Consider the following 56,486-nt stretch of genomic DNA (forward strand, 5'->3'; position numbering starts at 1 on the left):
TGGGGTCACAAAGAGTTGGACATGACTGAGTGACTTTCACTTCACTTTCAGCAGCAGGCTAGTGGACCTGCTGATAAAGGAAATTTAAGAAAAAATTAAAGATATCACTGAAGAGAAAGGAGGGGAGGCAAATGAAGTTAAAGAAACAGGATGGGTCTGGAGTAGTGGCTCTTAAAGGATTGTTTCTGAACAGTAGCAAGAGCTGCTGGGAACTTTCTGGAAATGCAAATTCTGGGGTGGTTCTCAAGCAGTCCCTGTTTTAATAAGCATCATAGGTGATCCTGTTGTATGTTAGAGAACAACTGGTCTAGAAAAAGGAAACAAAGTTGGAGATCTCAGAGATGCGCAGTGTCACCTAAAAAAGAGGCACAGAGGCCTATTGTCCTGGCGGATGGCTGATGTGATGTGGTGATGCGAGTCAGTGGCACAGAAGAAGAGGGGATACTGAAGTCTAGCTTTCTGGGTCATCTGAAGACTGAGGATAAAATCAAGGTTAAAATAAAAGGAAAAAAGTGATCCAGTTGCTCATACCATCAAAGAAGGTGAAGCTTGAGTCTTAAGAAGGTAGTTTGAGTGACTGAGGAGAATTTGGAACAAATAATATAGTGAGATATCAAATGAAGCAGACAGAGAATTGTGATGGATAAAAAGTTTAGCTGTGACAGTAGTGAGCATGTACCACAACAGCCCCTATTTCCTCTCTCCTTCAGTTGGGAAAATGGGAAAAAACTAAATAATTGTTCCACCAGCCAAAAGAGAAAGGAGCCAAGAAGTATGTGCCTGATTGGGAGAAGAGGCTGCCTGGGAGAAGAGAGGTCTAAGTTAAAGAAGGGAAGGGGGGATAAATGGGAGTTTTAACCCACACACTACAGGGGCTCTTAGTCTACTGCTGAAAGAAAGCAGGCTTGGGCTGAGCAGAAAACAGTTTATTGGTAGCAGTTCTTCTGAGTAGCCAGCATAACGGAGGTGGCTCAAGGAAACAGTAGGCTGGGAAGTCAGATCAGTGATACAGCCAAGAGAGAAACATTACAAGAAAGGAGAATGTCTAGAGAATAGAGAAAACACACACGTACAAGGAAGATACAACATAAGTTGTATTGACACAAGCTCTTCCACTAAGACAAGGAACAAATGGTGGCATGGGGACTTGGTCACTGTATCTCTAACGGTTACAGCCACTGCTTTCAGAGGCCACTGAGAGGACAATAAACGTTTCTGATGGTAGAGGTAGGAACAAAGATAAACCCACACTTAAAATCTGAAGTTACTGTTTAAGCAAGCAGACATGATCAAAGTGAGTACCCACTCTAACAAAGTTAGGACAACCACCAAAATGCCCATGTGACATTCTTATTTAAGGCCCTATATTTTTATGATATTAATTTGTTTAATACAGGGAAGGGAAAAAAGGGAGAGTTTTGTAATTCAGTCAGAAAAATTACACAAGATAACTTTATTTTCATGGATTTCTAAAATCATATGCTTTTTAAAAATCTCTACCTTAATCAATTTACCCCCACTATATAATGCATACTATTAAACCAACCAAATTGACACAGTAATTGCTCTGGAAAGACAAGGACGGATTGTAAGGATGAATTATTTTATAAAATATAACAGATTGCAACCAATTAGTTAACAAGAAGAAGAAAAACTAAAGAGCGTGACCCTTTATAACAATTTACAGAACTCTGTTTAACTTAATAAGAAAAATCTGCTTTGGATAAGGCATCGCTTCATCACTTCTCAGAGACTAAGGCACAAAATCACCAGCATTACAAACTCAAACGTGTAAGAAAATCTGAAGACAGCAGCTGGTACAAATGGTACGAAAACAAAAACAGGTGCTTTGGGGGCACTGACTATTATATCAAAGTAACATGAAACTGCAAATGTAAAACTTACAGCAACTCAATTTTCCTTCTCCAACGAAGGTTAATCATTTTTAATAGAAGATCAACTTAAAGAACAGAGGAAAAAGCCAATCTCTTAATATTACTTTTTTTGGAAAAAAAAACAAACATTGTCTCTCAGTATCAGGCAAATTTTTAAAAAATGATTTAGCTGGTATAGTATTTTAGAATAGCATATAAACAAAGTGATAGCAACTTAAGCAATTTTAATGGCCCATTCAGCTCACATTTGAAATGACATTATTGGTTAGGTCCTTTTTTGTGAATTCTATGGTGATGAGTCAAGTATCAATATTTTGTTAATGTTAACTTTAAACAAATATTTTGTTAAATTTAGTTATGTTTTTCAAAATAGTTAAAACTCCAACACATGAGATTTGAGGGCAAAGATACTGAAAAATAATACTTCGGTAGAATGTTACGGCAGCCAACACATTATAATAATTTCCCAAAGTTATTTCTGAAACAATAACCTAGGTCTAATGCTATTGTCTTTTAAGAATATTATAAGTGCACTAAAGCAGTTTCTGCCAGTAATCACAACTCACTAAAGCACTTGGCAAATGAGTCAGGATCAAAATATATGAAATAAAGAAATGTTAGCATTCATTATACCTCTTATTCATAATCTCACTTACTTTGTCAATTTCATTGTTTCCATATTTCAGGAAAACTTGGATCCAAATAAAATGCTAACGTTCCACAAATTAATCACCCTAAAAGTTGAGCTGTTTTTCATCAGAAAATGAATTACCTTAAAGGTATATTTCCAGAAAACTTAATTGGATGTTAATCTAATAATATTACTAAAGCCAGACAAAGAAAAGAAATAATGAAATATACCACAGAGTGAATGAAACTCTGATATTGCACTACAGTGTTATAGAAGAAAGAAATACAACAAATACAGATAATTTTTTAAGAAATGTACATGCCTCCTGAGCAAGAGGATTTAGGAATTATAATAATTAATATAAGTACCTAATATGTGTTTTAAATTCACTTTAATGTTGGTTGTCAAAGACTGCCATGTGGTTATCTCACACATCAATATGAATTCCATGTTTTGAAGACATCACTTGTCTGGTCCCTGTGAAATACATAACGAATGAACAGATGTGAGGTAGAGATGACGTGATTATTACGTAAAGCCAAAACGGCAAAGGAGAAGTTTTTCCAAATGGGCATATCCACAAGCCATGGCGAATTCCATCTCGGACGTGGTGGGAGGTCCAGGATATAAATAACATCCAGGGAAGAAAGCACCATGAGTCTTTGAGCTTGAAAAAGTGCATTGTAAACTTCAGGGTCAGAACCACAGTGGGTATCACAGTAGAACAGTGAAGGAAAGGGCGTCGTGGAAGGCTCAGAGCAGCCTGCAGGGAGAAAGCGGTAGCTAGTGTCATCTCCTTCTTGGCAAACAGCACTTTATAGATACTGCCTAACATCGTAAGTATGTGTTTTCCTGCAGGCTACTGGAAATGCAAAGGGAACATTTTCTATGTCACCTCCAAATACACTTTGCACTAAAAAGGAAATCAAGATCTCAAGAACATATGACTAACTTTTTAAAGTTTCCTACTATGTGCTCAGAAAATACACAGTACAATTTATATCCTAAATGTATGGTTAGAATAAATTTGGAGTTTTAAAGAATTGTTTGGGGCCTCTAAGAGCAATGAAAAAGTCTCACAATTGAATAAAATACTCTTCAATTAAACATAAAAAACTGTGACGTATAGTCTATTTACAATGTTATATTAATTTCAGGTATACAACATAGCCATACTATATTTTTATTGGTTATATTCCATTTAACATTGTTATAAAATATTGGTTATATTTCCTGCTCAGTACGTTACATCTTTGTATTTTAATTATTTTATACTTAGTAGTTTGTACCTCTTAATCCCTTTCCCCTATCTTGCCTCTCCCCGACTCCATTCTTCAATTAATAAATGCATAAAAGGGGAGTATTTTTGTTGTAACTATTTTATATTAGCCTTAAATACTTTCAAATTTATTTACAAAAGCATTAGAAAGAGTGTATTATTTTAAACATGATTTGAAAGTTGAGTTAAATAAACCAATAGAATTTCTAAACCATTGTAAAAATGTAACCAATATCTAAACAAATGGAAGTTTTTCAGGCTTAATTCCTGAATGATCCATGGGAAACTCTTGGAGATGATGAAGGACAGGGAGGCCTGACGTGCTGCAGATCATGGTGTCGCAGAGTCAGACATGACTTAGTGACTTAACAACTTGCTAAACATCAATCAAAGAGTTTATTTATTCTACATTCTTATTCCCTCTCCCTTCTCCATACTTTTAGTTGCCTATTTCTATTTTGTCAAAACATTTCTGCATTATGCCGTTTTAGTCTCCATCTTTGTTTTTAAGTTCTATGCTGTGCTGTGCTTAGCAGCTCAGTCATATCCGACTCTGCGACCCCATGGACGGTAGCCTGCCAGGATCCTCTGTCCATGGGGATTCTCCAGGCAAGAATATTGGGAGTGGGTTGCCATGCCCTCCTCCAGGGGAATCTTCCCAACCCAGGGATTGAACCCAGGTCTCCTGCATTGCAGGTGGATTCTTTACCATCTGAGCTATCAGAGAGCTACTGGAGTGAGTAGCCTATCTCTTCTCCAGGGGATCTTCCTGACCCAGGAATCAAACCAGGGTTTTAAGTTCTATATCCACAGCATAACATGCTCCCCAATAACAGGATGGGATGGGGGCACCTATGGTAGTCACTGCTTGGAGGAGAGCAACAGCCTCCTGTTGAGATGATTAGTAGTTATGCTCTGGATGTGTGGACAGATATTAACTGTTCACACTTTCATTTGTGAAGACTATTTATATTAATAGTTTCTAAGGAAGAAACTTCCCTGGTGGTTCAGACGGTAAAGAGTCTGCCTGCAAGGTGGGAGACCCAGGTTCAATCCCTGGGTTGGGAAGATCCCCTGGAGAAGGAAATGGCAACCCACTCCAGTATTCTTGCCTGGAAAATCCCATGGACAGAGGAGCCTGGCAGGCTACAGTCCATGGGGTCGCAAATAGTTGGACACGACCGAGTGACTAACACACACACACACACACAAGGAGGAAACAAGATATTTCCGTTGCTTGCCTGATTTCTAAAATATTCATGCAGAACCTTTATTCATAGGTAAATAATAAAAGAAGGATATATCATAAAATCATAGAAGTAAAAACAGGGCTTCCCAGGTTGCACCAGTGGTAAAGAACCCACCTGCAATACAAGAGACTTAAGAGACCCAGGTTCCATCCCTGGGTGGGGAAGATCCCCTGGAGGAGGGCATGGCAACCCACTCCAGTATTCTTGTCTGGAGAACCCCATGGACAGAGGAGCCTGGTGGGCTACAGTCCATAAGGTCACACAGAGTCGGATATGACTGAAGTGACTTAGCTCGCATGCAAAAATAGGTAAATTCCTACCAGTCCTGCTCTAGGACATGATTTTTCCTGGTTCAGTTCTTCACTTACTTCATATCCTGTGCTTGTCAGGAGTATGTGAAATGCTGTTCTGATATTATTCAATTAGCATTTGTCTTTATACTGGTGCCCTTGTTTACTGCATATGTCACTCACAGAAGCAGTTTGAGAGGCTCTGCAGGGCTGGAGAAACCATGCATTCAGGAGGCCTGTGTGCAGTTGATAACACCAGATACATGCCTTTCGAAGGTAGTTAGACAAATCTGTAGCTTTGCTTCTCCACATTCTGATACCATGAGGTAAGGGGAACAAGGTTTAGGGAGTCTTAGTGTGCTAATGGGCTTTCCGGGTGGCTCAGCAGGTAAAGAAATTGCCTGCAATGCAGAAGATGCGGAGTTCGATTCCCGGGTTGGGAAGATCCCCTGGAGGAGAGCACGGCAACCTACTCCAGTATTCTTGCCTGGAGAATCCCATGGACAGAGGAGCCTGGCGGAGTACAGTCCATAGGTCGCAAAGAGTCGGACACAACTGAAGCAACTGAGCACAGCACAGCATAGAATCTCATCTTTCCTTCAAGACTTGGCTAATGGATAACCAACAATGTCCTACTGTATAGCACAAGGAACTCTATTCAGTATTCTGCAATAAACCATAATGGAAAAGAATATTTTTTTAAAAAAGAATGTATACATATGTTTAACTGAACCACTTTGTTGTACAGAAGAAATTAACACAACATTCTAAATTAATTATACTTCAATTAAAAAAAAAGACTTGGCTAAAAATATCTCCTATAAAGCCAGAATGGAACCCCTCAGTTACAATTAGTGAACCTTTGCTCTGGCCACATCCAGGGCACTTTGTGATGTGATACAATGTGATCAGTAACATATCTGAACCCTCAGGAAAGTGTTTGGTGCTCAAAAAAGTTGGATGAATGGGCTTTCTTGTTTGAAAATAAGGCTAATCTTCTCTAGCTCTAACTAAACTGATGCTATAAATATCAATATCATGGCATCAAAGAAATCAAAGACCAGAAAAATTAAACATATAGGCTTCTTACCTTTAAAGACATGGATCCAGATAGCAAAAAGTGGTCTATATCAATAACAGAGGCTAAAAATCCAGCTAAAACGATTTCTCCAAAGTCAGTCTTCTTCCTGATTCCAATGACTATTGCCCATGACCACATGCCAATCATGCAGTGTACTGAATTATCTGAAAGCGCACGAAGCCAGGCATTTTGTTGAATTATGGGAAACTGAAGAAGTCTGTCAGCTACTGTGCAGAATAAGCCCAGACCGAGGCTGGAAAGAAGAGATTCAGTGCTGCACAACTGGAGTAAAGCCTGAGTCTTCTCGGTCTCTGATGCCATTGCAAACAGTATGTCAGTACATGCTAAAAGCCATCACAAAACAAACAGCTTGTTCTTGTTTACATTCTCAGTCATCCTAAAATAGAAAGGAGAGAAAAATATTAATGAGGACTATGGGATGCCATATGATATATAAATTAAAAAAAATACCAGCAATAATTCTGGAAGTATAAAATCAAATTGTAAAAATTGGTATTTCTGTTCTTTAACTGTTTGCTTATTTTTGGCTATGCTGGGTCTTCAGTGCTGCTCAGGCTTTTCTCTAGCTGTGGTGAGAGGGGGGTACTCTAGTTGTGGTGCAGGGGTTTCTCATTGCAGTGGCTACTCTTGTTGTGGAACTCAGGCTATAGGCACACGGGCTTCAGCAGTTGTGGCACCTGGGCTTAGCTGCTCTGCAGCATGTAGAATCTTCCTGGACCAGGGATCAAACGAGTCCCCTGCACTGGCAGGTGGATTCTTAACCACTGTACCACCAGGAAAGTCCTTTTTTCTCTAAATGTTATCTGTAGTTTCATTCCCCCCCAGCTTTATTGAGATATAACTGATACACAGCACTGTGTAAGTTTAAGCTGCAGAATGTGATGATTTAATATACATATATATCGTGAAATGATCATAATACAGTTAGCATATCCATTACTTCACATGGTTATTACCTTTGAGTGTGTGCAGTGAGAACATTTTATGATATACTGTCTTAGAAACTTTCAAATATTGAAAGAAATAGTATTTCTTAAGTATACATATAATAAGCCACGTGGCCCAAAGAGAACAGATTAGCCTTCTAGGAACAACTGTTTAGATGGTAGCATGTATCAAGGGAAATTCCTGCTGACTAATCTATTACTTTGAAGTCATCAAATCTTTCTTTCAGCAATGTGTACTACAGAGTAGTGGGCATCCACCCCAGCAACTGCTTTCCATACTTTTTCTGATAACAGCATCACCTTCCTTTGGGAAAAGTGCTCATCATAATACCCAGACTCTGGAGCTGACCAATTAGAATTCCCTGTCTCCCTTACTAGTAGTAGTGATTAAATAGCAATGACTAATTAGTAATAATTTTATAGTAGTGATTAGTAGTCATTACTCTGCTGATGAAGGTAACCCTGGCTGGGCCAATCGGACTCCTTATCAGAATTTTTCCAAGTGGAGCTGATGGAGAAAGTTCCTTTACTTCTTATAGAGAATGGACTCCACTACATGGAAGAGCCTAGGAAAAAAGAATCATAAGGACATCAAGTCCTCAGGACCAATCTCTAAGGTTCTCAGAGCTGCCCTGGTTCCTGCAACTCACCTTTCACTTCTATGAGCTACTTCAGGATTTTCTCAATAACTCCCCTTTTCCTTACTATTACTTCTAACCAAAGGACCTTAACTGACATAAAAAGGCAATCATAATTCTGAGTGCTCACCTGGCATACAATATTGAGATCACTTATCCAGTTAAAGTTATTAATACTGTGTGATACTGTGTGCTTTGTATTGTTGTGTCTTAGTTATGAACATTAAAGACTAACTAAATGATTTATTGAGAATGATTCAACCTCCATTTTGTAATAAAAACTATACACAGATCACTGTATACATTCTAATAATTTATAGAGAAATGCAAAACACCTAGAATAGGAAGACACCTTTAAAAAGGTCTAAGTTGAAGGACTTGTACCATCTGACTTTAAGTCTTACTATAAAGCTTTAAGTCTTACTATAAAGCTATCTAACCAAGAATGTGGTGCCATTATGAAGATGGACAAATATATCAATGCAACAGAATAGAGAGTGGGTTCACAAACAGATCCACACACATGGTCAACTGATTTCTGACAAATATGCAAAGGAAAGTCAAGGGAGAAAAGATACTCCTTTCAACAAATGGTGCTAGAACAACTGGATATCCATATGCAAAAATAATGAACCTCAATCCATATCTTCCTCCCTATACAAAAATTAACTCAAAATGGATCACAGACCTAAAAGTAAAACAAATCTATAAAACTTCTGGAAGAAAACACAGGAGGATATCTTTGGCCTTGGGTTATACAATGAGTTCTTGGTAGCAGTATCTAAGCTCCATTGTTTATAAAAGTTAATAAATTGAGCTTCATTAAACTTGTGGATCACAATAAACTGTGGAAAATTCTGAAAGAGATGGGAATACCAGACCACCTGACCTGCCTCTTGAGAAACCTGTATGCAGGTCAGGAAGCAACAGTTAGAAATGGACATGGAACAATAAACTGGTTCCAAATAGGAAAAGGAGTACATCAAGGCTGTATATTGTCACTCTGATTATTTAACTTAGATGCAGAGTACATCATGAGAAATGCTGGGCTGGATGAAGCACAAGCTGGAATCAAGATTGCCGGGAGAAATATCAATAACCTCAGATATGCAGATGGCACCACGCTTATGGCAGAAAGTGAGGAAGAACTAAAGAGCCTCTTGATGAAAGTGAAAGAAGAGAGTGAAAAAATTGGCTTAAAGTTCAACATTCAGAAAACTAAGATGATGGCACCTGGCCCCATCACTTCATGGCAAATAGATGGGGTTTAACAGTGGAAACAGTGGCAGACTTTATTTTTGGGGGCTCCAAAATCACTGCAGATGGTGATTCCAGCCATGAAATTAAAAGATGCTTACTCCTTGGAAGGAAAGTTATGACCAACCTAGGCAGCATATTAAAAAGCAGAGACATTACTTTGCCAACAAAGGTCCGTCTAGTCAAGGCTATGGTTTTTCCAGTAGTCATGTACGGTTGTGAGAGTTGGACTGTGAAGAAAGCTGAGTGCCGAAGAAATGATGCTTTTGAACTGTGGTGTTGGAGAAGATTCTTGAGAGTCCCTTGGACTGCAAGGAGATCCAACCAGTCCATCCTAAAGGAGATCAGTCCTGGGTGTTCACTGGAAGGACTGATGTTGAAGCTGAAACTCCAATACTTTGGCCACATGATGTGAAGAGCTGACTCATTTGCAAAGACCCTGATGCTGGGAAAGATTGAGGGCAGGAGGAGAAGGGGACGACAGAGGATGAGATTGTTGGATGGCATCACTGACTCAATGGACAGGGGTCTGGGTAGACTCTGGCAGTTGGTGATGGATAGGGAAGCCTGGCAGACTGTGGTTCACGGGGTCGCAAAGAGTCAGACACGACTGAGCAAATGAACTGAATTGAAACTTAAGAACTTCTGTTCTTTGAAAGACAATGCTAAGAGAATTAAAACACAAGACACAGATTGGGAGAAAATATTTGCATATCTCATATTTGATAAAGGATTTGTATACAGAATAAAGAATTCTCAAAACATGATAACAGAAAAACAGGCTGATACAAAGATGGATGAAAGATTTGAAAAGGCACTGTACAAAGATGATATACATATGGTCAATAAGCACATGAAATATGCTCAACATCATTAAGTATTAGGGAAATGGAAAGTAAAACCACAATGAGATTCCAAACAACTATCAGAACGGCTAAAATTTAAGGCTGACCATTTCCAATGCTGGCAAAATGTGGAGCAACCAGAACTCTCACACATTATTGGTGGAAATGTAAAATGATACAACCACTTTCCAGTTTCTGAGAAAGTTAAACATACTCCTACCATATGACTGAGTCATTCCATTCCTAGGTGTTTACCTAAGAGAAATGAGAGCAAACATCCACACAAAGACTTGCACATCAATGCTCATGGCAGCTTTTTTTTTTTACCTTAGCTTCAAACTGGAAAAACCCAACTGGATAAACAAAATATGGGGAAAAAAAAAAGAAATTAAAAAAAGAGCCTACAGTAAAAGCCCATAGGGTGCTTCCTAGGTGGCGCTAGTGGTAAAGAACCCACCTGCCAATGCAGGAGCCCTAAAGAGATGCAGGTTCCATCCTTGGGTCAGGAAGATCCCTTGGAGGAGGGCATGGCAACCTATTCCTGTATTCTTGCCTAGAGAATCCCTTGTGCTGAGGAGCCTGGCATACTATAGTCCATGGTGTCACAAAGTTGGACATGACTGAAGCGACTTAACACAAAAACTTATAGAACTGTACAAAGAATGAACCCTAAAGTAAACTGTGGACATTAGTCAATAATAACGTATCAATACATGTTCATTAATTGTATCAAATATGTGTATGTAATGTAATGTATGTGCATGACCAGTTTTGTCCAATTCTTTGCAACCCAGTGGACTGTAACCTTCCTGGACTGACCCAGGAAGATCTCCTGCATCTCCTGCATTGCAGGTAGATGCTTTACCGCTGAGCCACTGGGGAAGCCAAACAAACATGCCACACTCTTGGAAAAAGTTAATAGTAGGGAGAAATGTGTAGAGGAAGAATGGATATATGGGAATACTTTCTACTCTGCTCAATTTTTCTGTAAACCTAAAACTGTTATAAAACAAAGTATCTTTAAGAAGCAAATAAAGTATGGGAAAATGTTATAATTGTTAAATTTAGGTAATGAATATACTTTAGTTCATTATACTCTACTTTTATGTTTGAATTTTTTATCTAAAATGTTTTTTAAAAGAGTACCTAGTGTGATCCCACTTATATAAAATTCTAGAAAATGCAAGAAAGGAGGGGCAGGAAGGATTAAAAAGGAACATAAGAAAACTGGAGAGACAGATTCATTATTTCATTACCTTGATTGTAGTAACAGTTTCATGGTTCATAGTTTCATACCCACACCAAAATGTATCAAACCACACATTTTAAATATATGCAACTTATCATATGTCAATTATACTCCAATAAAGACATTAAAAAGTTAGGAAAATACACTTTATTTTCAGTAACAATAGCAGCCTTTCATGTAAGGAGCAATCTGAAAACAAGAAAGAGATTATGGAAATAAAAACCCTGACTGCCCAAATAAAAGGTCAATACAAGCAACACATAGTAAAATGAATGCTTCAAAAAACACAATTAATAAAAATACATTCAAAGACTTTTCTAAAAGCTTGAGGGAGAAAAAAAGGACAAAGAGTTGGACATTGAAAGAAAAAACAAATTAAAAAATAAAAGAGAGGGACTTCCCTGGTGGTCCAGTGGCTAATATCCCATGCTCCAATGTAGGGGGCCTGGGTATGACCCCTGGTCAGGGAACTAGATCCCACATGCTGCAACTAAGATCCAGAGCAGCCAAATAAATAAAAATAATAAATTTAAAAAATAAATAAAGATAAAATCCTTAAGACCCAAAACAGCAACAACAGTTATCTGCAAAAGAAACAATGTAATTAACACCAACATCGAACATTGTGGGACAATAATTACAGAGCTCTGAGAGAACAGGACTATGACAACAGGGACTCTAAACATTACTAAATTATAGCATCTATGTGACAATTATAAATTTTAAGATTTTTGCCTTAGAAATTATAACAGTTTTATATATAATTTTTTGGGAAAAAATAATCAAGGAGCAGGTCTTCTACATTTTTATAGGAAGAAGAGAAAAATATAGAAAACTTGCTCAATATAGCAAAGTAGAAAAGTAAACTATGAAGAAGAATATTTTACTCCCATACTCACACACCAAAAAAAAAAAAAAAGGGAAACAAACACGTCAAACACAAATACTATAATAGAGGCGAATGTATTAAACTTCTCTATAAAGAGACAGCTTGGAAAAGAAAGAAACATCTATGAAGTTACTGTTCATAAGGAAACATTTCAAACAAAAAGTCTCAGCAATATAGAAAATAAACAGCTGAGAAAATATCTATCTAGAAAACACAAACAAAATTAAGCAGCAGTGGCATTAGGCTGGTGCAAAAGTAATTGTAGTTTTTTGCATTGTTGAACTTTGCTGTTTGATGTTGGAATACACTCTTAAATGTGGTTATGTTATATATCATTTTAATGTACATTTCTCGCTTTGTTTTTCACCAATGACTTATTACTTGCTGTTTATTTTATATTTATTTTAGACTATGGAAATGACATTAGACAAAATGCAAATTTGAGTGATTTTTAAAATTAAGTTCCAAATGGGTCATAAAGCAGCAGAGACAACAAGCAACATCAACAACACATTTGGCCCAGGAACTGCTAACGAACGTACAGTGTAGTTCAAGAAGTTTTGCAAATGAGACTAGGGTCTTGAAGCCAAGGAGCATAGTGGCCGGTCATCAGAAGTTGACAATGACCAACTGAGAGCAACCATCAAAACGGATTCTCTTCCAATTACAGGAGAAGTTGCTGAAGAGCTCAACGTCAACCATTCTATGGTTGTTTGGCATTTGAAGCAAATTGAAAAGGTAAAAAAGCCCGATAAGTTGGTGGCCTCATGAGCCAACTGAAAAAAAAAATCATCATTTTGAAGTGTTGTCTTCTCTTATTCTACGCAACAACAACAAACCATTTCTCAATTGGAGTGTGACCTGCAAGGAAAAGTGGATTTTTTATGAAAACCAGTGACGACCAGCTAAATGGCTGGACAGAAAAGAAGCTCCAAAGCACTTTCAAAAGCCAAAGTTGCACCCAAAAAAAGGGTCATGGTCACTGTTTAGTGGTCTGCTGCCAGTCTGATCCACTATAGCTTTCTGAATCCCAGCAAAACCATTACATCTGAAAAGTATGCTCTGGTTGTGGATGCTCAATAACTATTTGTTGAATGAATTAATGAAAACTCATCATACACTGTATCTATTATCCACCAGGTATTGCCTAGTAAATGCTTAAATGGCATTTAGTAAAATGCAGCAATTTTCCTGGAAATCTCCATTTTTAGCAAGTGTGAATACCAGGTAATTCTTACGTTCATTCAACATTAAGAATTGCTAGATTATAAGAAACCAAAATGAATGAAAACCAAGAAACATTACCTTTAAAGTCAGAAACAGTACAGCTATTATAATACTGTTCTGGCCTTTCTAGTCATTGTGATGAGGCAAGCATGTGTTGACTTAAGAAACAGTCACAGTCTAAAAGTTGAGAGTTACCCTTTATTTGGTGGGAATTTTTAGGACTTCAAGCCCAGGAGATGCGCATCTCAAGTAATCCTGAGAGAACAGCTAGGCTTGAGGAGGAGAGGGGAGGAGCCAGGTTATATAGAAGTTTTGTAACAAAGGGTAGGTAGTCTGAACATCAAAAGATTACTGTTAATTAGAGAAACCAGATATTCCAACTTAAGGAATTTAGTGCTTTTCTATGTATGAGAAGATGCAAGAGTCTGGGCTCACTGAAATCATTCATATGCATCACAGCAATCCTGGGGCCGGTCTCCTGTGTTTTTCACATACTGAGGTCTCCTGAGCTCACTCTAGGGAGTGGCTGCAATCTGATGGCTATGAGGTTGCAAGTATTCTTCTCCTTCCTGAGTTCCCTTGCTGCTGCTGCTGCTGCTAAGTCGCTGCAGTCGTGTCTGACTCTGCGCGACCCCATAGACGACAGCCCATCAGGCTCCCCCGTCCCTGGGATTCTCCAGGCAAGAACACTGGAGTGGGTTGCCATTTCCTTCCCCAATGCATGAAAGTGAAAAGTGAAAGAGAAGTCGCTCAGTCGTGTCCGACTCTTAGCGACCCCATGGACTGCAGCCCACCAGGCTCCTCCATCCATGGGATTTCCCGGGCAAGAATACTGGAGTAGGTTGCCATTTCCTTCTCCAGGGGATCTTCCCAATCCAGGGATTGAACTCTTGTCTCCTGCATTGGCAAGCAGATTCTTTACCACTGAGTCACCAGGGAAACCCCCTCAAATTCTTAGTCATTTGCAAAAATGAAAATTGTTCTCTAAAGCACAAATATTGAGTTATAGTCTACAGATTCTTCCAGGATTAGGAAATAATGATTTCAAGGTATTTTCAACTAAGAGATACAACCAAAATGCAAAAGAGACCTCCAAGGTCATGAATCCTTTCTATATACCTTAAGATTTATAGCTCCATAAGTCAGGAATCATTTGTTTCTACTTTGCAAAGTAAGCATTTGACACCTGAATGGATAAAGAAGTCAATGTGTTTAAAGGCTCAATATATATAGTTTTAAAGTTTATAAAATATTCCTTGAACCAAAGAAGGAATTATCCACTTAGCTGGATGGAAACTGGGACGTGCAAGGCTTGAATTAATTACCAAGCTAGAGAGGTGCCACAGCATCAAACAATATCCCCCTCCTTCAGCAAGCTGTGGACTGTAAATTGGCCCCGAGGAGAAAGGCGGCCAGTCAGGTGGATGAGTGCGAGGAGAACGTAGGCTGGGCACAGTATACACAGAGGCCTAACAGAACAGCTCTTCTGCCACTCAAACTTTGCTTCTATATGCATTTAATTACAGATGCACTGTCAAATCTCATCCCAGAAAGCACATAGAAATAAAAGGTCACCATCCGCCTAACTGCAAATTACATGATGTCTCTGTAAAGCCATTTCATTACATCCATCTTTTTTTACTCACTAAACAATTTTCAACCATCAATAAATATATTTAAATGTTACTCACCGTATATTTTACTTGATGAGTTCAGATACAAAAATGATCAGGTAGCTAATGAAGTGTCATGAGCAAAATGAAACAGGAAAAGATCACTTATTTAAAGGATAATCCAAATTTAAAGTGATCTGAAAAAGAAAAAATTGTTTACAAAATAACTCTATATTAGTTTATGAATAGGAACAGATACACATAATAGGGTGGCACAAATTGCATTTTAAATGGAAGGTGTAAACAGCCTGCTTGATGAGAGAGGAACAAAAAGCACACTTGAGTAAACTCCGAAGCAGATTCTTCAGCCCCAGTCAAGCCTTCAGATGCCTGAAGCCCTGCCAACATCTAGAACTACAACTTTGAGACCCTGAGCAGAACCACCCAGCTAAGCCTCTTCCAAAAGTCCTGACCCAAAGATACAGTGAGGTAGTAACTGTTGACTCTTTTAAGTGTCTAAGCTTTGGGGTAATTTGTTTTGCAGCATGGATAGCTAAAACAGTAGGTTCTCTTTTCAAGAAAGGTATAATTTTGGACCCAGAAACACACAACTGGAACATCTATTCCACTGCAACTATTGGTGCAGTTGTATAGAACAGATTCTGGGTATGAGAAATTTAATAGGTGTACTTCCTCTTATTATCTCTGATTAGAACACCCAGTCCATGGGGTCGCAAAGAGTGATGCGGTCCAAGGGTTCGCCGAGTCTGACACGACTAAGCGACTGAACTGAGAACACCCAAGTGTCCCATTTTTCATTTTCCTTCTTCCTGTTTCCCCACTTCCTGCTCCTCCTCCATAAATAGAACAGGTTCTAGAACTTCTTAAACTGTAAAATAGCTCTATGTTTATTTTACATATTCACTTTTGCTGGGCAAGTTCATTACGAGAATTGTAATTTTCTTTTAAACTTGTCATGCATGAAGCTAATGTGCTCAAGGTGTTTAATATCTCATTATACTAATACAAGGGGAAAGCAAGTTAGCAATCCTCAGCCTGTGAACTAAAGATATTATTTGTAATGATATCTGCCATAACAACCAGTTACCCAGATCATAAATTTCTATGACTTGCAGGAGATACTTTCTGCAACAGCCAAACTTTACCACACACCATCTCCATTACAGAGTAATACCATCAACTATGGGGCCTTCAGGGCTTCCCAGGTGGCGCTAGTGGTAAAGAACTCGCCTGCTAAAGCAGGAGACACGAGACACAAGTTCAGTCTCTGGGTCAGAAAGATGCTCTTAAGGACACGGCAACCCACTCCAGTATTCCTGCCTGGAGAATCCCATGGACAGAGGAGCCTGGCAGGCTACAGTCCATGGGGTCGCACAGAGCCGGACACGACTGAGCGACTAAGCACTTGAGCCGGGGGCGTATTAAGGGCCCTCGAGCCCGGTAAGGATGGCATTGGGCAAGTCAGCAAGAGCGCCGGCACCCTGCCCAGACCCAAGGAAATGCAAAGGGCGCGAAGCTTAGGTGAGGGCTGGACGCCTATGGGACCTAGAAGGCGCGACAAAGCCGAAGGCTCCGGGCCACTGCCGGTCGACCACACTCCACCTGCTCCCGGGTCCCATGCGCCTGCAGCCCCGGCACGCCTTCCCCACCGGGAACCTGGATCTTCTAGACTTTCAGGTTCAAGTGGTCCCCGCTTCCGGCCTCCCACCTCAGGACGCAGTTTCGCGGCGTCCATGCAGTCTGTTCCTCGCTGAGGACCAAAGGCAACCACCATCTGCTCCGCCTGCTGAAGCAAGCCTGGGACGCGAACGGCGGCCCCGCCCCTTCAATACCCTCGCCACCCTCCAGTCGGTACCATAGAGATGCCGGCCGCAGGCCAGAGCGGCTTCATCACCTCCCCACGCCCCCCTACGCCCTTACGGAAGCCGAGAGGACGCCGGGATACTGGTTGCATTCCCCGCCGACCGGAACGCTACTTGAGTGTTCGTTAGCCGAGAGGGTGGTATCTCGTGTTACCCCGAAAGCCGTGCTCCCCAAAAGGAGACATTTGGGACAGCGGGGTGGGAAGTGAAAAGTGCCTTGCTGGTTTCCATCTTGAACCTGAGGATTCGTTTTCGGCTTAGTCGGAGCTGTCCACAGCGCACCCAAGCTGCGGCGGGAAGCGGGGACACATAGTTAGCCTCACCAAATGTGGGAAGCTTGGCCTTAGACGCTTGAGCTCGGAGACACCGGCCGTCCCGGATGTGTTGAGATGTTTCCGACTTCCTGCAAGGGATCCTTTACGGCTGGCGTAGGAGTTTTTCACTCCGCGAGACCGCGCGACTTTGCAGGCCTGAAGCTCTTTTGTGGCGCTCCACCGCCCCCTTGGGGAGTTCTTGATAGTTACTCTGCGTTTGTGCAGTGGACTTGGGGGGCCGCTCCTTGGGGTCGGCAGTGACAAGGCTAGAAGGCTTAATCGTGACGACTAATTCCCCCGAGTCGAAAAAGAGACAACATAAAGAGTAGTTTGACCTTGAATAACTGGGCTGACAAGGTGCAGGTGTTTAGTAACTATGCCCAGTTCCCAGCCCGACTCCCTGCCTTGGGAGTGGTGGGTGCTCTTCAAGCACCATGGAGACATCTAGCTTGACATTTGACCCTAGGAAATACTGGCCCCAAAGAAGGGGACTCAAAGAGGAAAATTTCTCCTTCTTACCTACTTTCTGAAAACAAGTGTTGGATGTAATGCAGGGGCCCCAGTGGGATTGTATCAATACTAATATATAGTTGAAGGAGACGGTAGAAAATTGGAACCTTCCATCTCAAGCAAACTTCTAGGTCTCGCACAGAACCTTAAGGTGTGGCTTCGTTTTTGCTATAGAAGTTTTCATTGCTTGACACTCTTGGTTCTGAGCTAATGGGAATGACTCAACTGAGGGAGGAAATTATACATATTTTACCTGCACCGCTTAAAAGCTTATTAAACATATTTACCGCTGAATACATTAACCACAGTGCTTTTAGTCTTGTTAAGGACAGTTTTTTCTGTCTGAATGCAATAACAATTTGGCATTACCCTTATGGCAGCATGGGTACTTGTCTTACTATAGTCGAGGCTTTCTGGAGTTATTTAGGGAAGATATAGATGGTTTCCTGCGACCAAAACAGAATTTAGTTATTTTTGTGGTCAGTCTACTGCCCAAAGGTGCTATTCATTTACACATACTGTGTTCGCAACATGCCAGACACTATGCTTGTTAGTAAGACTATAAAATAACTTTATGGGGCTCAATTCTTCCTCATTCTAGTGGAAGATATAGACCACAAAGAATAAATATGGTGATGTAATAGTAACTGGGGAAGCCCCTCTGAGGGATATTTGTGCTGATACTTGAAGGTGGCAGGGAGCCCAGTGTGAGAGAAACTGAAGACAGCATTGTGCTCAAATTGCTTACATTATGTCTCCTAACCTATTACACTCTGCTTTTTTCGCTCTGTTTTTGTTGTTTCCTCTGTTGCTTCTTCCCTCTTATGTGAAGAGGCTGGTCTTCTCAAGAAATCATAAGTTAATCTGAACATTTCTTGTTATATTTGGTATAATCCTGAAGTCTTTTTGGAAGTATGGTTTTGTTCTTTCCCAATAGACAGGTGCAATAAACTACCTTTGGTGAGCTTATTTCTCTTGGTTTCATGTGTTTTGTAGCATAAATCTTTTGAGATGTTCAAAACAAATGAAAATATTTGGTAAAATGAGACAAGTTGAGAAAATTTAGTCTTAGCTGAAGTGCTCCATTCTTAGCTTGCAGCAATATTGCCCACATTAAGGTTTTTTTTTTTTGAAAGAGCTGATTCTCTCTTCATACATCTGCTGAAAAATACTTGGAGTAGAGAGACTAAATAGCAAATGACCAATGCACACAATTCTGCATATTAAAATAAAAAAAACTTGATTAATAGTGAATGCTCCACAAGACAAAACAGCAACAACTCTACAATTTTATAAAATTTGCTTCTCAAATCTGAGATAAGAAATTGTTCAAATTTTAAAAATGGTTCTTTATTAATAATATACAAATATATATTTTAAAATTTACAAGCTAGGTAAAACACCTCCAAAGTTAGATATCATTTCTCATAAATCATTGTACACAAGTCATATATATATATATAATTTCTTGGCTTTCTAGTAATATTCTACCAATCACTTGAAATAATATCCTCAGGGTTTAATAATATATTGCACTAATTCCATTTTTCACCATTTAGAGTTTGATAGAAGATTGTCAATATCCTGAAGGATTTCAGAGGTTTTCTTCAATGCCACTGATACACTCTTTTCATTAACTTCTTTTAGCAAGGTTTCTGAAGATTTTGGTTTACAATGATCCAAAGACTGTTCGTTTTTCTTGTTAGAAATCTGGTTTAGGACACCATTATTCTCCAATAACACTAAGTTGCTTAGTTAAGGAGCTCTCCCCCTATACAGAAAACCTAGCCTTCATATTAAAATATTATTTTTCTATTGGGAGGAAGATCTCTTGGATTCATAATAGAGTTGGGACTTCAGAATTTATCAAGTCTATCCCTTATATAGATGAAGAAACTAGTTAGAATGTAAGAAGGGGGAAGGAAAAGACAGTATGTATGTCTGTATTTGGATGGAAGTTTGGTGACAGGGAGGAAATAAAAGAATTAAAATCTCCGTAACATTTCTTTAAGGGCTTCCAGGTAGCTAAGAATCTGCCTGCAATGCAGGAGACTGAGGTTCAATCCCTGGGTAGGGAAGATCCCCTGAAGGAAATGGCAACCCACTCCAGTATTCTTGCCTGGGAAATCCCATGGACAGAGGAGCCTAGCGGGCTACAGTCCATGGAGTCCCAAAAGAGTTGAACATGACTTAGTGACTAAACAACATTGCTTTAAGAGATGAAGTGATACGGGAATGAAAGGGAACAAAGTAGGGGTGAGAGGAATATGAACAATCTGTGCAGGGTATTTTTAAATAACTTAAAACATCTAGAGTGAAAAGAAATGTGTCCGCTATTGCAGAGCTACTTTATTATTCGAATAGGATTATGGAAAAATAAGGTGGATAAAAGAAATTTAGATGAGTGGGGTAGGAATGCACAGAACAAAAGGTTTAACAAGAAAAAGAAGTAGGAGTCCAGTCTAAGCTGGTAACAGAGGAAGTTCCTGAACTCACCTCCTCCCGCAAACACACTGAATCTACGCTAAGTACAGAGCAATTCTCACTGTCAGAAATGCAGGAACTACCCCAGTGACTGCTATACACTGAGTGAATAAGAAAACATCCACAATGAAATGGGTAAGAATGAGACAGGCTTTCACTATAAACCCCACCCTCAGCACAATAGGGGGGAATTCACAATTCCCAGCTTCACCCTGAGGAGTAAAGGGTTTGGATCCAAAATCTAATGCTTTGATTTTTTAAGACTTCCAAGTGTGGGACAGGTCCCTAAAACTCCTAGCTCTGAGCAAACACTCATCTTCCAATCTTTCCCTAAAAGTGGCCTATATGCTACTTTAAAAGCTTCTGGGACTTCCCCAGTGGCTAAGATGCCATTCTCCCAATGCAGAGGGCCCGGGTTCCATCCCTGGTCAAGGAACTAGATCCCACATGCTGCAACTAAATATCCTACATGCTGCAAAAAAGATCAAAGATCCTGCATGCTGCAGCTAAGACCCAGCGCAGACAAATATATTTTTTCAAAGTTTCTAATTTAGCACACACCTAGGGGCAGAGTATGATCTCCGCCCCCCCCCCCCCTCGCCAGAGGGAGGCTGGCAGGTGATATCTCCATATTCCTTCTCTGTCCTACTCTAGGTTGTTTCTGTCTCCCTGGAAGGAGCTTATTATACACAATAGAAAAGATCAATGAAAAAAAGCCGGCTTTTTTTTTTTTGCAAAGATAAACAAAATGGACAAAACTTTAGCTAGACTTATCAAGAAAAAAAGAGAACTCAAGTAAATTAAAAGTGAAAGCGGAGAAATTATAACCAATACCACATAATACAAAGGATCATTATATACTATGAACAATTATAGGCCAACATATTGGACAACTTAAATGGATGGATTCCTAGAAACCTACAACCCACCAAGAATGAATCCAGACCAACTGCTAGTAATGAAATTGAATCAGTAATCAAACATCTCCCAACACAGATGGTTTCATTGGTGAATTCTACTAAATATTTAAATAGGAATTAATACCAATCACTTCCAAAAAATAGAAGAGGAGAAAATACTTCAAAACTGATTTTACGAGGCCAGGATTACCCTGATAACCAGAACTAGATAAAGACACTACAAGAAAAGAAAAATTACAGGCCAATATCTCTGATGAATACAGATGCAAAAGTCCTCAACAAAACATTAGCAAATTGAATACAATAATATATTAAAATGGTCATACACATGATCAAGCAGGATTTATTCCAGGGATACAGGGATGGTTCAACATATGAAAATATGATACACCACATGAAAAATGAAGGATAGAAGCCATATAATCTCAATAGATGCAGAAAAACACTCAACAAACTGGATATAGAGGCAACATACTTCAACATAATAAAGATCATATATGATTAGCCCACAGCTAATACAGTCAACAGTGAAAAGTATACCACAACAAAAGATCCTCATGATGCAATGAAGATCCCACATGCTGCAACTAAGACCAGACGCAGCCAAATACATAGACATTTTTTAAAAAGAAAATAAAAATAAAGTTTTTATATAAAAGACATAACGGGTGTTGGTAAGGATGTGGAGAAAAGAGAACCCTTGTGTACTTTGGTAGAAATATAAATTGGTACAGCCACTGTGGAAAACAGTATGGAAGTTTCCTCAAAAAATTATAGACAGAACTACCATATGATCTAGCAATCCCACTTCTGGGTATATATATATCCAAGAGAAATGAAGACAGTCTACTGAAGAGAGATCTGCACCCCTATGTTCACTTTAGCATTATTCATAATAGTTAAAATATGGAAACAACCTATTGTGTCCATTGTTGGATGAATGGATAAAGATGATTCCCACATATATACACACAATAGAATACTATTCAGCCATGAGAAAGAAGGAAATCCTTCCATTTGCAACAACATGGATGGACCTTGAAGGTATTTTGCTAACTAGAGTAAGTAGACAAGAGAAAGACAAGTATCAATACTATATGGTGTATGTAGAATTTTTTAAAAAGTCAAACTCATAAACAGAATGCAGAGTAGTAGTTGCCAGGGGCTGGGTGGTGGGGAAAGAGGGAGAAGTTAGTAAAAGCATATATATAAACTTTCAGCTATAAGATGAATGAAGTCTGAGGATCTAATGTATAACATGACGACTGTAGTTGATAATATTGTGCTGTATGACCGAAGTTTGCTGAGAGGGTGGAAATCAGCTGTTCTCATCTCTCTTGTCTCCAAGAGAAAGAGGTGGAAGATACGTGAAGTGATGTTTGGGTTAATTAACAAGATAGGGTAATCCTTTCACATGCGTGTGTGTGTCAGGTCACTGTGATGCACTCTTTAAATACCTTACACTTTTTTCAATTATACCTCAATAAAGTTGAATTTTTTAAAAAAATAATAGTAAGTAAAAATCATACAGATTTTACAAAAGAAAGAAGTCAGAGACAGTTCTTAGTTATAATGTTAGAACATAATTATATAAGTGTGAAAGTCTCTATAGGCTAACCCTATGGAGAAAGATAGAAATTATGCAGGACATTACATTATGCTTAAAGGATACAATTAAACTTCTGTATCTTTTCAAGTTCAGAAGCCACAGACCTGTACCAAAAAAAAGGTTAATGCCAGTTGTCTGATTCTCTTATATCCACAATATTTCAAATAAGCATAGTTAATTTTTTTGGTAAAGATTAGAATTTTTAACAGAGAAGAACCTAGAAATTAAGAATTCTCTTTATATTGACTTTATTTAGCCACAGATCACCTTGAAACTGACAGTCTTTCATGAGTAAGGGGGGCTTCCCAGATAGTGCAGTGGTAAAGAATCTGGTTGCCAATGCAGAAGCTGCAGATTCGGTCCCTAGGTCATGAAGATCCCCTGCAGGAGGAAATGGCAACCCATTCCAGTATTCTTGCCTGGAAAATTCCATGGACAGAGGAGCCTGGTGGGCTATACAATTCATGGGGTTTCAATGAGTCGGACACAACTGAGCGACTGAGGATGCACCCAAGCATGAGTAAAGCAAGTGAATAGAAATCCTCCATCTCAAGGACTTCTGAATTCAGTATAGAGGTTGGAAGGTAATGAGCCTTCCTGGTATAACTCAGTACTGGTCTGGCATACCTTCTACTTTCCTCCACAAGGTTTACTCAAACTTTAAAAACCTACTAAAATCTCATCACTTCTATGAAAGAAATGCTCTCTCCTTTGAATTCCTACAGCATTATGTTAATTAATCACAAACTTCTTTGTAATGCCTTTTCTTGAACTATTTAACTTTTAAATCTTCATACCTAGTTAGTTTCTTTGGAGAAGAAGGGATCTTACACATACGCTAAGATCTCATTTATATGGAACTTTTAGGGAATGGATGGTCTCTAGAGCCAACTTTTTACACAATTGAATTAGGTTTCCAAACATAACCATTTTCTATTAAATTTCTTCTGGAATAGACTAATCATTTCATTGTTTTCTTAAGCGAAGTATACTAAACATTCTCTTCTCTTTGACTTGAAGGGTTAACATATGAACACTGATTCTTACCATGTTCTATAGAAACAGACACTGGCAACCAGTAGAGGGCTGAATGTATACAAATCCAGAAGAACCTTTTATGTGTATGTTGCCTTTTCCCTCATCACTAGATGAAACATGAGCACTGGCACACAACTAGAAAATAGAGTAACTGGACTAGCTCTCTGCAAAATTAATGAGGACATTCACATCTAAAATATCTCTCTATTCAAGTCACTAGAGAAGTCTTTTCACAGTTCACAAAAGGGTATAATACTTGTCTGCTTTACTGACTTTATTATACACAATGGACCACATACATCTTATCAGCCTGCACTCTTTCCTTGTACTCCAGCCTATGGATGGAGAATAACAGAGATCTATCATCATTTTAAGCATCTGTAGTAAAGACCTGGATGTGACTTAATCTAAAACCTGCTGACTCTTCACCATTGCAAAACACACACCCCCTCCACCCTTTCACACATGAGAAACATTTTCTGGGTGTAAGCAACAACACAAACTACCTTTAATGCTGTCGCTCATATGATAAGCCAATTTCTTATGAAATATCTCCTATTTTTGACAAGCATCCCTATTAAAAAGTTGAACCAGTAAGCTAATAATAGAAGTTGAGTCGGAAAAAAAATACTGAAATACAATTTAGGTAGTTGTTTATTATGTGACCTCTTCTCTTCCTTCAACCCTTTCACTTTTATAAGAAAACAAGAATCACAGTGCAGACATCTTAGGCTTTGCAAAGGGAATGGAGCTGTTGCATACAGTGTATATCCCTTCCCCACTCCTCAATTTCTTGTCTCCCCTCTGCTCCACATTGCTTCCACCCATAGCTGCTTTCACCAATCTGTACTTCTCTCAATCACTCAATTCTCAGTGTGTCTTGACAGCTACCCTCTTCTAAGCTTTCATACAAAAAGACTAATGTTTTACAAATTTTGACAGCTAAGCAATAATGAAGTAACCAATTTTATAGCCATGCACAATTTCCCTTTCTTCCCAACCATATTTTTTGCTAGCTACTGAGGCAACTTTTCTGTTCCTACATAGCTGAAGAGATGGACCAAAGCTGAATCCTTAAGATACCTGGATATTCAAATAACATCCACTGATTTGATTGTACCTCTTTCTCTAAGTGACTCAGAAAACGTTATCACCTTAATGTTTATATTTTTCACCACACTATGCTAAGTACCTTACAACTTAGTTTATTTTTTGGCCACATCACGTGGCATGTGGGATCCTCCTCAACCAGGGATTGAACCCACACAGCCTGCAGTGGGAAGCAGCGAGTCTTCCACTACTGAACGGCCAGGCAGGTCCACAACTTACTTACATTTAAAGCTTACTTTACAATTTCACAATTCTGTGAAGTCTGAATTCCCCTTGTAAGGTCTATTCCTATTCATCAAGGTCACACTACACCCAAAAGACAAGTGTCTGCTCCACAAAAACTTCTTACTGTCTCCCCAAGCCAAAATACCTCTTTTCATTTCTACACTTGCTTCCTGTCTAAATGTCTTAACTCCTTCAAAGCCCAGTTCCAGTCCTCTGCACAAAGAAAGGCACACAGGAGGGACTGAAATCTTGCTTTATTTGTTGATTTGTCAATTAATTTGAGGGAGACAATTAATATAATAGAAATTATTTAAAAATCAAGTTTTTCTGAAAGCTTGGTAGTCAACATTTCCTTTAATATTACTAAAATATTAAAAAAAAATCTCCTCTAAATTTTACTATCAAGTTTCCAGGATGAATTTTTTACACTAAAAGAGTCACCCATTTTGATATGAAGTTTTCAATGCAGTTTTCTTATCTTTAGATGAAACACACTATGATGAAATGTAATAAATGAGATATCCAATTAAAGATAAATTATTGTCAAGATTTAAGCTATCAAAAAAAATAATACTGGTTAAATATATTTAACTAAGAGAAAGTTTTCTTGGGAAGAAGAGTCAGTTTACCATTTAACACTTTAATAACTGAGGATTAGTTAGCTCTTCTACACTGATTTAAGTTTAAAATAAATATAAATACCAGCTCTCTTCAGGAACAGAAGATGAAGGATGTATGGGTATTTCTTGATGACTAATCTGGGTCAGCCTTCTGCACCATGATATTACTGTTGTCACATATCTAGATTGAACACATTAAGAGAGATGTTTGAAAAATGAAAATGTAGACTATTCATAAAAATCTTCAAAAAATTGTAAAAATTATTAATTTGGGGAAAAAAGTCTCAAGTAGGGCTATTTGAAAAACTTTTTTCATTGGAAAAAGAAAAAGGCCAGTTTTTCTCCTTCATCAGAAATGATTTACATTCATGATTAATAAAAATGAGATTTAAGAATCAGAACAAAGGTAACACTTAGATTTAATTCAAAGTTAAAATGCCTAAATTCTTTTAGTTTTTAAAGTAAAATGAGTTTCATTAAATTTTATCATGAAAATATCTCTACATATATGACTAAGTGAGCATTTGCTTTCAAAATTTAAACCAGAAAACACTTATTAACACACACACACATTCATAATTATATATAACTCACTGGATATACAAAATAAGTATCAAGTTCAGTAAAATGAATGATCTGGAATGATTGGCTGAAATAAACAGTATGCTTGCTAAATACAAATTTGCTTATCTTTTGAGGCAAATTGTTCAAACTACCAATAAATGTTGGAGCATTTAAATTAAAATGCAATAAACCCCAACAGGAAAATAAATTAAGAGGTAAAACATTAGTTGTTTTGCGAGGATCCTCAAGTAAAATTGCTAACATGTCAAGAACATCACAACGAGAATGATTATTATAACAAATTCCATAAGCCAAAAAAGAAAAAGCATACTCATGAAAAAGCTGATTTCAATAATCTTCTCCATTTAAAAAAAATTTTATTTATTTACCTGCTCTTAGTTTGCAGCATGTGGGTTCTAGTTCCCTGACCAGGTATCAAACCCTGGTCCCCTGCATTGGAAGCATAGAGCCTTAGCCACTGGACCACCATGGAACCCCTAATCTTCTCCATTTTAAGAATAATCATCAGCTAGTTTATTTCTCTTTATAGAAATAGACCTAAGTTTAGCTATTTGTGGCTGTAAACCTTATTTCAAATTGGTTAGGGGATTAATGGGCTTCCCAGGTGGTTCAGCGGTTAAGAATCCACCTGCCAATGCAGGAGATGCAGGAGACGTGGGTTAGATCCTTGGGTTGGGAAGATCCTCAGGAGTAGGATATAGCAACCCACTTCAGTATTCTTGTCTGGAAAATTCCATGGACAGAGGAGTCTGGAGGGTTACAGTCCATAGGGTTGCAAAGAATCAGACATGACTGAGCATGCACACATTAGGGGATTAATTAGTTAATTCGTTAACATAGCTGACCACAGTCTAACCTCCATAGCAAGCCAGTTACATCTATAACATATTTATTTTGAAAAATCACTAGAATACAAATGGAAATGATTAAAGCTGACCTGATCTATTTAGTTATGCTAGAGGACAATATAATTGTAAATTCTGAAACCTGCTGAAATGACTTCAAGCCACATGGAAAAACTAAAAGTATATATATAACATTTAAATGTTTATATGCTTCTTCTTGGTCTAAAACTAAGTTAAATAATATAAATGCTTCTTCCATCTAAAAGGAAGTTATTTACTAACATGATGTTATTTTTTTGAATTGCTTTTCAGTACCTTTCATACGGTCTGGGGTGTTGAATTTGAATTAACTGATTTTGTCCATCAGGAAAAGTTAACTTACACCAACCTAAGGTGAGACCTCGATTTACCTGAAGAAACAAGGAGGAAAGGTAAGTTTTATTATTCTAGAACTGAAAAACAAAACCAAATCTCCTTCTTACTTAATTTTCAATTAAAATAAAAAGTAGATGAATCATTAAACCTTATTTTGACTAACTTAAAAGTTATATTTTACAAGGGATATGGGTATTATTTAACCACCACTCTTATATAGATAATTATCAAAAGAACAAAAATACTAATCCTTTTCTCTATAATGAAGTTAACTTTATAAAAATGAGGATTTGTCATACCTTTCTAATTTTTGATAGGAAATCCAATGAACTTTAGTAAAGCCTCTTGACAGATTTTATACTTCAAAAAATAAACTGAGATAGTGTAGAGTACCTCATGTTTTCTTTGTAGTATTTCCACAGATTAAAAAAAAAAAAAAAGATAGAAGAGAGATTTCAGCCTGAAGTATAATTACCTGTCTCTTTTCAATAAAAGAGCTGAAATTCCAATTCAGGGTTAAAGTAATGCCATCTAAAAAGATAGCATGTACTTTGTCATCTGAATATGCAAGAAATCTTCCCACATTGGGCATGAACGATTCTCTCAAAAGCAAAGGCAATACAGTGCTGTCATTTATCCCAGGTACCTAAAACCAGAAAATAAAAACAGCAGGAAACAGAGTTATGCACTAACAAGTCTGGAATGATGAATGAACTGACGCAACTTCAGATTCTCATTCAGAAGCTGAATATTGCAGAATCCTTAGGCATGTTCTGACTTTTCCGGAAGTGGCTATCCAAGAGTCCATTATAAGCAGATTAAGTTCTAGTATCTTTGGAAAGTCGCCATTCTGCTAAACTTTACACAGAAAATAGACAAAGAACAGGAACTACAGCAACATAGAGATTTATAATCAAAGTAGTATAAATATAGAAATCAAGGTCTGAAAATCACTTCCTCCAAGTCAACATTAAAAAAAACACTTTTACAGTTATGAACATAGAGTGGTGCAGTATGTTTTAAAAGAACTCTGTTTTTACATACTTCAAATCCAATCAAGTCCCCTGCCCTTCCCCCTCCACTAAGAAAGAAGAAACAAGAACAAACTATATACAGTAAAAGCATAATACAACAGACCAATTTTGTAGTGTTTATTAAGTGGATTTTTTAATAAACCAGTATTAATGTGACAAAGAATTTCTCACATGACTTGGATGAAAGTAATTTGAACTTATAAGTATGTACACAAATAACAAAATGATTAAAAATATCTTGCTTTTAAAATAAGATACCATTTTCCAGCAGCATATACGATAGTTATGGCTTAAAGAGAGCTTCATCTTGGCACAATGCTGAAGAATTCTGTGAACAAGAAAAATACTTAGACATTTCCAAATATTGCCGTTTTCCAATTCTAGCAACCCATTCTCACTGCTATACAACTTGAGGCAAGTAACTAATTTCCACAAAAATATGTTTGGACCTCTTTTCTTCCTTAAGCTCCTGAAAGGGAACTACTATTGTTGCTTCTCTTTGTCCTAATCTTATACAGTTAAGGTTATTCCTCTAATTTTTGGCAATGAAAAGACCCCAAATGGAGAGAATTTTCAGAATTTGCTCTTTTTAAGAAGTGACAGACGCACAGCACATGAAAGGTTCGGTATAGACTAAGGGTGGTGGGGATATGAATCAACTGTCCCTGGAAGATCAAATGACCAATTCTGCTCCTTCAAATCTACTTTGGAAGTTGCTTAGACATAAGTCTATAAAAACAATTTAGTTGAACGATCCACTTTCATCCCTCTAGGTACCACAGACTGATTAATTAATTAAAAAACACATGAGCCAGAGAACAAAACTACAGTTCGTCTTCTGTTCACTGTAAGAAATCAAGATCACTTCTAGGACAATAAAGAAGTATGACAATTTAAAAGTATCATCACACCTTCAGCTTGATTCCAAGGAACAATAATGATGCCACACATACCCAGAGGAAAGGCACATGTTTCCTACCAGCAGTTGCTCACCACATATGGATGTTTCTCCATATTTAACTTCAAAGCCAGAACTACTCTTATAATGACATCATGAACACTTTATTTTATAAATGATGAGACCAGAAAAGTTGACAGATTTTACTAAAGACATTTCTACTATACCTACCAATTCTTAACCTTATCCTAAGCACTAGAAAATGCATCACGTTTCTCAGACACACAATACTGAATTCAGTTGAATGGGAAGCACTTACCTGGTTGCCTGTTTAATTAGAGAACACACAGAAAATGGACTTCCTGGCCTATCCGGAGGAAGGTTATTTACTGAGTAAGTTTTCTCTTCTCTCTGAAAATTAGTTTCAAATTAAAAAAAAAAAACACAGAAAAACACCAAAAACCTCGGTAATAAAATTTGGCCACTATTACTTAGCTATTTTTTTCTTAAAATATTTATCTACATAGTGACAAGGCAAGCAGTTATTTTAACTTAATCAAAAGCCCATAAAAGGTAAATTTTAAAGGTATTTTATGATGTTTTTCAACTTTCCCATTTTTTTTAAAGTCTAAAATTCCTCCTATCAAGTCATCCTATATAAAAATTACAGTCTAATAGCCTATAATTTACTGCTCAGTTTAAGTCTTGGCTATAGTCAAATTAACAAACTAATTTCCCAGTACATTAATAGGAAACCTACTACATAAGTGCCCCAATGGCCTATAATTTACTGCTCAATTTAAATCTTGGTTATACTCAAATTAACAAACTAATTTCCCTGTGCATTTAATAGGAAACCTACTATATAAGTGCCCTTTTCTCTTTGGATACACACAAAAGGCTACTGTATAGGCTTACAGAACTATTTTAATTGAATGAATATATAATTTTGTCATTAAAAAAAAATTATTTATTCGGTTGAACCAGGTCTTAGTCACTGCAGGCAGGATCTTTAGTTGCAGCACGTGTGATCTAGTTCCCTGACCAGGGATCAAACTCTGCACTGGGAGCACAGGAGTCTTAGTTACTGGACCACCAGGGAAGTGCCCATTTTGTTGTATTTTATTAATGGAACAATTGCTAGTTTGTGTAAGATAATGAGAATATTATTATTTACAGGCTCAACTTCTTGAATTAGAAAAAAAATGTTTTTTGTTATTCCTTTGAATAAATAAATATCACAACAGCAACAAGTAACATTTATTAAACAGATACCATGTGCTGGGTGCTATGCTATGTAGTTTGCAAAGGATTATCTCATTTATTCCTCAAAAAAATCATGAGAGATATGAACCTAATGCTGGAGGGCGAAGTAGCAGTAGAGATCTGAACTGAACCACAAGAGAATGTAGCTCATACTTTACTATCAGTGAGAGAAGATGGGCTTCAAAGTCAGACAGAGCTGGATTCATTTCACAGGTGTGCCATTCACTAAACTACAGTGATGGGCAGGTTAGACAAACTTTTGTAAGCCTCAGTGCCTACAACCTGTGAAACGGGAATACTACCTACAATCCAGATTGTCCCAAGGGTTAATGAAATAATGCATTTACAAAGCACCTGGGACAGAATTTAGTCTAGAGTAGGTAGTCAAAAAACAGTCTCTCCTTGTTTATCCTGGACTGTAGACTCGAGTATCTAAGTCTCTACTGGATATCACAAAGACATTTCAGCTTCAACATGTCAAAAATGAAATTAGCTTCAATTCAAAATCTGCATTTTTTCCCCTGCTTCTTGGTTTTCATTATAATTTCAATAGTTTTATACTTAATGTTGGTCTGCCCGGCTAGAATGGAGCTCCGTGAAGACAGGGCCTTTATCTGTTTGCTTACTTCAGTATGTGCTGTGCTTAGTCGCTCAGTCATGTCTGACTCTGTGACCCCCTGAATTGCAGCCCGCCAGGCTCCTCTGTCCATGGGGATTCTCCAGGCAAGAATACTACAGTGGGTTTCCACGCCCTCCTCCAAGGGATCTTCCCAGCCAACCTCAGCATCTATTAGCACAGTGTGCTAAGTCACACAGTAGGCACTCAAAATATCACCCTTCAGTTATTTATGTTTTTCTCTGTTGGATACTGAGTCCCTTGAAGGTGCTTATCTTTTCCACTGCTCTATTTCATCAATTCTAAAATGCTTATTTTTCACAATTTAACCTCTCGGAAATAAAGACACATCTTATAATTATGAGTTTTTTACAACTGCTATCATGCAGATGGGAACGAGATATAATAGAATTTAAATCTTTTATGGACATCTCTTGCTAAGACCAAAAAGTGCCATCATCAATACACTTTAGGTTTAACAAGTTTTTGATTTAATCTAGTGCCTGGTACCCATATTCATTGATTAATTCAATAACTTGGCATTATTTTCAACTCCCTCCTCATCCCCAATATCCTATCGGTCCTTAATATTTCTTGGGTCCATTCTTATCTTTCCAGTTTCATGACCACTGTCTGGCCCTCACACTTTTTTGTCTGCACTACTACAAATGTCTTCTAACTGGTTCTACATCTTGAAGTGCACCTCTTCCTCACCTCAGTTCATCTTCCTCTGAAAACATCTAACAAAAACAGGATGTCACTTCCCTACTTACATCCTTCAGAGGCTCTCCAAAAGCAATGCCCCATTTATGAAATGGCCCACCTTAGGGTCTAATCTCTTCTTTGGACATTTCCCCTATTATCCTACCTCTGTGAGTCTACTACAACCCACCACAGCATTTCGTTTCTTTCAGTACTCAACACTCGCCCCCAGACTCTAGCTTCCATTTAAATGACATTTATCTACCATTCTATGCACTAGCAAAATAGTGTGTTGAACAAGACAAGGGTTACCTCTAGGTGGGTAAGTTAGTAAACAAACATCAATCAATATGAAAAAGTCACAAAGTACTAAATGCCCCAAGAAGAAAAAAAGAGGAAGGTACTCTGATAGGGAGTGTTAGGAGTAGCTTCTTTAATTTGGACAGTCTGGAAAAGCTTCCTTAAGGTAACACTTAAATAGAAATTCTAATGACAGGAAGCCAGCCAGACAGAACTAAGCAAAGACAGTGTTCCCTTAGCTATATGCTCCTCAAACTCTGCCCTCTTCTGCATAACTCCTCCTTCAGAATGATAAACCCTAGCTTAGCAGAGTCTTCCTCCAGAACGCTTTTCTGGAGCCTTGGAAACAGGTCAGGTACCCCTCCTTATGTGGTCGCAAAGCACCAAGGTTTTATCTCTATGGAAGCACTTATATTGTGAGTCCCTGTCAATCTTTCCTCTTTAATTTTTTAATTATATAAGCAATGATACATTACTATATTTTGGGAGAGGGAGAGGGAAAGAGTTAAAAAATATAAAATTTAAGTCCCTCCTGACTTCTCCCTCACAAAATCCAAGACTCCTCACCACTTCAGTTTTTTTTTATCTGCCCAGACCATTCCCTGTGCACTTACACAGGTGTTATATATACAGTAAAATAATTGGGTTTGGAGTTTGGTTTTTGTTCTTTATGCAAAAGATATCATTGTACATTTTTTTTTTTTTTTTTCTTTTTGGCCACTCCACGTGGCTTGTGGGATCTTAGTTCCCTGATCACCAGGGATTAAACCCAGGTCCACAGCAGTGAAAGCACAGTCTTAACCACTGGGCCACCAGGAAATGCCCTGTACGTGTTCTTATGTAACTTTTTTTCCCACTCAACAGCATCTTGGTGATCTTTCAATTTCTGTCTCTCTACGCGTCTACATCTTCCTCATTCCTTTATACTGCTGTGTGGCATTCCCACGATCTGCTAACCATAGCTTAGTTCACTATTTTCCTACTGATGAACACTTAGATTGCTTCCAGTGTTCTGCTACTACAAACAAAACCACAATTCACATCCTTGGCCATGCTTCTCCATATATATGCGCTAATATTTTTCTCGGATAGATGTCTAAGAAGAATTTCTAGCCAATTTCACTTAATATTATCAAGTTGGCCCTCATGAAGGCTGTAAATTGATTGATGAGAGTACCCCTTTCTACACACCCTTGCTGGCAGTAGATATGATCAACCTTTTGACAGTTCGATGAGTGAAAAATGTTATATCATTGTTATCTTAATTTGCATGACTTTGATGCAAGTAGTAAAGTTGAACATGTTTTCAAATACTATGGGTTACACAGCACAACCATTCTTATCCTGTACTCATTTTCTATTAGGTTTTTTTTTTTTTTGGTCTTACACTTGGCCTTTTAATCCATTTGGAATTTATTTTGGAGTGTGCGTTCAAGTAAGGAACAAACAATTTTACTCCAAAAGGAAAGCCAACTGTTTCTAGATCTTTTCACTCAAGTAGACAGAGAAGAGTGAACATGTTGTACACAGGGGTCTGAGATGTGAACCCAAAGCAGCCCACCACAAAGGCACAACTTGTCTGGAAGTTCTGTTTTATCCCCAAAACACATGCTGCTATTCCATGATACATTTGCTTCATTATAAAAATTATCAGCCCCTCCCTATGATACCTTTGAGTAAAACTGAAGCTTCAGGAAGATATTCTGTATTTATCTTGTAGTTTTTTGAACTCCGATAGATGGAAGTCAGCAGTGTAGATATTTATGCGTACCACTCTATTTGCCTGTTTATTATCTCATGCACTACATGTGCGCATATGCACACACACATACTACTGGTCATGCTTTCATCTCATCTGCTTGTTTGCCTACTGACTACTAGATTGTGGACTCTTGAGGACAGGAGCTCTTTGTCTCTACCCAGTACTTAGAAGTGTCCTGCCTTCGAAAATTCAATTAGTATTTACTGAATAAATAAATACTTTCCTATAAATAGACTTTAGGAGGGAATCTGCTCTAATATATAGTAAAATATTTATGAATGAAATGATTTGAGGTATTTACTTAAAAATAAACAGGGAGTAGAAGGGGCAGTGGGAAGTACAGATGGAACATGCTGGGTAATGGGTCATGAAGGTCAGTTATACTTGTCTTTCTACTTTTGTATATTTTGAAATTTTCCCTAGTTTAAAAAAAAGAAATCTGCTTGAGTTTTAAGTCTTCTTCCTAGCAATCTAACCACACAAATACTCCATTCTGTAATAGAGACAGAAAACATATTATATTCCATCCTGCAAAGCAAAGCTGTGTGATACTATGGTGACCTTTATAAAAGGGTGGATTTCAAGTGTCAGACTGGGAACAAGTAAATTTAGATTAGTAACAAAATTTCCACATGATTATATTTTGGCCTGATATATTAAATATATCATGTTGTGTTTCAGTGTTTTCAATGACAGAACAATTCTGTTCAACTTTCTAATTGTATATAAAGATTTAAGAGTTAAGAAGTGTTTTAAATACCTGTGGTGGGGGAAAAAAAGAATGTGCTTCTTAATGTGCAAATATTAAACCAAAGAAATATCTGTCCGTTTGTCCTAAGCTGTGTCCAACTCTTTGCAACCCCATGGACTGCAGCCCACCAGGCTCTTCTGTCCATGGGATTCTCCAGGCAAGAATAATAGAGTGGATTACCATTTCCTTCTCCAGGGGATCTTCCTGACTCAGGGATCGAACCTGCGTCTCTTATGTCTCCTGCACTGGCAGATGGGTTCTTTACCATTAGCGCCATCTGGGGAGCCCTCAAAGAAGTATACTGATTCAAATATCACTAGTTTCAGTGTTTCCATTTGATGAGGTCTATGACAGAAGAAGTATTGGCAGTAAAATTATATTAATTTTCTAGACTAAGAAGTAGTAGCAAGAAATTGTTATAAAAGATCACAGTTCCCATATATATATTCAGAATTATTTAGAAACAGCTATCTATCAAAAATCTTCTTGGACCTCCCTGGTGGTCCAGTGATTAAGACCCCTTATTTCCACTGCAGGGGGCATGGGTTCAATCTCTGTTTGGGGAAGTTTCCCATGCACACTCTGTGGCCAAAAAGAGAAAAAAAAATCTTCTTGATCTTATTGTCAACGTACCTCTTCTGATTCTTCTCGAATGGAATAATATGTAAAATAGTTCCCCAAATAAGCTCCTTCTGATTTGAAAACAGATCCATCTCCAGGATAAATCTCTATTGAGTTCATATGTTTATGGGTAAGTCTAGGGAAAAGAAATAATCATTAAAAATTTTTTTTTCTTATTGAGATTAAAATATACATGAAGGCAACTTATAGAAGTCAGGCATCTTGTCTTATCATCCTGGTATCCCACTGACAGTCATAGTGGCTGGCACAGTGAAGTCACCAAAGCAAAGCCTACTGCATAGGAGTTAAACATGACAACTCTAGAACCTAAAAATAATATTATTCCATAATAATGAAACTAGTAGAATCAATACCTGATGAATGAGATTAGCTATGTGTAAATGGAGCCACCCTAAAAGAAGGTGACTGACTGTACCTGGAGCAGCCAGGTAGAATAAAGGTATTGGGTATATAATGTATAAAAACTCAGGCCAATTTTTTGAAACATGTATAAAGAATATATTATCAGAAGTGGGTGGGTTTAGGTCCCATTTGTTTATTTTTATTTCCAATACTCTAGGAGGTGGATCCAAAAAGATACTGCTGTGATTTACATCAAGAGTGTTCTGCCTATATTTTCCTCTAGGAGTTTTATAGTATATGGTCTTACATTTAGGTCTTTCAATCCATTTTGAGTTATTTTGTATATGGTGTTAGAGAATGTTCTAATTTCATTCTTTTACATGTTTTCTAGCACCACTTATTGAAGAGACTGTCTTTTCCATTGCATAGTCTTACCTTGTCGTAAATTAATTCACCATAGATGCTTAAGTTTATTTCTGGGCTTTCTATGTGTTCTAGTGATCTATGTGTCTGTTTTTGTCAGTACCATACTGTTTTGATTATTGTAGCTTTGTGGTATAGTCTGAAGTCAGGAAGCCTGATTCCTCCAGTTCTGTTTTTCTTTCTCAAGATTGTTTTGGCTATTTGGGGTCTTTTGTGTTTCCATACAAATTTTAAAATTATTTGTTTTAGTTCTGTGAAAAATGCCATTGTTAATTTGGTAGGAATTGCACTGAATCTGTAGATTATCTTGGGTAGTATAGACATTTTAACAATGTTGATTTTTTAAATCCAAGAACATGGTATATCTTCCCATCTCTTTGTGTCATCTTAAAATTCTTTCATTCAGTATCTTACAGTTTTCAGAGTACAGGTCTTTTGTCTCCTTAGGTAGGTTTATTCTTTTTGATGTGATGGTAAATGGGATTGTTTCCTTAACTTCTCTAAATGAAATTTCTCTAAACCTAGTTAAACATAAAAGATTTTGCAGAGCAAAGGAAATCATAAACAAAATGAAAAGACAACCTATGGACTGGGAGAAAATATTTGAAAATGATGCTACTGATAAGGGATTAATTTCCAAAATATACTAACAGTTCATACAGCTCAATATCAAAAAAATAAATAACCCAATCAAAAATAGGCAGAAGATCTAAGTAGACATTTCTCCAAAGAAGACATATAGATGGCCAAGAAGCACATGAAAAAATGCTCAACACTGCTAATTATTCAGTTCAGTTCAGTTCAGTCGCTCAGTCGTGTCCGACTCTCTGCGACCCCATGAATTGCAGCACGCCAGGCCTCCCTGTCCATCACCAACTCCCGGAGTCTACCCAAACCCATGTCCATCGAGTCGGTGATGCCATCCAACCATCTCATCCTCTGTCGTCCCCTTCTCCTCCCGCCACCAAACCTACCCAGCATTAGGGTCTTTTTCAATGAGTCAACCCTTCGCATGAGGTGGCCAAAATATTGGAGTTTCAGCTTCAACATCAGACCTTCCAATGAACACCCAGGATTGATCTCTTTTAGGATGGACTGATTGGATCTCCTTGCAGTCCAAGGGACTTTCAAGAGTCTTCTCCAACACCACAGTTCAAAAGCATCAATTCTGCGGCGCTCAGCTTTCTTCACTGTCCAATTCTCACATCCATACATGACCACTGGAAAAACCATAGCCTTGACTAGACGGACTTTTGTTGGCAAAGTAATGTCTCTGCTTTTAAATATGCTATCTAGGTTGGCCATAACCTTCCTTCCAAGGAGTAAGCGTCTTTTAATTTCATGGCTGCAGTCACCATCAGCAGTGATTCTGGAGCCCAAAAAAGTAAAGTCTGACACTGTTTCCACTGTTTCCCCATAATTATTAGAGAAATGCAAATCAAAACTATAATGAGATATCACCTCACAGCAGTCAGAATGGTCATTATTTTAAAAATGACCACAAATAACAAATGTTGGCAAGGATCTGGAGAAAAGGAACTCTTATACAATGTTGGTGGAAATGTAAATTGGTGCAGCCACTATGGAGAACAGTATAGTGGTTCCTTCAAAAACTAAAAGTGAGTTACCATATGATACAACAATCCCACTCCTGGGCACATGTCCCAGGAAAAAAGATAAACACACCCCAGTGTTCAATGCAACACTATTTACAATAGCCAAAACATGGAAGCAACCTAAAAGTCCATCTACAGATGAATGGATAAAGATGTGATCTACCTATCTATCTATGTATATACAATGGAATGTTACTTAGTCATAAAAAAGGATGAAATACTGCCATTTGCAGCAACATGGATGGGCCTCGACATTATCATAAGTCGGACAGAGAAAGACAAATACGGTATTTTTTCACTTGCATGTGAAATCTAAAAAAAAAAAAAAAAAGATAAAAAAGATACAAAGGGGCCTATTTATGAAACAGAAATAGACCCACAGACATAGAAAACAAATTTATGGTTACCAAAGGGGCAAGAATCAAGGGGGTGGATAAATTAGGAGTTTAGGACTAAATAGATACAAACTACTACAATAAAATAGATAACCAACAGGGACCTATTGTATAGCACAGGGAACTACACCCAATATTTTGTAATAAACTATAAGGGAAAAGAATCTGAAAAAGAAAAAAAGAATATATACATATGTATACTGAATCACTTTACTGTACACCTGAAACTAACATAACATTGTAAACCAACTGTACTTCAATAAAATTATTTTTTTAATCAATTTTTTTTTAAAAAAGGAGAGGAGGTGGGTTTTCATGCAGGAAAAGGAGACCCAAAAGAAAAAAAAATTCACAAATTTCTTCTAGGATTATTTACAGAAGTGAAACTCTGAATCTAGCCAACACTAAGTATTCCAGTTACTAGAGGTATACTTTGTGGTGGAACAGGGATAATTCTATGGAGTAGTTTAGATACAGAGGAGACAGTCAGTGAATACTTGCTACATGAATAGTGTCCAAAATCTCTCCTAGGCTAGTGAAGTGAACTTCTTCCCTAATTCCATGCTCAACAGGCAACCCTCTGATATATCTAAGATGACAAGGTCCCCTTTTCTTAGAAGTGGTATCCTAAATAACTGGCAAAACATTTCATTCTCAAGCAAAACTAATCCCTCACTGGCTTTGGTGCTGTCACAAAAATCTTGTGATTATGGTTAATGTGAGTCAGTCAGTCACAAAACCCTTAGGTGCACTATGAGACCTGTAAAACATAGGGCCAACACAGGAAAACGGTGGTCCTGACAAAACTGTATCCTCTTGGGGGAGTCCATCCCCAAGGCTAGTTCTATACCCTCTGTGATATTGCTGAATAGTTCCAAATGTAACAGAAGAGCCTTACCTATAGGTAACACCCTTGTACCAAACCACTTTGACTAGTTCATGGTAGGAATATTCTTCTTCACCAAACTGTTTCTGTGAAAGTGAATCAGAAAAGTTCCACCTGTGAAAGACAAAAATCCAAACTATTAACTCTGGCTGCTTGATAGAATTACCTTTAGAAGTCAACAAAACAGTGCTGCTGTAGTTAAGACTTATTTCTTGCTTGTATTAGATTTTAAAAAAAGTAAAAATACAGAAACATTAATGAAATTTAAAACTACAATTGACCCTTGAACAACATGGGGTTGGGGGCACTGACCCCAGTTGTAGGGAAAGAGCAAATTAGCCAAGATGGCGTGGTCAGGCTCTCTCGCCCCATGGCCTCTTGCTCTTGTGCCGTTTTGTAAATAATGATTATGTAACAGCTGAGATCATTTATAACGCCGTGCATCAGGAGGTACTTGCTTGGTCACGGGTTACTCTGTGCCATATGCCTGTATGAGCTCCACCATGAAAGCCCTGGCTGCTGTTGCCATCAGGGTTACACTGGAGTGGCATCATGGTCATGTTATATGAGGTTATGCTATGCCTGTGTTATGGCTACACTATGGTTATGTTATGGCTGCTACTCTGGCTGCTGCATCAGCCAGGAGAGATGCTGTGTTATGCCAGCCAGGAGACAATAATGTGTCTGCAGTTCATTCCTACAGCTCCTCAAGTCTTCTTCCTGTCTCTCAGCTCATGCCTTGCCTCTCCTGGGTTCAGCAAACAGTGTGAACAGCAAGACAACTGGTGCTGTGAACAGCATCAGCGATACACCAGTGCAGCAGGAAACCAAGTACTGTTATCTCTGTTTCAAAAACAAAGGAGCTGATAAATGACTCACCCACGGGCAGGAAGCTCAAACACTTTGGCTAAAATCAGGACTCAAACCCTAGTTCTGCTTATTCCACAAACTGTGATCTCTAGTTGAACACAAACTCTCCCCCACATTTAGCAATTTAAAGATCTAAAAAATAAAAATGCAGGTAGTATATTTATTGAAAAAATCTGCATATAAGTGGACTCACATAGTTCAAATCTGTGTTGTCCAAGAGTCAACTGTAATCTTATTTTTCCATATATTTTCTTAGTATTTTTAATAATCTCATTGTTGAATCTCAGCATAAATATATGTTAAGTTTTACTAACCTTAAAAATTTAGGATTCAAACATATTACACTCAAGAAAGCAAATATGGTCCCTGCCCTCAGTGGAGAATTTTGTCTAGCACAGAGATTAAATAGTAGATACTGAACATAAAGAAAGGAGAACTATTGGATGCTATGGATTGTATGGGCTTCCCTGATGGCTCAGCAGCAAAGAATCTACCTACAATGCAAAAGACCCAGGAGACGTGGGTTTGATCCCTGGGTTGGGAAGGTCCTCTGAAGGAGGAAATTGCAACCCACTCCAGTATTCTTGCCTGGGAAATCCCATGGACAAAGGAGCCTGGTGGGCTACACACCAAATGGTTGCAAGAGTCAGACACAACTGAGCACACACACACACTTTGGGCTTCTCTGGTGGCTCAGCGGTAAAGAATCTGCATGCTATATAGGAGATGTGGGTTCAATCCCTGGGTCAGGAAGATCCCCTAGAGAAGGAAATGGAAACCCACTCCAGTATTCCTGTCTGGGAAATCCCATGGACAGTGGAGCCTGGCAGGCTACAGTCCGTGGGGTCACAAGAGTCAGACATGACCTAGCAACTAAACCACCACCATGTATTGTATACAGTCTAGTCCTATCTAAGAAATAAGGCTTATGCTAAGACCTAGAAATGAGCATGTTAGTGAGCTTAGAGACAGAAAGGGAGTGTTCCAGGCACAGGAAAGAGCAGGTGGTAAAAGAAAGTGGTAAAAGAAAGCTTGGGCAAGCATTTGAGGGATGGCAAGTTCATTTTAGGGATTTCCCCGGTGGTTCAGGGCTAAGACATCACGCTGCCAATTCAGGGACCTGGGTTCGACCCCTGGTAAGGGAACTAGATCCCATATGCTGCAACTAAAAAGATTCAGCATGCCACAACTAAGACCCAGCACAGCCATACACACACACACATTAAAGTCCAGTTTAGTATGGAGAGAGCAAGGGCAAGAGTGGTGAGGATTAAAGATTCAGGAATGGACCAGATAATGGAAGGCCTGTTAAGACGTGTTTAAAGATAATCAAGTTATTGAGAAATTGTTTCTTTAGAAGTGTTAATCTCTTTTCATGTACACTAACAATATTGGAATTCCCAATTCTAACTAGATAATCATGACAAGCCTAAAAATAAGTCCTGCATTTTGTTTTTCAGTAACAAACAAGTACTCAGAAAAGGACCTGAGATCCTATCCCAATTCTACAAGCACCAGCTGTGAGACTTTGGTTGGGTTAACATTTCCATGTCTCATGTTCCTCTACAGTGTGGAGAGTGATAATAGTACTTACATCAAGGGGTGACTATAAGGATGAAATAGGTAAAGTATAACTGCACTTCACACAAAGTAGTGGTTTGTGCTGGCTATTATCATTACTACACTACTGATAGAAGCCGCTCCATCTTTATCCCTTTTGAAATGGACATATTCGTACATGCTGCACATGTGCTAAGTCACTTCAGTGTATCCGGCTCTGTGTAACCCTATGGACCATAGCCTGCCAGGCTCCTCTGTCCATGGGATTCTCCAGGCAACAATACTGGAGTGGGCTGCCCTGCTCTCCTCCAGGGGATCTCCCCAACCCAGGGATTGAACCCACATCTCTTATGTCACCTTCACTGGTAGGCAGGATTTTTACCACTAGTGCCGCCTGGGGAGCCCAGATGTATTCACACGGAATTAACCAAAGACAAGGGTGTTCTCTGAGGCTGTGTATGAACAAGGAACCCATGATCACAAACTTGTCAGGTCCATGCTCTAGCAACAGAAGTAACAGGTTCCACTGAGCAGCAGCTGACATGTCTTAGAGCTGGTTCCCAGAGAATTCTGTGCCATCACTTACTGCACTTTAACAAAATTTTTGGTGACAGGGATCCTTACTAGACTCTAAGCTCCTAGAGAGCACAGACTCTGTCTTAGTCATCTCTCCAGTCTTCGTGCTTAACAAAGTACCTAGTGTAGTATGTAAAGGAAGAAATATAAGTAACACATTAGCTAGGGACATTATTTCCTATCTGTTATAAGCAAAGTTTAAGATCAACTGAACTTTCCTTATGCATGGTATCAGATGATTCAGATAGATAAATGATCCTTAGGTGAGGTCTGGTTTTGACAAAAGTGTTAGGACAAATAAGTCATTCTACCATTACCTGTGCAAGTGTGGGGCAGGACAGCTCAATAACAGGGCTCTGGGAAGAATAGAAACTTCTTTTCCTCTTTCCTCAGAAACATCAGAAGTTAACATTCTCTTCTGGGTGACATATGCATCAATTCCAGACATACTGCTGATTTTATTATGAAAACGAAGTGCTAAAGACAGAGGGTATTTCCATTCCTCTGGACAGGAGGCCACAGACCAGCACTGCTTTACCCATGTGTATACACATGTGTCTTTCATACCAGGTGAAGACAGCACCTTCCTCCCTTCGGCTCCATTCACACAACTCTTCACTGAAGGTTCTTCAGATTTCATGATCTGATGATAAAGTTCATTTTCTTTATTCTTCAGCCTCTGTCCTGATAAACTTCCATGTGTACAGATTTTGCCAGCTTTTTCAACTTGTTTGTCCTTTTTTCCTTGATTATTTTTTTCAGACACTACTATAGATGAGTGTGGCTTCTGGCTTACTTTACACAAAAAATGTACTGTAAATTCATGCTGAGATTTGGGCAGGCAAAGGTATGCGTGACCATCTAAAGATGATATCCTCACAGCGCCATTCTGCATACACGTCATGCCCTCATCAGTGTCAAGACTGGGCCATCTCACTTCGGAGACATCAATCAAGATACGCTGAGACGAGGGGGAAAAAATGGTATTTTCTGTTAGCAGTCCAAGTTTTCCATCCATTTGGTACTTAACATATTATGGAAGAAAGCTCTTAAAAGTTTTGTCCTTTACTATTTAGAAAGAATGAAAAATGTCAGTCTATATACGGTTTTCCAGAGAACATTTGATATTATTATCTCTCTCAGAAAAGTAGAGACAAAACACACACACATACTGACAAAAAGGACAGAAAAGAAAAAAAAATCATCTTGATTATTTTTAATGTCAAACATATTCTGATTTAAAGTGTACAATGCATCAGAGATAAATAGATTTGCAGCCCTTCCCAAAAAGTCTATTCTGAAAAAAGAATATAAATGAGAGAAGACCAGCACAACTGTATGAAAAAGCAATCATACCTTAAATGGTATGGAACTAGCCTGAAAATCATCAACAGAACAATTTAGAGAATACAGAAACAGACTCAACCATATCCTAAAATGTTACATATGGTAACATAAGGTTTTCAGAACAAGGAGGTAAAGGGAGAATTAAGTATTTAACAAATGGTACTGAAATTATTCAATAGCATTGGGAAATGCTATCTCAAAGGATTATCACATGGACTAACTAGGATAACATATATAAGGTAGGTACTTGTCCTACAGAGGTACATCACACACTAAAATAAATTCCAGATGCCTTAAAAGGTAACATTAAAAAAAAAAATCAAATTGCTCAAAGGTAAACTGATCTGAACCACCAGCAAACAGATTTGTAACAGGTAACAGAGCCTGCTGCATTTTTTCATATAAGATAAAAACAGTGAGTGTCATATAACAGTCTTTTAATCAGTTAAGCTTGCCAAATCACACATTTCATCTTCCATTTACATAAAACCTTAAACTTACAAAAACTATTGTCAAGAAAGCCTTGTAAATTTACAATGCTATCTGTGTGCATAGATCTTAGTGTGCTAAAATTAAGGGTAGTAGTCACGTCATTTGCAGCAACATGGATGCAACTAGAGATTATCATACTAAGTGAAGTAAGCCAGACACAGACAAATACCATATGATAGCACTTACATGTGGAATCTAAACTGTGGCACAAATGAACCTATTTACAAAACAGAAACAGACTCAGACACAGAGATCAGACTTGGTGAGGGAGTGGGGGAGGGAGGGACTGACTGGGAATTTGAGGTTGGTAGATGCAAAACTATTACATTAGAATGGATAAACAATGGATACTGCATAGCACAGGGAACCATAGCCAATCTGCTGGGATAAACCATAATGGAAAAGAATATTTTAAAAAATGTATATATATGTAAAACTGAGTTATTTTGCTATACAGCGGAGACAAGCAGAGACTAACACAATATTGTAAATCAACTATACTTAAATTAAAAGAAATATAAAAAATAAAAATAGTAAGGCCAGTATTCATTGATGGCAAAGCTGCTTTATAAGGATGACCGGTTAAGACAATTGTTTTTTCTAGAATTAGACTATGTAATGCAGCAGCAGCAGCAAGCTATGTAGTTTCAGTGAATTGTTACTCAAAAGATACAGTGGTAAAACAGCCCTGTAAACTAAGTTACTGGCTTACAATTTTTGACTCCTTTGCCATGAGACAATGTAATAGAAATTTACTCAGCAGGCAGCAGGCAGGCAAGCATCATGTCTATAGCAGAAAGTGGTTAAGAGCCACAGTCTTCAGAGTCAGATAGACTGGGTTCAGATTCTGACTCTGCCATTTAGAAAAATTTCATGGACAAATTAGGTAAACTGTCTGAGATTTAGTTCTCTCATCTGTAAAAAGAGGCTGGTAGTAGTCAATATACCTGTTCTGATTGTTTGAACATCCATTTTGATTAGCAGATACCCATGCCATACTGAAGCTATTAAAATTTTTCTGTATCATTCCTAGAACTTGGCACATAGTAACCCCTCAAGAAATGATGGTTATTATTACTCCTAAAAGTTGAAAATAGAATAAAAGAATAAAACGTGTATACCCATAAGTAATTACACATCTCTCCTACACATTAACTACACATAAGCTACAGAAAATGGCCACATGATTTCTTAATTTTGATACCTTTGAGAATCATGAAATCACCAATCTATAAAGTTCTGAGTATAATCCTCTGGTACAAAAAAGAGAAAAGGGAAAAAAGGCACAAAGATACACAATGTAAGTTCTGTGTCTCAAGGAACAAAATATCAGTTGAAAATATCAGTCTGTTGAAATGTACTGTATATGTGAATACTGTAAATGTGAAATGCATTGTATAGCAACATGTCTATGCTCAGTGTTGTGAAGAAAAAAACCTAAATATTAAACTACCTGTTTGTAATCACTTGTCCTCAAATATTTGTTTTAAAAATGAGATTTAAAAAATATTACCGTTTTCATCTCAGAAGGAATGATGCTTTCAGATAAAAAAGGACAGGTAGCAAAAGAGTTACGAAAATCGAGGGCTCGTTGTAACTGCTCCTACCAAAAAAAAAACACAAAGTAATTTTTAAAAATGATTTGAAAATCAATTTAGAATGACAGTAATCCAGAATACTAGCCACTTTCCATATTCTGGACACCTCAATGATATTTTAGTATGAAAAAGAGTAGTTTTTGTGTCATCTTTACTTACTCGGTAAGTGCTAATAACAAACTGTGTCCTTTGGCGAATTCTTTCCGGCTGTTGTAAAGGATGTGCTGAAACAGGAGGCGCTTTTTCAAATAAAAATTCAGAGCCACAGGGAGAAAGCTGCAATCTGGAACCATCAATATATTCCACTTGCACTGAATCATCTTCATAAAGTACCATTTGCACTTCAGCCGCCATCACTGACTATGGATAAAATGTCCTTCCAAGGCAAAGGCTGAAGGAAATAGCAAATACAGTGGCACCAATAGTTCTCTTCACATACAAAAGTTCTATCAAAATGAATGGATGAACATAAGCAAAACACACTGCCACGGAGCTTACTTTTTTGGATGAAAAGTGACGATCTTACCCTGATCTGACCTGAATGCCTTGATTAATCCCGAGGGCTTTACCTCAGTAGTGTGGGAAGATAATTGGGAGGGAGAAGACAGCCCACCAAGTTATAACTGCCCTTATCATTTTAGTAGCTTTACTTCTGAAGTTTAACTTCCGAAAATTGGATGCTCAGGATCTCACTTCAGCAAATTCCATCCTTGCAAAAAGAGTACAGCAAATCAGAGACTTCCGTGGTGCTCCAATGGCTAAGACTCCACACTCTCAATGCAGGGCTCCCGGGTTTGATCCCTGGTCAGGAAACTAGATCCCACATGCTGCAAATAAGACCCGGGGGCAGTCAAATAAATAAATAAATATTAAAAAAAAAGAAGAAAAATGTAGCAAATCATTTGTAGTACATGTAAAAGGCAGGCCAAAAGTAACTATTTGGCCCACTTGAAAATAACACCTGGATTCCTGCCGCTAGCCTGGCATTATGCAAGTAGCTCCATGTCACAACTCAGAAAGCTAATTAACCACCTAGTGAATTAGATTCATCTTATTCACTGAATTCAATTTCCTCTTCTTTACCTCTAAAATGTCTCCGTATTTTCACCTATGCTTTCCACATAGGTATGATGGAAGGGGAATGAAAGGGTTGGATTCCATTCACACTCTACCAGTTCCTAGCTATAAACCTCAGGTTGGTTGTTTCCTTATTTGTAAAATGGGGGTAGTAACAGGATTGCTGTGAGGATTAAATGAGACAACACATGTAACAGTGCCAGTAGTGTGAATGTTGCTTTGCAAGAGCTCAATAAATTTTATAATTCTTTCCAAAACTAACTGCATCCCCTACTAGGACATTATTTCCTTCTGTTACCCAGGTGATCAAGTTTCACCTGACCAAAAAAAAAAAAAAAACCAGTAACTTTCCATAGATACCACTTTCCCCAGCTTACCTCTGCTTCCTACAAGTAAACTTCTCAGATGTAGTATTCACTCAGTGTCAACTTTCTTCTTTTTTTTTTGGCTGAGCTTCGAGGCATGCAAGATCTCAGTTCACTGAGAGATCCAACCCAAGCCCCCTGCATTGGGAACATGAGTCTTAATCACTGGACTGCCAGGCAAGTCCCAGTGTCCACTTTTTCTCCCAACAATCTTCAGTGCATTGCAATCCAGCTTTCTCTGTCACCTCACTACTGAAATTGTTTCACAACGGTCACCAGTATCTTCCTACACCCAATGACTTCAGTCTTCATCCTACTAAACTAGCCAATATGTGACGGTGTTGTCAGTCTTCCTTTGCACCAAACTCTCTTCTTCTGCCTTTTATGTAAAAGGGGTGGGGGTGCCATGGTCCCCCCCCCTTACCCCCTCTATATCTGTTCTTAATAGTTTAACCATTGCTCTTCTTCACCATTCTCTTAAATCAAGGGATTCATCAACACCTGACCTTAGTCAGTCCTCATTTTATCTCTTCTTACTAGATACACTTATGTTGCTTTTATGCCCACCCTTAAAAGGCTTTTATGTCAACTCTCACTGTTTGCAGATGACATGATCCTCTACATAGAAAACCCTAAAGATTCTACTAGAAAATTACTAGAGCTAATCAATGAATATAGTAAAGTTGCAGGATATAAAATTAACACACAGAAATCCCTTGCATTCCTATACTCCAATAATGAGAAAACAGAAAGAGAAATTAAGGAAACAATACCATTCACCATTGCAACAAAAAGAATAAAATACTTAGGAATATATCTACCTAAAGAAACAAAAGACTTCTATATAGAAAACTATAAAACACTGATGAAAGAAATCAAAGAGGACACAAACAGATGGAGAAATATACTGTGTTCATGGATTGGAAGAATCAATATAGTGAAAATGAGTATACTACCCAAAGCAATCTATAGATTCAATGCAATCCCTATCAAGCTACCAATGGTATTTTTCACAGAACTAGAACAAACCATTTCACAATTTGTATGGAAATATAAGAAACCTCGAATAGCCAAAGCAATCTTGAGAAAGAAGAATGGAACTGGAGGAATCAACCTGCCTGACTTCAGGCTCTACTACAAAGCCACAGTCATCAAGACAGTATGGTACTGGCACAAAGATAGAAATATAGATCAATGGAACAAAATAGAAAGCCCAGAGATAAACCCACGCACCTATGGACACCTTATCTTCGACAAAGGAGGCAAGAATATACAATGGAGAAAAGACAATCTCTTTAACAAGTGGTGCTGGGAAAACTGGTCAACCACTTGTAAAAGAATGAAACTAGAACACTTCCTAACACCATACACAAAAATAAACTCAAAATGGATTAAAGCTCTAAACGTCAAACCAGAAACTATAAAACTCCTAGAGGAAAACATAGGCAAAACACTCTCCGACATAAATCACAGCAGGATCCTCCATGACCCACCTCCCAGAATATTGGAAATAAAAGCAAAAATAAACAAATGGGACCTAATTAAAATTAAAAGCTTTTGCACAACAAAGGAAACTACAAGCAAGGTGAAAAGACAGCATTCAGAATGGGAGAAAATAATAGCAAATGAAACAACACACAAACAATTAATCTCAAAAATATACAAGCAACTTCTGCAGCTGAATTCCAGAAAAATAAACGACCCAATCAAAAAATGGGCCAAAGAACTAAACAGACATTTCTCCAAAGAAGACATACAGATGGCTAACAAACACATGAAAAGATGCTCAACATCACTCATTATTAGAGAAATGCAAATCAAAACCACAATGAGGTACCATTTCACACCAGTCAGAATGGCTGCTATCCAAAAGTCTACAAGCAATAAATGCTGGAGAGGGTGTGGAGAAAAGGGAACCCTCTTACACTGTTGGTGGGAATGCAAACGAGTACAGCCACTATGGAGAACAGTGTGGAGATTCCTTAAAAAACTGGGACTAGAACTGCCATATGACCCAGCAATCCCACTGCTGGGCATATACACCGAGGAAACCAGAATTGAAAGAGACGCGTGTACCCCAATGTTCATCGCAGCACTGTTTACAATAGCCAGGACATGGAAGCAACCTAGATGTCCATCAGCAGACGAATGGATAAGGAAGCTGTGGTACATATACACAATGGAATATTACTCAGCCATTAAAAAAAATACATTTGAATTGGTTCTATTGAGATGGATGAAACTGGAGCCCATTATACAGAGTGAAGTAAGCCAGAAAGAAAAACACCAATACAGTATACTAATGCATATATATGGAATTTGAAAGATGGTATCGATAACCCTATATGCGAGACAGAATAAGAGACACAGATGCATAGAACAGTCTTATGGACTCTGAGGGAGAAGGTGAGGGTGGGACGTTCTGGGAGAATAGCATTGAAACATGTATATTATCATATGTGAAACAGAACACCATTCCATGTTCGATGCATGAGACAGATGCTTGGGGCTGGGGCGGTGGGATGGCCCGGAGGGATGGGATAGGGAGGGAGGTGGGTGGGGGGTCCAGGAGGGGGAACACATGTAAACCCATGGCTGATTCATGTCAATGTATGGCAAAAACTACTACAATATTGTAAAGTAATTAGCCCCCAACTAAAATAAATAAATTTATTTAAAAAAAAAAAAGGCTTTTATGCCTTAAAAAAAAATCTTACCCATTTCACTGTATGTAATTAGCTACATATGATATAGCCTATAATCTTTGGCGGAGTATGTCAATATACAAATATTAAACCACATGATCTCTCCTGAGGAAATTCACACAACTTTAATTATTCTCTTTCTCTAGCGAACCTCCAAATCGACCTGACGTCTCTCCAGAGCTTCCAGCTGCCTGCAGGACCTCTCTCCATGTCCTGGTTCCACAGATAAATCAAACTCAACATTACTCCCACTCAAGGAAGACTTCTGTTAATACCCTCGAATTCCCTTTCATTCTTAACTCCCTCAAGGCCAATCTACAAACAGTAGCTAGAAGGACCTTGTAACATAAAAATGAGATTTAACCCCTTCTGACTTACAACCCAACATTTGCACTTAGAGTAAAATCCGGATTCTTAACCACAGCCTATAAAAGCCATACAATCTGCACCTATCTACTTCTTTAATGTCCTCTCCTAACTCTCTCCTTGTTCAGGACACTTTAGCTACATTGGCTTTTTTAATGTTTTCTTAAGAAGCTGTAACGCATCTCAGAACCTTTGCACTGTTCTTTTTGCCTAGCATGCCCTTTCCCCAACTGATCACATGACTGGCTCTTTGGCACCATTAATATCTCAGCACAAATATCTAACTTCCTCAAAGGCCTTACCTGACCAGTTAAAAGTTGTTCCCAACCATGACTTTTTATCCATTTCATCATGTTTTTCATAACATCTATTATTATCAAAATGGGTTCTATTTATGTACTTGCTTTTTGTCTTTTTTCATGGGACTTCCCTGGTGGCTCAGATGATAAAGAATCTGCCTGCAACGCAGGAGACCCAGGTTTGATCCCCAGGGTCATGGACAAAAACTCAACGAGAGCAGGGACTTCATCTTTTTTATTCACAATTGTATCCCTGGCATCTAAAACAATACTTGGCCAATAACAAGGGTGCAATAACTATTTAATGATAAATATATAAGTAATATATAAGAATATATGTGAATTTTAAAATTCTTGCTCCCCATGAATTTGCAATTTGAGTCAATGGCATCTCAATTTGACTTCTTCGTGTTTCCCTTCACACCCTTGTGACAGTCCTGTTGATTCTGTAAGTCTCTCCCATAAATCTGGCCCTTCCTTTTATATTTCTGGTCAACTTTCCCCTCCACTCCTGTAAACTGTCTGGGACCTTTTCCCAGTTTTCCCCCTCTCCAATCCATTTCCAGTATTCCCATCACTGGTAATTTTCCACAACCCAGACCATACCAACCACTTTACATCACTTGTTTATATACTTGTTAACTGGCAATAAATACTCATAGCATTAAATATATTTCTATTGCGGCTATATGTATCCTATACATGTACGAGGTCTACTTGCTATTTCAGAAAACACAGGTGCAGACACACAGTCGAAAAATATATTTTCTCATACCAACTGGGAAAAGGCCTCTATCTTAAGCCAAGATTTTTTTCCAACAGCTTATTCTGGTATAATTGTTGCTTAGATTATTTAAATAATCAAGCATACACAAGAAATAGTGAGAATATCTTAAGTTCCTGCCATCATTAATAATAATAATCTGGCTCCAACTCACATTTCCAGCGTCATCTCTACTTTGATCAAAAATTTTGTTCTCGACATTTACAGGAACTTCATCAAACGCAGTATCTACAGAAAAAGCCTCATCCAAACAACCAAAGTCTTCGACTCACACAGCAAGCAGTTCTGAGCTTTAAAGTCGTGGAAATGAGGCCAGTCAATGGCCCTTGTGCTTTAGTTTGCCAAGATACTCGGAGTAGCAGCTTGTGCTCCTGCCTACGACGCTTCTCGAGGAGTATTTCTTGAATTTGACAAATTACCAGCAAGTGATGTTTCTCGATGAAAGAAAAGTCATAACCAAGAGGACTTAAGGCTACAGGGAGAAGATTCGGCGGTCTCGCGTCAAATTCCAGTAGCAGGGGGCAGCGGCCGCTGCAACCGCGAAGACGATTCGAAGGAAAACAGCTGCAATTCAAACCTTCCCGCACCCTAGGAAACCCGCCCGCTTCACAAAGAAAGACCGGAAGTCCTGACCTAACGGAGCCCTCCTCTCGCAAAGAAGGGCGGGACCGGAAATAGGGGCAGGGCTCTCAATCCGGAAATTGGTCGGCCACTCTCCGGTTTTTACTTCCGGCACCCCCAAGGAACCGGCCGGAGCTGGTTGTGATAAAGCTGGTGAGGCTTGGGGTTCTGATGCTCCAGCCGAGCTAGCTAGCTACAGATTTGGAATTTAGTGGAGTGATACTATTTAAATAATCTAAACAATTATACGTCAATAAAGCGGTTAAAAAAAAAAACAAAACGACTGAAGATAAGAGACCTCTCCTTTCCTAGTCTGTCAGAAAATGTCGTTCAGCTGTTTCTCTGCATCTTTAAAATTTTTGTTTACAATAGCAAGTGGATGCGTCTGCTATATTTATTCCGACTGAAACAGACACTTGTGGAGAGTCTACTATGTACTAGGCCTGCTGTGGCTAAAGCAGGGAATGAGATCCAGGATCGAGGATGAGGGCTAGAGATTAACTGGAAAGAAACGACTGACAATAATTTAATGACAAGTTTGGTAAGTGTTCCTAAAATAAAATACAGAGGTCTGTGAGAGTTTATGTGTGCGAGTCGCTCAGTCGTGTCCGACGCTTTGCGACCCCAGGGACTGTAGGGCTCCAGGATCCTGTCAGTGAAATTCTCCAGGCAAGAATACTGGAGTGGGTTGCCACTGCCTCACCAGAGGATCTTCCCCACCCAGGGATCGAGCCAGAATCTCTTGCATTGCAGGTGGATTCTTTACCATCTGAGGAACCAGGGAAGCCCTGGTAAGAGTTTATAGTGGGCGACCTAAACCGCGGTTCCCTGGTGGCTCAGCTGGTAAAGAATCTGCCTGCACTGTGAGAATCTTCCTGGGTTGGGAAGATCCCCTGGAGAAGGTAATACCCACTCAAGTATTCTGGTCTGGAGAATTTCAGGGAATGTATAGGCTGTGAGGTCGCAGGGTCGGACACCACCGAGCAACTTTCACTTTCCCTTTAATCCAGGCTGAGGAAATATTTCTCCTGAAATCCAAAGAGTAAGTAGGTGTTAGCTAAATACAGTAGAGGGGGAAAGTGTTTCAAGGTGAGGTTATGGCATATGTTAAGGCCCTGAGGCCCAAAGGAAAAATCTGGCCTCTCTCTTAGAAAAGAAAGCAAGCCAGTTTGAAAGAAAGCCAGTTTGTTCTAAGTATGCTTAAAGAGGATTAAGAGGCTCTTCTTGGGGGAGAGAAGCTTGAAACTGGATTATAGAGATAGGCAATACAGGTTTATGGATTATGTACTTTATCTTGAAAGCAGTGGTAAACTATTACAAGGGCTTTAAACAAAAGGTGGCAGCACTAAGAGAGAGAGAAATAGAACTCCTTAAATTCATCTCCATTTTAGTAAGTCTGATATGCAAATTGACTTGTCTTTTGTAAGGTGTAATAATCTCAGATAACCATGATCTGTAACCTGTTTTACTACACTGCTAACTTAGGTGCTATCAACCCCCTATCTTTTCCCCTTCCACTGTGTAAGAACCTCCTATATATGAATTTTGTCTTTTTTAAAAAAATAAATTCATTTATTTTAGTTGGGGGCTAATTACTTTACAATATTGTAGTGGTTTTTGCCTACTACAGAGGGGTTTTGCGGTGCTTTCTGCATTAAGATTTTTTTGCCAATCCAATGCTTTAGAAAAATTCCTGCAAGTGCTGAATGGATACTGAATTGAAGGATATGAGAACAGATGTGTGGCTCTTTCAAAAGGCTTTTCAAAGAGCAACAGCAGAGATGAGGGCAGTTCAGACTCAAGACTAGACAGTGAGAATGGAGAACACAGTTCCAATATTTAGATCAACTCTTAAATCTTGGGGATGACTTAACAGTAAGAGTTAAAAACAATTCCAGAGGTTTCTGGTTGGGGAAAGTGGATAGGTGTCAGTGCCCTCAATGAGAGGTGGGTGTAAGAACAAGTTCAGGGAATAGTACGACATGAATTTTGTGAGACCTCCCAGTGGAAACAAGTTAGTAAAAGTCTAGAATCAGGATATTAGAAATAAATATGGAGGTCAGCAGTGATATTGACCTCCGTATTTATTTGAAAGTGATAGCTGCTAATTGAAGCTTTGGGAGAAGATGCTAGTCCAAGGATATTGTGACATGAGAAAAGAATGGTTAAGATTGAGCTTTGAGGAACACCAGTACCACACACTGAGAAACAGCACAAAGCTATGGAGGAAGCAAGCCGTTGTATTCTAGATGCCTGTGTGTGTTAGTTGCTCAGTTGTGTTGGACTCTTTGCGACCCACACAGACCAGAGCCCATCATGCTCCTCTGTCCATGGAACTCTCCGGGGAAGAATACTGGAGTGAGTTACCCGTGCCCTCCTCCAGGGGATCTTCACGACCCAGGGATTGAACCCACATCTCCCGGGTCTCCTGAATTGGCAGGCAGGTTCTTTACCACCAACGCCACTTGTGATGTTTTCAGTTTTGGTGTTGACAGTGTCAGATATTGCCTAGAGAACAAGCTAAAGAATTGTTTATTCAATTAAATGGCATGGATGTCATCGTTGACTGTAATAAGGGCTGATGTATATACTAGTGGCAGAATATATAGTGGGTTTAAAGAGCAAATAGGTAAGAAAATGGCAAAAAAAAAAAAAAAAGGGAGAACACTTGGGAAGTCTGATGAGGAAGCAGAGACAGGACTGTTATTGGGGAGAAATGTGAGGGCCAGATTTCTTTTGGTGAGAGGAATGGCATATTCAAACTCATGCAAAGGGCCAGTGGAGAAATATTTTTTAAAAAAATACAGACCAAGTAACAACAGTTTGTGTGAGAGGGCGTGGAGTTCAAGCACATGTTGAATAACTGTTCTTTAATAATAGGAGGGATACTTCCTATTCAGATGCATTTGTGAACATCTGTCCAGTGACTTTTTTTTTTTTCCGTGAAGCAAATCATCAGGGAATAAAGAGGCAGACAGAGCAGAGAGGATTTGAATTGAGCAGGAGAATGAAGAAACACAGTTAAGATTACTGGCAGCCTAATGGTGACTATGGATTTACAGTAGTACCAACCTAACAGAAAATGACCTCCCACAGCCTGGATGCAGCAGCAATGTCCAGTTCATCCCGGGTTGGCATTTTGCTAGGCTGACACAATATGGCAGTAGTGTACATGCCCTTAAATGATTTGTTATCTGCTAAGGTCTAGTCAGCTAAAGACCACTGGGCTCAAGCCTGTAGTCTGACAAAATATTTGATGGGTAAGCAAGGAAGTACACTTCAAATGGGGCTCTCCACAGGGGGAGGAGCGCATCTTCATTGTAAGGTCTGGGCTCCTGCTGAGGAATTCTGAGGAAGCTCTAAGGGGAGAGAGACCAGTGTTGGATGTTTTTTCTGTAGCAGGATTAGAAACAGGGTTTAACTAAGGGACTGGCTGCTATCTTGAGGTGAGGGCAGTTTAGCAACTGACTATCCCCAGAAAGATGGATGAGAACTGCAAAGCAGGTCTGAAAGCATCACTGATAACAAAGCCTTGGTCTCTCACACACACACACACACACACACACACACTGGGGGTCATGACCTTGGGAAAAACGTTTCCTATTAAGCTGCAGCTGGCTTTATCTGTGTCTGTCCTCCCAGTTTGATTAACAGGCAGGGCTGCTGCTTTTTCAGTTTAAGCTGATTTTCAGTCCTTCAGTCCCAGATAGGTTTTTACTCTTACACCAAGCATCCTCTCAATAAATGTGACAATTTTTTTAAAAAAACAATGACAACTTAATTCATACCCTACTGTCCTCATGACAGATAAGACTGAATAAAATACCCAATCATAGAATTCTCCTGCTTTCTGACAGCATCCAGGCTAGAGCAAATCTCCAGTTTCTTAGGCCCCCTCCCAAATTATCCAACCAAAGCCCCAATCCTATAATAGGTTCTTTTGAACACTCTTATTGACATACCCTATAGTTCCCCATGGTGGATATTCTGCCTCTCGACAAGTACTAAACTCAACATATTCAGGGACAGGTGTGGCTCTGGTAGTCTCTGGCTGCAGCACACTGACAATACAGACAGAGGGTCTGAGTTAATGACACGACTTCCAAGACTAATATTTGCACTTTGTTACAAGACTAACATTCACTGGCACCTTTGGGTCCTTGGTCATTCAAGATTTGTACTAATAATCCCTGTTACAAAAATGTACGGATCTGTACTTCTGTGGAAGACATGGCAAGCCTAAAGGCCAACTCTTCCTTTCAGTATGCACTGCTGCAGTTTTAAAACATGTCCACATGTTCCTTGAAGGCCTCCTATCTGATAACGGCTTTTTAGCGAGCTACTCAGAACCCAGAGAGACTGTAGCGGAAACAGTGCTCCTTGCAGCTTCCGAATGCAGCTTCTTCCTGGGTACTTTGCAATGGTCCCTCTTAACCAGCTGCCATGTTGTGAGAAGTCTAAGCCACATGGACAGGCCAAGTGTAGCTGCTTCAGGTCAAGGATGGCTTCATCACCTCAGCCCAGTCATCAGCCATGTGCGTGAAGATGACTCTAGAAGATTAC

The 56,486-nt window shown here is 38.6% G+C and overlaps 2 protein-coding genes across 8 annotated transcripts; both read right to left on the bottom strand.

Moving 5' to 3' along the window:
* Positions 1 to 1,438: 1,438 nt before the first annotated feature.
* Positions 1,439 to 17,396, bottom strand: TMEM267 (transmembrane protein 267). Of its 3 annotated transcripts, none has more exons than XM_081517653.1 (4): positions 17,054 to 17,396; positions 15,191 to 15,309; positions 6,436 to 6,823; positions 1,439 to 3,289 (listed from the first exon to the last, which is right to left on the bottom strand). In XM_081517653.1, the coding sequence occupies exons 3-4, from the start codon at positions 6,745 to 6,747 to the stop codon at positions 2,954 to 2,956; spliced, it is 648 nt and encodes a 215-aa protein (XP_081373779.1). In that variant the 5' UTR covers positions 6,748 to 6,823; positions 15,191 to 15,309; positions 17,054 to 17,396; the 3' UTR covers positions 1,439 to 2,953. The 3 variants fall into 3 exon arrangements, with proteins under 3 accessions (XP_081373779.1, XP_081373778.1, XP_081373780.1); XM_081517652.1 differs by lacking the exon at positions 17,054 to 17,396 and adding an exon at positions 16,842 to 16,937; XM_081517654.1 differs by lacking the exon at positions 15,191 to 15,309 and having other exon boundaries at positions 17,319 to 17,396.
* Positions 17,397 to 19,147: 1,751 nt separating this feature from the next.
* C8H5orf34 (chromosome 8 C5orf34 homolog) lies at positions 19,148 to 51,912 on the bottom strand. Of its 5 annotated transcripts, XM_081517658.1 has the most exons (15): positions 51,457 to 51,912; positions 47,161 to 47,286; positions 46,400 to 46,533; positions 45,866 to 46,097; positions 45,622 to 45,711; positions 42,587 to 43,230; positions 39,276 to 39,377; positions 35,593 to 35,716; positions 29,882 to 29,973; positions 28,923 to 28,992; positions 28,106 to 28,276; positions 27,571 to 27,665; positions 25,908 to 26,006; positions 22,896 to 22,936; positions 19,148 to 19,561 (listed from the first exon to the last, which is right to left on the bottom strand). In XM_081517658.1, exons 4-15 carry the CDS (start codon positions 46,058 to 46,060, stop codon positions 19,368 to 19,370), a joined length of 1,917 nt encoding a protein of 638 aa, XP_081373784.1. In that variant the 5' UTR covers positions 46,061 to 46,097; positions 46,400 to 46,533; positions 47,161 to 47,286; positions 51,457 to 51,912; the 3' UTR covers positions 19,148 to 19,367. The 5 variants fall into 5 exon arrangements, with proteins under 5 accessions (XP_081373784.1, XP_081373786.1, XP_081373782.1 ...); XM_081517660.1 differs by lacking the exon at positions 46,400 to 46,533; XM_081517656.1 differs by having other exon boundaries at positions 45,866 to 46,533.
* Positions 51,913 to 56,486: the final 4,574 nt, after the last annotated feature.

The sequence above is a fragment of the Giraffa tippelskirchi genome, chromosome 8, assembly GCF_054371585.1.
Source record: "Giraffa tippelskirchi isolate mGirTip1 chromosome 8, T2T-mGirTip1v1.2.pri, whole genome shotgun sequence".
NCBI classification, from domain to species: Eukaryota; Metazoa; Chordata; class Mammalia; order Artiodactyla; family Giraffidae; genus Giraffa; species Giraffa tippelskirchi.

Excerpts from the sequence above, each read along its gene's own strand:
- TMEM267 (XM_081517654.1), bottom strand. The coding sequence starts at position 6,747 with ATGGCATCAGAGACCGAGAAGACTCAGGCTTTACTCCAGTTGTGCAGC. Across the intron at positions 3,290-6,435 it reads CTGGATCCATGTCTTTAAAG|GCTGCTCTGAGCCTTCCACG; the intron begins GTAAGAAGCCTA and ends TTCTCCCTGCAG.
- C8H5orf34 (XM_081517659.1), bottom strand. The coding sequence starts at position 46,060 with ATGGCGGCTGAAGTGCAAATGGTACTTTATGAAGATGATTCAGTGCAA. Across the intron at positions 39,378-42,586 it reads CCTGCCCCACACTTGCACAG|GTGGAACTTTTCTGATTCAC; the intron begins GTAATGGTAGAA and ends TGTCTTTCACAG. Across the intron at positions 26,007-27,570 it reads CACCCCAGACCGTATGAAAG|ATATGTGACAACAGTAATAT; the intron begins GTACTGAAAAGC and ends TGTTCAATCTAG.